Source organism: Apodemus sylvaticus, chromosome 22, assembly GCF_947179515.1.
Source record: "Apodemus sylvaticus chromosome 22, mApoSyl1.1, whole genome shotgun sequence".
Lineage (NCBI taxonomy): Eukaryota > Metazoa > Chordata > Mammalia > Rodentia > Muridae > Apodemus > Apodemus sylvaticus.
This window is the reverse complement of record NC_067493.1, coordinates 33,346,050-33,415,218: the sequence shown is the minus strand read 5'-3', so window position 1 is coordinate 33,415,218 and position 69,169 is coordinate 33,346,050. Positions and strand designations below refer to the sequence as shown.

General features: G+C 50.6%; 3 protein-coding genes across 5 annotated transcripts in view; 2 read left to right on the top strand and 1 right to left on the bottom strand.

The window, feature by feature from the left end:
- Ssc4d (scavenger receptor cysteine rich family member with 4 domains) overlaps positions 1-5,003 on the bottom strand; it is an 11,022-nt gene extending 6,019 nt beyond the window's left edge. The window contains exons 1-5 of the mRNA XM_052167935.1: positions 4,662-5,003; positions 2,863-2,898; positions 2,394-2,699; positions 1,050-1,127; positions 1-187 (exon numbers count right to left, since the gene is read on the bottom strand). The exon at positions 1-187 is cut by the window's left edge and continues 128 nt beyond it. Coding sequence (XP_052023895.1) covers positions 1-187; positions 1,050-1,127; positions 2,394-2,699; positions 2,863-2,898; positions 4,662-4,827 — 773 coding nt within the window. The 5' untranslated portion in view covers positions 4,828-5,003. The remainder of the gene's footprint in view (positions 188-1,049; positions 1,128-2,393; positions 2,700-2,862; positions 2,899-4,661) is intronic.
- A 9,769-nt stretch (positions 5,004-14,772) lies between these two features.
- Positions 14,773-23,520, top strand: Zp3 (zona pellucida glycoprotein 3). Its single transcript, XM_052168637.1, has 8 exons — positions 14,773-15,075; positions 17,506-17,624; positions 19,244-19,347; positions 19,433-19,616; positions 20,695-20,812; positions 22,145-22,236; positions 22,349-22,485; positions 23,312-23,520. Exons 1-8 carry the CDS (start codon positions 14,773-14,775, stop codon positions 23,518-23,520), a joined length of 1,266 nt encoding a protein of 421 aa, XP_052024597.1.
- A 6,988-nt stretch (positions 23,521-30,508) lies between these two features.
- Dtx2 (deltex E3 ubiquitin ligase 2) lies at positions 30,509-64,965 on the top strand. 3 transcript variants are annotated; one of them, XM_052167979.1, is made up of 11 exons: positions 30,509-30,662; positions 31,995-32,157; positions 43,323-43,665; positions 45,100-45,736; positions 54,682-54,785; positions 58,402-58,539; positions 60,430-60,503; positions 61,002-61,160; positions 62,616-62,777; positions 63,297-63,386; positions 64,369-64,965. In XM_052167979.1, the coding sequence occupies exons 3-11, from the start codon at positions 43,398-43,400 to the stop codon at positions 64,594-64,596; spliced, it is 1,860 nt and encodes a 619-aa protein (XP_052023939.1). In that variant the 5' UTR covers positions 30,509-30,662; positions 31,995-32,157; positions 43,323-43,397; the 3' UTR covers positions 64,597-64,965. The 3 variants fall into 3 exon arrangements, with proteins under 3 accessions (XP_052023939.1, XP_052023940.1, XP_052023942.1); XM_052167980.1 differs by lacking the exon at positions 31,995-32,157; XM_052167982.1 differs by lacking the exon at positions 58,402-58,539.
- The last annotated feature ends 4,204 nt before the right edge of the window (positions 64,966-69,169 follow it).

Here is a 69,169-nt window from a genome sequence, read left to right as displayed (position 1 = left end):
CCATAGCCGAAAAAGGCGTTAGTGGTGGCAGCCAGGGCGGCCCCACAGCCCAGCTGGCGGCACACAACAGCAGCATCCGGCAGCCCCCAGTCGTCGTCGCATACAGTGCCCCAGAGGCCACCGTGCAGAATCTCCACTCGGCCTTGACACGGGCTGGTGCCGCCCACCAGGCGCACGCTGCCCTCACCTGGTGGCGGTGGATGGAGAGGGTGGGGCAAGGAGCATTTTACAGGGCCATGGGGAGGCGTTTTCATCTACTTCATCAATGCACCGGGCCTCCCCAGGGACAGCAATCCGAGCTGCAGGACCAAAACCCCACAGCAGGGGTAAGCTAGCCAGCCCACCCGCTTGGCCGAGCCTTCTGTCGGTCCAGAGAGCTGGACTGTAGGTCTCAGGATAACCAGAGTAGATTATGTCATCCCGACCTAAAAACCAGCCTTCTCTTTCTTGTCCTTGCTCTACTGGCCTTGTAAAATGTGCCTATTTGTCATGTACAGCTGCCCCAAAGAAAACCTCACTTCGTAGCTGCCGCGCCTCTTCTTCCATGAAGCCCACCCTGACTTCCTGATAGATGGGACCTGCCTCCTCTAGGCTTCCTCCCTCTACATAGCGGTTAAGGGTATGGACTGCTTTTCCAGAGGTCCTGAGTTCAAATCCCAGGTGACTCACAACCATCCGTAATGAGATCTGACGCCCTCTTCTGGAGTGTCTGAAGACTACAGTGTACTTACATATACTAAATAAATAAATAAATACATAAATCTTAAAAAAAAAAAAAAAAAAGAGGGTCCTGACAGCCGGGCAGTGGTGGCACACACTTTAATCCCAGCACTTGGGAGGCAGAGGCAGGTGGATTTCTGAGTTTGAGGCCAGCCTGGTCTACAGAGTGAGTTCCAGGACAGCTAGGGCTACACAGAGAAACCCTGTCTTGAAAAACAAAACACAAAACAACAACAACAAAAGGGTCCTTGCTCTACATTGCAGGCATGACCTTGAAGCCCTCACGCCCGCATCCCCACCAAGGGCCCACACTACCATACATGACTTACCCTTCCCATTCTGGAGGGCTGTAGTGGGTGCTATACTGGTCAACGCCTTCCTTGTTGGGGGCTGTGTGTGCAAGAATTCTGCAGAGAAAGCAGGGTGGAAGCAAAGATTCAGCAGGGATCTTTCTGCTCTCCATCCTCACACAAAGGACCCCTAAGATCCTCGAGACCCATGCCCGGAATCCTGGCTATAGAGAGACACTCTTTGCCCTCCCCCCTTCTTACAAAGGCAAGAATAAACTTGAATACTGTATTTCAAGGGTGCGTCACCATGCACATAGCACAGAGTATTTGTTGATGTGTGCGAGCATGTGCTCGGAAGCACTTGAGAGCATGGTGCATATGTGGCACATGAATGTGTAGGTCCAAGAACCTTGCATGCAGAGACTAGAGGCCCACGCTGGGTGCTCTTTATTGATCTTCGTTTTATTGATTGATTTGTTTTTATTGTTTTTTAGATTTATTTATTTATTTCATGAGTCTGGGTGCTTGGGATGTATGTATATATACGACGCACATGCCTAGCGTCTGTAGAGATCAGCTTTCTGGATGGCTGTGAGCTACCACGTGGATGCTGGGAACCGAACCCAGGTCCTCTGCGAGTACTACTCTTAACCACCGGGCCATCTCTGCAGCCCCCTTTATTTATTTTTATTTCGCGGATATGATTGTTTGGCCTTTTTGTTTGTCTGTGTCCCATATGCATGTAATGCCTACGGGGGCCAAAAGAGGGCGCTAGATCAATCGCCTGGAACAGGAATTAGGGCTGCATGTGAACCACCGAGTGGGTGCTGGGACTCAAACCTGGGACCTCTGGAAAAGCAAATGCTCCTAACTACTGAGCCATGTCTCCAGTCCCTTAAGCTCAAGTCCTAATGCAGTTGACAACCCCGGGGGAACTTACTAGAAACATTACGTTCTTAGGCCTTACCTTAGATCTGCAGAATGAAAAAGTCTAGGATCTAGCTACAGCTTATATTTGCATAAGCCTTGCTGGCTAGAAAATGGTTCTCAAGGTCGACTCTGAGTTTCTGCGGCAGCTCTAAGCTCAGTAGAGCTTATGGCCAGGGCGACCCCAGTTGTCTGGAGGGCTAAGCCGGACAGATAGACAGACAGACAGACAAATGGAGGTAGGGGAACACAGTTCACTTGCCTAGAATTAGCCAGTGGCAGTTTGGGCATGTGGATCAGTGCTAAAAGGACTGCTTAGCATACCTGAGGCCACAGGTTCAATCCCTTAACCACCAGAAAGAAAAGGAAACCAGGAGGGGACTCTGCAGGGCAATCAAGCCTCACATGCAAACCCTGCTCGTTTCTTGGCCCCACAGCCCCCCTTCCTTCCCTCACCATCACACAGGACCGCCACATCTTCATAGTGAAAGCAGTTGTGGACACCCCAGCCCCTGCTGCCACACTCGCTCAAAGACGCTTCCTGCCCGCGGCACTCCACGTTATCCAGGAAAATGGGTCCTCTGCCCTGGCCAAAAGCAAGGGGCCGCGGCACCGGCAACGCCAGGCCACAGCCCAGCTGACGACACACCACGTTGGCATCTACGACGTCCCAGTCATCGTCGCAAACGCTGCCCCAGGAGCCGCTGTGCATGACCTCCAGGCGCCCTCGGCAGCGGCTTGGGCCCCCTACCAGCCTCAGCTCTGCAAAACACGGAGCAAGCTGGCGCAATGGGGAACTGGGAACCCAAACTACGGGATGCCAAGGGAGCCGGGATACCACGGGAGCCTTCTATCAAGCTGGTGTGGCTGGGCCATGCCAGCTTGGGAATATCCATGAACCCATAAGGGAAGAGACAGAACCTACCTGGAAAGGGCAGTGGAGTGGGCTGGAGGGCACTGGCTGGAACAGACAGGGAGGGAGGTGAGTCTCTGGTCAGCTCTGGAGGACGAGGCTTTCACACACTTTCCCCAGGGGTCTCACGGCTCTTGGAGGTCTCGTTCTCCAGAGGTCTCATCCCCTCTTCGGGGGGCCACTCTCTCAACCTCCCTAGCCCCGGGGGTCCAAAGGCCACTGCAGATCTGCTCAGACCCATTTCTTCACTCGCTCACAAAGTCTCATGAGCACTCAGCACTCTCCTGCGGTTGTTTTACCCCATGAGACTTCTCTCTCAACAACGCAGAGTTTTAGTATCTTTTTTCTTTCTTTTTTTTTTCTAGACAGGGTTTCTCTGTTAGCCCTTGGCTGTCCTAGAATTCGCCCTGTAGACCAGGCTAGTCTCTGATTCAATAGATCCACCTGCCTCTGCTTAGTGAGCGCTGTGATTACAAGGCATGTGGCACCACTGATGAATTAAAAAGTTTAAATTGCATTCATATGTGTGTATGTGTGTGGCTTTCAAAGGGTCACTGCCATTAATTGAACGTAGGTGGTTTTAACAAGTGTCTTCATCTGCCGAGCTACCTCACCGGCCATTTTTGCATTGTTTTCAAATTTTATTTTTATTTTAATATGTGGGTTTTTATTTTTTTATTTTTTGGTTCATGTCTGCCCCCCGTGCAGTACTGACAGAGGCCAGAAGAGGGCACCAGATCCCCTGGAACGGAAGTTAACAAATGTTTACAAATGAGCCCTGTGAGGGTGCTGGGAATTGAATTTGAGTCCTCTGGAAGGGCAGTCAGCCCAGTGCTCTTAACCCGTGAGCCATATTCTCCAGTCCCCTTTAAATGATGTCTTGAGATAGAGTCTCATAACCCAGGCTAACCTGCAACTTGTTATGTAGATGAGAATAGCTTTGAATTGGTATCCTCCTGCTGCTACCGTGTGTGTGTGTGTGTGTGTGTGTGTGTGTGTGTGTGTGTGTGTATGTACATTCATGTGTCATGTACATGAATGATGGGCATGAATTCTGGTGTGTGCGTGACCTACAGCACATGCTGAGGTCATAGGACGACTTGCGGGAGCTGGTCCGTTCTTTCTACCTTACTGATTCCAGGAATCTAACTCAGGAGCTCAGGCCTGGTGACAAGCGGCACCCTTACTCCAGAGCCATCCTGCCTGTCCCGGTTTTGTTTATTGTTGGGGTTTTTTCTTGGATTCTTTGTGGATCCCTGGCTGTAGACCAGGCTGGCCTCAAACTCACAGAAATCTGCCTGCTTCCTGAGCACTGGGATTAAAGGCCCATGCCACCACTGCCTGACTCGTTTTTTTGTTGCTTTGAAACAGGGTCTCATGTAGCCCAGGCTAGCCTGGGACCTGATATGTAGCTGAGAATGACCTTGAACCTCTGGCCCCTCTGCTTCCACTTTCTTTCTTTCTTTCTTTCTTTCTTTCTTTCTTTCTTTCTTTCTTTCTTTCTTTCTTTCTTTCTTTCTTTTCCTTCAGTTTTTTGGATTTGGTTTTCTTGAGACAAGGTTTCTCTGTTTAGCCCTGGCTGTCCTGGAACTCACTCTGTAGACCAGGCTGGCCTCAAACTCAGAAATCTGCCTGCCTCTGCCTCCCAGAGTGCTGGGATTACAGGCGTGCATCACCACCGCCCGCATGCTTCCACTTTCTAAGTCCTGGGATTACAAATCTGTGCCGCCATGCCTGGACTCCCACCACGATTGGACAGCGTGGGAAACCGAGAGCTAGAAAGAAGCAGGGTGTGACTGGGGGACACTTACCCAGCGGGAACAGGAGAAGGAAGGACAGTGCTGGGGAGAGGGGTGGGGGGGCAGCACCCCCAGCCCCGGGCTTCCATCCCCGGCTCCACTCGTCAGCCTGGGGCCCAGTTTGCATCTCTGCTTCCTTGGGCGTCCAGCCAATGGATGGCCTTTCCAACGGTCCCATCAAGAATCCGAGGAGAAGTCACAGCTGGAACATCTGCGACTCAAGATCCTCCGTGTTTCCTTTCAGCTGCATGGGCCAGCTGCAGGGGAAGGACAGACCCACACGGGGTTGACATTCCTGGTGGAGGCAAAGACAGGTGCAAGAGCTAGGAGAGGAGAAAGATGGATCTGGGCCGGGTCGTGGCTCGGAAGAACGCTTGCCTGGAATCTGCTCCTGAGAATCTACAGCTATGGCTTGGACACAGAAAGCCTACCCAGGATCCCCTGCTGGAGAGCTGGGGCTTACTGCTCAGTGGTAGAGTCCCTGCTGAACTCACACAGGCTATGGGTCCATTCCCAATACCACAAAAGGGGAAGGAGAAAAGAGAGAAATTCACAAGGGGCTGAATTGGCTGTAGCTAAGGCTGGGCAGAGAAGATAAAGGATGCCAGATGGGCTTGGCAGGGTGATGGGCTCCAACCGCAGCAGAGCCTGTGGCTCAGAGTTTATCCTCCATGCCTTCATATCCCCAAGTGTGGTTGGGACCAAGGCAGGGGTGCTTGAATAACCCAGATAATTTTAAGGGGTTGTAGGTATATATTTGGATTTTATTTACTTGTTAATTTTATAATTATTATCTTGTTGTTTGGTTTTTCAAAACAGGGTTTCTCTGCCTAAACCTGGCTGTCCTGAAACTCATTATGTAGACCAGGCTAGCCTCAAACTCAGGGATCTATCTGCCTCTGCCACTGAGTGCTGGGATCAAAGGTGTGTGCCACCATTGCCCAAGGAGATTTTCTTTTCTTTCTCTTCTCTTCTCTTCTCTTCTCTTCTCTTCTCTTCTCTTCTCTTCTCTTCTCTTCTCTTCTTTCTTTCTTTCTTTCTTTCTTTCTTTTTTTCTTTCTTTTTTCCTGAGACAGGGTTTCTCTGTGTAGCCCTGGCTGTCCTGGAACTCACTCTGTAGACCAGGCTGGCCTCCAACTCAGAAATCTGCCTGCCTCTGCCTCCCAAGTGCTGGGATTACAGGCGTGCACCACCATGCCCAGCATACCCAGGAGACTTTCATTGCCCCTGTGTGTATGTGTGTTTGTCTGTGTGGTTTGGGTCTGTATGTATGTTTGGGTGTCTGTAGGCATGGGGGTGTCAGGGTGTGTCTGTGGGGGGTGTGGGGTGTGTCTGTGGGGGGTGTCAGGGTATGTCTGTGGGGAGTGTAGGGTGGGTCTGTGTGGGCCTGAGTATGGTGGTGGGCATAGGCCAAGGGATTCACACAGGTTCAGCAAGTGCTCTGCCCAGCAACATGGCTGCTTCTTTTGTTGTTTAAACTGGATCATGTAGCCCAGGTTAGCCTCCAGTTTGTTATGAAGTCAAGTGTGATTTTGTGATCCTTTTGCCTACACCTCCCGAGTGCCCAGATTACGTAGCACTATGCCCAGTTTTATGCTTGGGGATCAAACCCAGGGCTTCCTGCAAGACGGGCAAGCACCCTGATAACTTAATTACTTACCTTCATGCTTTTTTGGAGGCTTTTTGTTTTTGTTTGTTTGCTTTGCTTTGTTTAATACAGTTTTACTGTACAGCTCTGTCTTGTCCTAGAACTGGCTATGTCAATCAGGCTGGACTTGAACTCAGAGATCTGCCTGCCTGCCTCTGCCTCTGCCTCCTAAGTGAAGATTCTGTCTCAAAAAATAAGGCACAGAAATGATTATGGAAGACATCTGACATCAACCTCTGGCCTCCCAAGTACTTAATGTCTTAATGTGTATGCATGCCTGCAATCTCAATCTCTCTCTCTCTCTCTCTCTCTCTCACACACACACACACACACACACACACACACACACAGTGGAGCCAAGAAGATCAAGAGTTCAAGGTCAGGCTGAAGGCCACTTCCTGCTCTTCCAGAGGACCCAGGTTCATCCCCAGTACCCACGCGGCGGCACATAACCATTCCTAATTCCAGTTCCAGAGGAGCTGATTTGCAGTTCTGACCACCATAGGTACCAGGCACACACACACTGCACACATACACACGTAGGCAAACCGCTCATACAGATTAAACAGATAAACAAATATTTTTTCAATAGAATTCAAAGTCATCCTCAGCTACACTGCAAGATTGAAGTCAGCCTGGGCTACACATGCCCTGTCTTAAAAAGTCAGACTCAAAAAAAAAAATCTGGTTGCGGTGATTCACTTCTTCCTCAGGGGGACTGTCACAAGCTTGAGGCAAAGCTTAGTACCAAGTACTAGGCCAGCTTGAACTATACAGAGACCCAGGCTTAGCTCTCGTTCAAAAACTAAGTAAATAAGTAAATAAATAAATCACAGAGACAGGCAGACCTCTATGAGTTGGAGAACCAGTCTAAAAGAGAGTTCCAGACCAGCCAGAACTTGTCTGAAAATAACTAACTAACTAAACAAATAAATGAGCCAGGCGGTGGTGGCTGACGCCTGTAATCCCAGCACTCTGGAAGGCAGAGGCAGGTGGATTTCTTAGTTCGAGGCCAGCCTGGTCTACAGAGTGAGTTCCAGGATAGCCAGGGCTATACAGAGAAACCCTGTCTGGAAAAAACCAAATCCAAAGAACAAAACAAAACAAAAACCAAATAAATGAGAAAAAAATTTCTACCTGTGATTCTCAGTAAAAGTTTACATAGTGTGTGCTCTCAGAATCCCAAACGGTCCCAGGGGTGTGTCTCTCTTTATGACTTCAGCAGGAGTGTAAAATGCCTGTGTTGAGAGTTTGGGCAGCGGGGAGATGGAGGCTGTTTCGGAGGCTGATCGGGCTCTCAGGACTCCAGATAGTGAGAGTCAGGACAGAAGCACAGATATGGAAGAAAGCTGAGGTGGGGGTCAGGGGCTAAGCGGGCAGGACCCGGCTCTCGAGACTGGAGAAGAGAATCGAGCATCGCATCGCTCACCGGCCTCCCAGCCACCTTGGGGGTCGGCATGGTAGGAATCTGAGGAAAAACGGTCCCGTGTGGGATCCTTGGAGTCGGAGGTGCCCAGGGCCCTCGTGCCCCTCCCTGGAGAATCTCCCCGGCTTTTGACTCCACTCTGGCATGCAGACAGTGCATTCGGGCAGAGACGTGAAAACGGACCTGCATGTGGACAGGGGCTTTTCAACGCGCTATTCATGGAAGCCCAGGAGAGCCCCCGAGCAGAATAATCACCTCTTGTGTTCCTCCTGCTCTGACGGGGGACAGCTGGGACACGGGAGCGGAGAACTGTACGAAGGACGGCAGCTACCAGCCTATCTTTTCTGGTGGGGATGCACAGTGTCCTGGGCCTTCGCATGGCTTCCCGGTCACTCACTTCTAAGAGTCCTCCCCGCCCGTGGCCAGTTCCCTTCCCTCTTTTCATGGCATGCTCAGGAAAGAAAGCCTCAGCCCCACAGCCTTCGCTTCAAACCGACAGACGCCTATACTTCATTCCTGTCCTGTTCTCGGAAATAGCAACGGAGGTTGCTTCATCCCTGTCCTAAACGGCCCTGGCTTCTTTTGTTTTTGAGAGAAGGTTTCAATCTCCTAAGTAGCCAAAGATGACCTTGAACTCAGATCAAACCTATTTCCTTTCCACCCCTGAATGCTAGGGTTATAGGCACCTGCCACATCACATCTGCCTTGCAGGGTTTGTGTAAAAACTTCTTTTCTCATTTTATGCGTATAGGTGCTTTGCCTGCATAGTATACATAGGCAGCACAAATGTACCTGGTGTCTGGGGAGGCCAGAAGGGGTCATTGGATCCCTTAGGACTAGAGATATATAGACCGGTATGAATCAGTATGAATCACCGGGTGGGTGCTGGGAATTGGACCCTGGTCCTCTGCAAGAGCAGCAGGTGGTCTTAACTCCAGATCTTGCATCAGGGTTCTTGAATGTTCTCAACATTCCTTTTAGTCAGGCCGGGGTAGGTGATTAGAAGCTGTGAAGCCTCTTTGTTCTTATTGGCAAAATGGTCTCGTATTCTTTCCCTTGTACTTGGGAATTAAACGGGGAGTGTTTATAAAAGGCTTCCCCGGTGTCTGGGCCGCTCTAATGGGCTAGCTACTGCTATGAATGCCCCCATCTGACCTCCGTGAGACAGGAGCCGGATCCCATCCAGTAGCTGAACACGGACGGCATAGGGGTGTTCAGGAAATGTCTGTTGATTGGCTGAATGAAATTGTGGCTATGCAGTCACAGAATGAAACAGAAGGGTCTCAGGAAGTAGTCAATGAGTTGGCTCAGCAGGTAAAGGTGATTGCTGCCAAAGTCTGATGACTTAAGTTCAAATCCTGGGACCCACAAGTCTAGAGGAGAAACACATACACACACACACACAACTGAAGGATTCATACCTGTAGGGATGTTCTGGGTTCTTTCTGTCCCTTCGTCTCCAGATAATCCAAGTTTCAATCACTGCCTCTGCTCCGGAAACTTTAGGAGGGGGAAGGGGCCCCCAGACGCAGAACCACACAGACTTTTCTTCTTTTCTTTCTGTAGCTAGAAGGAGAGAAGAGACGATGTCCTCGGCCATGGGGCTGCTGGTGGCCCCAGCCTGTCCCCACCTGACCTTTGGGGCAGAGAGAGGCTAAGGGAGAGTGGAGGTGGTCCGTTCTGTGGTGAGCGGGGCCCCAGAGGAAGGGCGCCGAGGGCGAGGAGGAGCTAGGAGGCCAGGTGGCCCCTCCTCCCTCTGCAGGTTCTCCCCCTCCGGGTTCAGGTTGCAGAGAATCCTGAGTGGTTCCCACCCATTCAGGCAGCTGAACATCAGACCCGTGTGATGGAGAGGTAGCCCGGGTTACATTGTGAGATCAAGGTTATCCTCAGCCACCTAGTGAGACCCTCTCGAAGCAGAAGGAAATGAAGATGGCGTTCCGGGGGGTGGGGGGTGGGGGTGGGGATCGACGTTCAGAGCAAGGGAGATGCCTCAGAGGTGAAGATGTTAGCTGCCCAGCCTGATAAACTGAGTTCAATCCCCAGACTCCACATAATCTAGAAATCCAGGCCTGGTGGCACACGCCTTTAATCCCAGCACTTGAAAGGCAGAGGCAGGTGGATCTCTGTGAGTTTGAGGCCAGCCTGAGCTACATAGTGAATTCCAGGACAGCCAAGGCTATGTAGAGACTCAATCTCAAAAAACAAAACAAAACAAAACAAAACAAAAAAACACCAAAACACCAACAAGAACAACAAAATCTTGTTAGAACTGAAACTTTTCCCCCTTTGCGAGTGTTTTGCCAGCAGGTGCCTGGGTATCACATTTGTTCCCAGTGCCTTAGGAGGCAAGAGGGGCTTTGGATCTCCTGAGACTGGGGTTGTAGACAGTTGTGAGCTGCCCTGAGGGCACCGGGAATAGAACTGGGTCCTCTGCAATAGCAACAATTTCTCTAAACACTGAGCCCTCTCTCTAACCCTCCCTATATATTTTATTTATGTAGATGTATATGTGCCTGCATAAGTTTGTGTGTGTCCTGTACCTGCTGGGACTGCAGTTACAGATGGTTGTGAGCTGCCGTGTGGGTGCTGGGAACCAGACCAAGGTCACCTAGGATCATCAAACCTTTTAACTACTGACCCATCTCTCCTGCCCCTTTCTCTGTGTAGCCCTGGCTGTCCTGGAACTCACTCTGTAGACCAGGCTGGCCTCAAACTCAGATCCACCTGCCTCTGCCTCCCAAGTGCTGGGATTAGAGGCCCACGACCACCACCACTACCCAGCTATTTATCTTTAAAGAGCTATTTCTGTGTACGTCTGTGTGTGTGTGTGTGTGTGTGTGTGTGTTAGTGTATGCCATGTGCAAACGTGTGTTTCAGGAGGCCCAGAGAGGTCAAATCCCCTGTAGCTGGAGTTACAGGTGGTTGTGGTTTGTAAGTTATGCAATGTGGGTGTCGGGAACTGAACTCAGGTCCTCTGGAAGAACAAGAAGGGTCCATTATTACTGATCTACCTCTCCAGTCTTTCTCCCTCTTTCTGTGGATTCCAGGAATTGACTACAGATCCTCAGACTCTGAAGCGGGCACTTTTATCTGCTGAGTCATCTCAACAGCCTCCCTTGTTTATTTTTTGCAAGACTCCCTCTTACTACATAACCAAGGCTGGTTTCAAACACGATCCTGCTGCTTCAGTCTCCCAAGTTCTGTGACTTCGGGAGTGTGTCACCACCCCAGCCTTACAAATCTGACTCCCCTCCTCCCTGCCCCGCCTCCCCGCAGACCCTTGCCTCCCCACCGACTCCCTCCTCAGTCCTGTTAGGGAGGTTACCCCAGTTCAGGGAGGAATGGGGATGTGAGTTCGAAGCACAGATTAACTCTGATCACGCATGTCCAGCCCTCCTCATTCTGTTCCCAGCACAGCCAGCAAACACAATGTTGGATAACAAGCCAACCAAGGCCGGGGATCCCAAGACCAGGCCCCGACTCCTCCGACTCCTCGGAACCATTAACCCTTCCGTAATTCCTGCCAGGAGGGGTGCTGTCCTCTCCTGCCTCTGATAGCCATCCATTCCCCCTCCCACCCAGCGCTGACCACATCATGTATCAGTTTCAGCATGTCAATACTCTCACGGGCATCTTAGTCTGACATCCTCGGGGTCCTGCCTGGCCCACCCCACCAGCCGTCTACGCTCATCTGCCAGGACCGGGGCTCCAGCACCTGAGCACTTCTACAGGCTCACCTGAGTGTCCTTCCGCCATCTTGGCTCGCACAGCTGCCTCTGCCTAACCAGGGCTCCTCACCTACTTCCCATGCAGTGAACGGAGGGAGCACTGTCCCTTGGATGTATTCAGGTGAATAATTTGTCCTTTGATATTTGCGCCAAGACATACTAAAACCAAAGCCTGCCCAAGTCTGGATTTCACTCCGTGTCTCAAAAATAAAATAAGAAATAAAAGCCGGGTAGGGTGATAGCCTGCCTAGAATCCTAGCGCTCGGGCAGAGGCGGGAGGATTCTGCAGTTTGTTTGAGATGGGATCTCACTATGTAGCTCTGGCTGGCCTAGAATCAGCCTCAGACTTACAGAGATCCACCTGCCTCTGCCTCCTGAGGTTTTGGAGTTTTATGTATCTGTTTGTTTTTGGAGATAGAGTCTTATCACAAAGACGCTAGCTTGTAACTCACAGAAATCCATCTGCTTCTGCCTCGCTAGTGTGTGTGTGTGTGTGTGTATGTGTGTGCACCCTCACAGTGTGTGCGAGGATTCGGATTTTAAGGCCAGCCTAGGATACATAGGAAGACCCTGTCATTCCCCCAAAATAGTTTACATAAATATATGCACTGGAAAAAAAAGTGTTGAAGCCTATGGCAAAAATCTGGAGACTGAAACAAAAATTATTCTAGCCCAGATTTCAAGGCTAGACCGAGTGACATAATAAGACTACAGCTCTAAAAAGTAAAACGAACAAAACAAAACAAAACAAAAAATATAGTCAGGTAGCATGGTTATTGATCTATGCAAAGTAAAAGAAAGAAAATAGAAGCTGGCAAAGTGGCTCAATGCGTAAAGGTCCACGCGATAGAGATAGAGATAGAGAGATAGAGATAGAGATAGAGAGATAGAGATAGAGATAGAGATAGAGATAGAGAGATAGAGATAGAGATAGAGATAGAGATAGAGATAGAGAGATAGAGATAGAGATAGAGATAGAGATAGAGATAGAGAGAGAGAGATAGAGATAGAGATAGAGATAGAGATAGAGATAGAGAGATAGAGATAGAGATAGAGATAGAGATAGAGATAGAGATAGAGATAGAGATAGAGATAGAGAGATAGAGATAGAGATAGAGATATCCTAACTACATGAGATGGATCCCGGGACCCACAAGATGGAAGGCGAGAACTGACTCCCAAATGTTGTCCTTTGAGTGGCACATGCGTATTTCCTCTTCATACACACAAAATAACTCAAAATAACTGTTTTTTTTAAAAAATCAGTTAAAATAAGACAGAGTGTGATGGCTTATACCTTGCAATCCTGGTACTAGGAAAGCTAAGCTAGGGAAATTGTTATATATTTAAAGTCAGCCTGGGCTACAATAGTTCTAGGCCAGCCTGGGCTACTCAGCAAGATCCTGTCTGAAAAAGCAAAAATCATTATTTCCCTTGTAGAGGGAATACCATGATCAGGAATGTGATATGTGTGGCCTTTTTTTCTTCCTTCTTTCTTTCCTTCTTTCTTTCTTTCTTTTTTTTTAGGGAAGTGGCTCCTCTGTTGCACTACAGATGTGCTAACCCCTGCAGGTTCCACAGATTTGAGACATAGGACTGCAGAATTGGTGGTTGTGGGACTTTGTGTTATTCCCCCATTAAAAATAAAGTAAAATAAAATTACGATAAATAAGTGGGGAGGGGGTGCAGCACGCACACCTCTAACCCCAGCACTCGGAGGCAGAGGCAGGTAGATCTCTGGGAGTTCAAGGCCAGCCTGCTCCACAGGGTGAGTTCCAGAAATACACACAGAGAAACCCTGTCTTGAAAAACAAACAAAATGGGCTGGAGAGATAGCTCAGCGGTTAAGAGCACTGACTGTTCTTCCAGAGGTCCTGAGTTCAAGTCCCAGCAACCAACTACAGATAGTTGGCTCACAACTATCTGTAATGAAATCTGATGTCCTCTTCTGATGTGTCTGAAGACAGCTACAGTGTACTCAAATAAATCTTAAAAAAAAAAAGAAAGAAAGAAAAGAAAAACAAACAAAATACAAAAAAAGATGAATAATAAAATAAAATAGACAAATAAATGAACTCAATTTGCTTTTGCCCGCAGGGGTTGCTTGTAACCCCATGAACAGGTCCCGGGCACATATATTTTCTCTTGACACCTGATTTGTGCCTCTTTAATCTTCACTGGGCAGGAACCCCCACCCCCAGCTGTTTCTAAGAAAGTCTCTGCATCTTCCAAAGTCTCTCTCCAGGGTCTCCCTGAGGCCTGTGAACACGCTTAGCAGCCTGGAGCCCTGAGCTTCCAATATCCAGCAGCACAGCTCTGAACACGGGGTGGGAATGGGGAGAGAGTGAAAACTATGGCCGACCAGGCGTTAACACGCAATGTCTGACCTCTGGGGCCCAGGCCTTTCATTACAGCTACTCGAGAGACTGAGGCCAGAACACGGTGACGTTCAGGCCTCCCAGGCCACAGAGTGAGTTTGAGGCCAGGAGGAGCAACTCAATAAAACTATCTGAAAAGAAAGAAAGAAGGGCTGTAGGGATGGTTCAGCGGTTAAGAGCACTGACTGCTCTTCTGGAGGTCCTGAGTTCAATTCCCAGCAACCACATCTGTAAGACCTTAAGATCTGATGCCCTCTTCCGGTGTATCTGAAGATAGCCATAGTGTACTCACATAAAATAAATAGATAAATAAATCTTAAAAGAAAAGAAGGCTGCCCCCCACACACACCTAGAATCTCCCTGAGAGGGGCTGGGCCCCCCACTCTGTAGTAGAGCACTTGGCTAGCATTCAGGAAGCCCTGTGTTTTCTGCAGGGAAAATAATTAAAACTTAAATAGGAGCCTGGTGTGGTGACACAGGCCTTTCATCTCAGCCTAGGCTTCTAATCTCTGGAGGCAGAGATAGGCAGATCTCTGAATTTGAAGGCAGCCTGGTCTATGGATGGAGCAAGTTCCACGTCGGCCAGGGCTACACTGAGAAACCCTGCCTTCAAAACCAAACCAAACCAAACCCCAACAACATCAACAACAACAAACCCAAAACAAAAATCCTAAGCAAACAAATAACAACAACAAAACCCCCAAACAACCGAACAAATAAAAACCTTGAATAGGAATCACATGGGGTGTCTTTACAACTACAACCCAGATTCTGATCGTTGGTCCAGATGAGGTTTGAAGCCACAGGCCTAATGATGGGCTCCACCCGAGATTGAGGGCAGCAGAGGGAATTCAGGTGGGAGGGTGGGCCATCCAGTGATATAAGAACACCGGGTGGTGCCAGGCCCTTGCTCTGCGCCCAGCCTAGTGCTCCGGGTGGCACCATGGGGTTAAGCTATCTCCTCCCCCTTTGTCTCCTGCTGTGCGGAGGCCTCGAGCTGTGCTATCCCCAGACTCTGTTGCCGGGTGGAACTCCCACCCCAGTGGGGTCCTCATCGCCCGTGAAGGTGGAGTGTCTGGAAGCTGAGCTAGTGGTGACTGTCAGTAGAGACCTTTTTGGCACCGGGAAGCTAGTGCAGCCCGGGGACCTCACCCTTGGCTCAGCAGGCTGTCAGCCCCTGGTATCCATGGATACCGACTCGGTCAGGTTCAAGGCCCAGTTGCACGAGTGCAGCAGCGGGGTGCAGGTGAGGCGTGGCATCCTTCGGGTTGCTTAGGGGAATGGGTGCTGGAAGGGGGGCTGGTGACGGAGCTGGTGAGGGATGGGGGTTGTCTCCTTTCACTGTGGCTCGGGAGTGGTTATTGAAGATGGCGTGGGGTGGGGGGCTGGGGAAGGCGATGGGGGAGGGGGGACTCAGGCTCTGCCGGAAGCTGGTGAACAGAGGGCGATTGGGCAGTTGGAAGTAGCTATGTTCTTGAGATCGCTCTGATTCGTCTTTCCCCTCCTGGCTTTCTTTATTTTATTTTTTCCAAGATAAGTTTTCTCTGTGTAGACCCTGGCTGTCCCGGAACTCTGATCCACTTGCCTCCCAAGGCTAGGATTAAAGGCTTGAGTCACCACCGCTAGGTCCTAGGACTCTTTTTGACTTCTGAAGATCTCGGGTCCCTCCCCACGAAGAGACTAGAAGGGTGATGGGTCTCATGGTTGGAGAGTGATGCAGAAGACCGCTCAGGTGCTTGCCAGAGGCATAAAAATATCCCGCCAAAGCCATGCCTGGTTAACACGCGCTGCACAAAATTCCGGCACTTGGGAAGCAGAGGCAGGAGAATTGGAGTTTAAGGACAGCCTTGGCTACATGAAAGACTCTGTACAAAAACAATACAGATCTGGACCTGATCTCTGATAGAGAAAAATCAGTAACTGCTGGCAGGGATCGAATCCAGGGCTTTGAACGCTCGAGATGAGTCACACTCCCAATGGGCTACATGAGCCCTGAACTTGGCTTTTTGAGAGAGAGGGTCTTGTAGAAATAACCCCAGTCTTTGCTGCTTCTGGTGTGGGGGTTCACCACCATGCCTGGAAGCCTTGACCTAAAAGATGACAGAGGACATCATGACAACCTTTATTACATAAAGACCTAAGCATTTCAGCAGGGTTGCAGACGTAGCTCAGTTGGTAGAGTCTTGGGAGCCTGAGTTTGAGCCTCAGCATCGCAAAACTCTAGGCTATGGTGATACGCGCCTCTAATCCAGCACTCGGGAGGCAGAGGCCATCCCAGATCACACAGCAGGCTTAAGGGAGGGCCTGAGCTCCAGGAACGCCTGTTTTATAAAAGGTCCAACTGCAGCGGGGTGGCCAAGCAGGTGAGCCAGGTGCAGGAGGATGAGCCCGGCTGGAGCCTGCCTGGCTCCTCACCTGATCTCAGTCGCTTCCTCCCACACCTCCCAGCCAGCTGTGTGTCATTCTGCCTTTGTGGCTGAGGGTCTAGGAATGTGCTCAAACACATATGGAAAGATGAAGAGGCTGGGGCTGGGGGAGGGGTGATTCCACACAGCTATAGGGAAGTCATCATCTATGCCAGGGTGCGTCTTCCTGGGGTGTAGCTGTAGCTGATTTGGAGGTGGCCCATGCTTAGTGCATAAGCCCAGTAAGCTCCTACGTATCCTAAGTAGAGTTTGCTGGACTCTTAACACTGGTTTCTAATTCAAGTAATCCTCTCTTCATGAGTTTGAGGCCAACCTGGGCCCAACCTGTTTCATAAAACTAATAGCAGCTGTTAAATTTGGTTTTTTGTTTTGAGACAGGGTTCTTTTTTTAATTGTTTTTTTTTGTTTGTTTGTTTTTATTTTATTTCACTTATTTATTTTTGGTTTTTTGGATTTGGTTTTTTTTCGAGACAGGGTTTCTCTGTTTAGCCCTGGCTGTCCTGGAACTCACTCTGTAGAGCAGGCTGGCCTCGGACTCAGAAATCCGCCTGCCTCTGCCTCCCAGAGTGCTGGGATTGCAGGCGTGCCACCAATGCCCGACTAATTTGTTTATTATAAGTAAGTATACTGTAGCTGTCTCCAGTCACACCAGAAGAGGGCATCAGCTCTCCTTATGAATGGTTGTGAGCCACCATGTGGTTGCTGGGATTTGAACTCATGACCTCTGGAAGAGCAGTCAGTGCTCTTACTTGCTAAGCCCTCTCACCAGCTTGTGACAGGGTTTCTTTATATGGCTGTGGCTGTCCTGGAACTCTCAGCCAACCAGGCAACCAGGCTCGCCTTGAACTCTGGTCTGCCTGCTTCTGCCTCCCAAGTACTGAGATTACTAATGCCACCACTGCCCCATTTCGGTTCAACTTTTAAAAGGCTTTACAATTGACTTTTATGTGTGTGGGTGTTTTATTTGTAGGTGTGTGCACCCTGGAGGGTGGCTGTACCCCCTGAAACTGGGGTTGTAGACAGTTGTGATCCTTTACGTGTGGGCTAGAATGGAACCCAAGTGCTGGTGATATCACTTGGCGTGCTCTCTGTAACCCAGTTCTGTCATTTCTTTACTGGCCAGCAGAGGGCAGGTTGACCCGAGCCTTGTCTGCCTTCCTGGGCAAGATTCCCTGTACCCTCCCGTGGGCCAGGCAAGCATCCACAGGGTATGTGGTTTGGATCTGGCTAACACTAGGCTTTTCTTTCAGGTGACGGAAGATGCTCTGGTGTACAGCACTTTCCTGCTCCACGACCCTCGCCCTGTGGATGGCCTGTCCATCCTAAGGACTAACCGTGTGGAGGTACCCATTGAGTGCCGATACCCCAGGTCAGTGTGGAATACGCTGCTGGGCTCCTGGGTTTGGATATGGCCACCTTCAAGTAGAATGTTTGCTCTGACAAGGACAATGCATTTTTTTGCAGCTGTGATGATTTTTGTCCCATATGTGAATGGTTAGGCAGCCCTGCTGGGGGGAAAGTCTCAGGCCAGGTCTGTATTAGGGACTGATTTGCCTTTTAGAGGAGGAGAGAGATGGAAGTCGAAACTGGATTCTAGGAAGCCCAGGCTCAAATTCCCATCTTTCTGCCTCCACCTCCTGAGTGCTGGGTTATAGCGTGTGGGCTAGCAGATCTGGCTTGGTTCCTTGTTTTCACAGGATGACCTGGAATTGCATAGATTAGCTAGCCTTGAACTTGGTGATATAACTCAGCCTCTCAAGTGCTGGGAGTAAAGGTATTTGCCTCCACTGCCTGCCTCAAACAGCTTCTTCGATGGACTCTCTAGATGACAATCTCTCACCAGTGTTAAACATGCCTGGCTGTCTCACAGTCTGGCCATGACTCTGCCCTCACCTTATGCCTCAGCCTCTCCAGCTCTGGGGTTACAGGTTTGGGTCGTCCTGCCTAGCTAGACAGCTTTTTGGGGATCTGTAGACCAGGCTGGCCTCGAACTCAGAAATCTGCCTGCCTCTGCCTCCCAGGTCCTGGGATTAAAGGTGTGCATCACTACTGCCTGGCCTGGTTGTTCTTTTTAATGCTTGTTTTTTTTTTTTTTTTTTTAAAGATTTATTTATTTAAGTACACTGTAGCTGTCTTCAGACACCCTAGAAGAGGACATCAGATCTCATTATGGATGGTTGTGAGCCATTGTGGTTGCTGGGATTTGAACTCACGACCTTCAGAAGAGCAGTCAGTGCTCTTAACAGCTGAGCCATCTCTCCAGCCCCAATGCTTATTTTTTGAGGCTGTCTTAACTATGTAGACAGGCCTGGCCTCATACTCAGTGATTTCCCCCTGCCTCTGCCTTTTCTGGAGTGCTGGGATGATAGGCCTGTACCACAATTATCCAAGAGCAGAGCTTTTGGTTTTGTTCACTGTTTTTTTGTTTTTTTTTTTTGGGGGGGGGCAGGGTTTCATTCTCTATACTCAATGCTTGGTTAGCCTGGCATTTGCTTTGTAGACCAGGGTGGCTTTGAACTTGTGATCCTCCTGCTTGGATCTTCTGAGTGCTGGGACTACAGGGATGGAATGTATGCTGGACCATGTCCCCAGCCTGCCTTTTTGAAATGGAGTCAGAATGGAGTATCCTTGTTCTTGCCTCACCCTCTGGAGAGCTGGGGGTTAACAGCCCTGCTGCTTCCAGCTTCCGTTTGCCCTTCACCAGCGCCTAAGTTGATCCAGACCGGGTTTCAGCTTACTGATGGTCCGTCTACCTTCAGCCCTGTCTGTCCATGCTTTGGTGTCTGTCCCCCACGGTTGGGATGTCTGGCTGCTGTCAGGTGTAGGCATTCAGGGGGTCCAGCCTTTGGGGACCTTGGCCCGGATACTGAGTTTATCCATCTCTGAGATCTCTGTAATAAGGTAGGGATGTGATAATGTCCCGAAGCCCACACACGCTACGCCAGGATGGGGTTCTATGGAAGCAGCTGGGTTGTTCTGTTCCCACAGGCAGGGCAACGTGAGCAGCAGGCCTATCCAGCCCACCTGGGTTCCCTTCAGAGCCACGGTGTCCTCAGAGGAGAAACTGGCTTTCTCTCTTCGCCTGATGGAGGGTGAGTCAGAGGGCTGGAGGAAATGGGTAGTGGGAATGCAGACGCCGCTGGGCTGGCTCTAGCCCCTCTCTTTGTGCCCCTTCAGAGAACTGGGATACTGAGAAATCATCGCCCACCTTCCACCTGGGAGAGGTCGCCCACCTCCAGGCAGATGTCCAGACGGGCAGCCACCCGCCGCTGCAGCTGTTTGTGGACCACTGCGTGGCCACGCCTTCACCTGCACCAGACCAGAACTCCTCCCCCTATCACGTCATCGTGGACGCCCACGGGTGAGGCCTGGCCCGCTTTTTCTAGGGAATCATTTTATTGTCCTTTGGCTTAAGTATCTTCTTAGCATGGGTGTGTGACATTTTATGTGTGCATGTTCCTCAATTCCCCCTCTTCTGCTCTCTCCACCTGATCCTCTCTTGAAAGTTGTTCTACTTTATCAAAAAAAAAAATCCTTGCTTCAGTCCTTTGAGTGTTGGGATCATAAGTGCGAGCCACCATGTCTGGTGTGACTGCTAATCTTTGTTATGAACTTGACACACTTGGAAAAGAGGGAAGGTCAACTGAAGTAACTCTGAGGGCATTTTCTGAATTACGAATTGAGGTAGGCCTGGGCCATAGAAAAAATTGTAACTAAGGGGCTGGAGAGAGGCTGGCTCAGCTGTTAGAGCACCGGCTGCTCTTCTGGGAGGACGCAGGTTCAATTCCCAGCACTCACTCAATCCCCAGGCAGCTCACAACTGTAAGGGAGCCAACACACATAGGCAAAACATGAATGTACAAAAAATAAGATCATGTAAAAAAATGTAACTTAAGCAAGCCTTAAGTAGCTTTCCTTCTGGTTGGCACTTCCGTTCCTGATCTAGGTCCCTTGAATTCCTACCTTGGTTTCCACCAGGAGATACACTGCAACCTGTAAGCCAAATACTTTCCCTGCTAGTTGCTATTGGCCAGTTTTTTGTTTTGTTTTCAAGACAGGGTTTCTTTGTATAGCCTTGGCTATCTAGGAACTTATTTTATAGACCTGGCTGGCCTTGAACTCGCAGATCTGCGTGCTTCTGTCTCCCAAGTGCTAGGATTAGAAGCATCCACCATCACCAGCCTGCTGCTATTGGTCATTTTTTCCCCCCGAGACAGGATTTCTCTGTGTAGAACTCACTCTGTAGACCATGCTGGCCTCTAACTCAGAAATCCACCTGCTTCTGCCTCCCAAGTGCTGGGATTAAAGACATGTGCCATCACTGCCCGGCTATTGGCCAATTTTTAAATTGCAGCAACAGAAAGCAAACAAAGACAATTGGCTTAACTTTGGTAATGAGATAGCCTTAGCCATTCATTTTTCCCTTCTTCCCTTCCAAGTTGTCTTGTGGATGGTCTATCTGAGAGCTTTTCAACATTTCAAGTGCCTAGGCCCCGGCCAGAGACACTCCAGTTCACGGTGGACGTCTTCCATTTCGCAAACAGCTCCAGAAATACGGTAATGACCCTTCCCCACAGCCAAGCATGAGCCTGAACCTCTAGTCTGCCTAAATGTTCCCACGCTTGCTTCCTTTAAGCAAAGACTTACCATGGTGGAAATGAACGAAAGTAGATGCAGCTGTGGGTTCAGAGAGGCTGTCATAGGTGAGTGTCTGCGCCTGCCTCAACATGAGAGCTGGGTACAACAGGGGCTGCAGAGATGGCTTCCTGGCTAAGAGTTCCAGTTGCTCTTCCAGAGGACCGGAACCCACATGGTGGCTTACAACCATCTGTAACTCCATTCTAAGGGATCCAGTGCTCTTTTGGCTTCCTTAAGCACCAGCCAAGCATGCATGTAGCCCACAGACAGACATGCAGGCAAAACACTATACAGTATTAAAATAAAAAAGCTAAATAGCTGGCACACATACAGAAACATAATAATAATATAATAATAGCCGGTCAGGCATTACTATTAACGTTAGTGCTCCAGAGGTAGAGGCAGGAGGTCAAGGCTGGGCCAGGTTTACATAGTGAGTTCCAGGCCAGCCAAGAAAACATAGAGCCGGGCTGTGGTGGTGCACGCCTTTAATCCCAGCACTCTGGGAGGCAGAGGCAGGCGGATTTCTGAGTTCGAGGCCAGCCTGGTCTATAGAGTTCCAGGATAGCCAGGGCTATACAGAGAAACCCTGTCTCGGAAAAAACCAAATCCAAAAAACAAACAAAAAATTAAAAATAAAAACAAAAGACAACATAGTGAGACCCTGTCTTCCCCCCCAGAACCCCCAAAACAACCAAGGTTAAGCCCCAAAGCTGAGGGGTGGCTCAACAGCTAAGAATGCCTGTGGGAGACTGGATTTAGTTCCCAGGACCCACTGTTCTTGGGCTGTGAGAGCTGAGTGGGGCCTAGAGCGCTGTTGTAGTGCTTGTGTGTAGACCAGGCTCTAGGCTAGACCCCCAGCACCATTAACTCGAATCTGGTCAAAAGTTAAATTTTAATTACACTTTATTTTATTTTTGTCTTTTTCTGAGATGGGGTTTCGCTATGTATCCCAGCTGAACTGGAGCTGAACTATGAAGGTTAGGCTGGCCTCGAACTCGGAGATCTGCCTACCTTTGCTGGGACTAAAGGCGGGCACTACCACTGCCAATTTTTTTTTTCTTTGAGACAGGATCTCACTTCATGACTATCGATGGCCTGAAACTTGGATTGGAGTCCAGGCTAGCCTTGAACGCGTATCTGCCTGCCCTGCCTCCTGAATGCTGTGCCCTCACATCTGGCTTCCTGCAAAACTTTTTAAAAAGCTGTCGACACCTTTTCGAACTCTGCCTGCTCGCAACTCTCTTTCAGGTCTATATCACCTGCCATCTCAAAGTCGCGCCCGCTAACCAGATCCCGGACAAGCTCAACAAAGCCTGTTCATTCAACAAGACTTCGCAGAGGTGAGGAGACCTGGCTCTCTCGGAATGTGTAGGCACCGGGAGGCTATTCACATAGAATTCTCTTCAATAATACAATGGCAAACTCTTCCTGTCCTTTTGTCTTGTTACTCAGTTGGTCGCCAGTAGAGGGCGATGCTGACATCTGTGATTGCTGCAGCCATGGCAACTGTAGTAATTCAAGCTTCTCATGGGTCAAGATTCATGGACCTCCCCAGTGGTCCAAGCTAGCTTCTCGAAACCGCAGGCACGGTATGTCGCGGACGCGGGACACTTATTCCTCTTCCTCTGTTAAGACATTTGTCACTTCCTTTTCCTCCATTGAGATGGTTGACTTAAGGAATGTCCTCTGGGTCGGCTGTTGAATCTCAAGTGGTGGGAGGGTGCTGAGTGTCTCTTCCCAGTGGCTTCTGGGGTAGTTCTGTCAACCCATAGATTCTCTCTCAAGACATTATGGGGTGGAAGAGAGAATATGTGGATGATCAGGTGATATATTATTCAATCTTATGAGGCACAGCAAATTTTGAATCCTTGGGAACTGGACTCAACTTGAGAGCTGAGTTGAGTGGCTTACATTTGTCAATCTAGTCCTGGGGAGGCTAAGAAAGGAGAAATCGCAATTCAAGGACCGCCTGGGCTACATAGGGAAACCTGTCTCAAGAAACCAAACATGAAAGGCTGAGAGAGAGGTTTAGTGGTAGAGCTCCTGCCTAGAATTACCCCAGTTAGGGGGCTGGGGGCGTGGCTCGGTAGGAGAGCCCTTGCCTAGAATCCCTCAGGGAGGGCTGGGGGCGTGGCTCAGTGGGAGAGCCCTGCCTAGAATCCCCCAGGGAGGGCTGGGGGCGTGGCTCAGTGGGAGAGCCCCTGGCCTAGAATCCCCCAGGGAGGGCTGGGGGCGTGGCTCAGTGGGAGAGCCCCTGCCTAGAATCCCCCAGGGAGGGGCTGGGGGCGTGGCTCAGTGGTAGAACCCCTGCCTAGATTCACCAGTAGAGCTCTTGCCTATTCCTGAGGACCTTGGTATGATTCTATAGCACTAAACACAAAACAAAACTTTTCTCCATGTTCTGGTCTTCCACAGTGACCGATGAAGCTGATGTCACTGTAGGGCCCCTGGTATTCCTTGGAAAGGCAAATGACCAGGCTGTGGAGGGCTGGACGTCTTCTGCTCAAACCTCTGTGGCTCTTGGGTTAGGTCTGGCCACAGTGGCATTGCTGACCCTGGCTGCTGTTGTCCTTGGTGTCACCAAGAAGTATCACACCTCTTCCCGCCTTGTATCCCTTCCGTAATAAAAGAAGAAACCCGGTTCTGAGTGTGGTTTGGTGCCTATGTCTGAGATGGGGCAGGGTGGGATTGGTGGTGGTTGGCATCGAGGCACATCATCTGGCACATGTGTGCTAATAGCGTAAATGCAGTAAGACACAGCTGGACCTCCCGTGAGTGAGCGGCCATCTAGATGGTGAGAGGTGAAGCTGGTTTGTACACTTCAGACTTGTAGATCCTGCTTTAGCAGTAGCTGTATGATAGGACTCCAAGGAGACCAAGATCGATATGGGAGCTGTTGAAAGCCAGCTAGGCCCAGCCAGACTTAGGGTATCAAGGAATCTTGCAACGCTGGCCCCCACGATGTGACTCCAGTGGGGTAAGGATGGAAAAGGGACTTCTTGCTCCCTTTCTTCAGGTCAGCAGACGAAAAGTCACCTGTCTAAAGCCAGGAGTGGTGCCTCAGGCCTTTGATCTCCGCCCCTGGGGGGGACAGCAAGTGGGAGACTTTCCTAGGCTATTCATGACCCCGTTTCAAATTAACACATAGACAAATAAAATAAATATGGGGCTACATAGAGATGGCTCAGCGATGAAGAACACTGTTGCGCCTGTAGAAGACGAGGGGCTCAGTCCCTGGCACCCACACACAGCAGCTCTTTCATATATGTCTTCCATCTATAACTTCAGTTCCAATGGACCTGACTGGCCCTCCTGGCCTCCATGGGCACCTGCGTGCATGTGGCCTATATGTAGAGATACATACATACACATCAATGAAAAACTTTATATAAACAAGCTCAAGGCTGAAAAGGGTACTGTCAAAATAATTGTAGTTCTGGGTGGTCACCAAGGTGTGTGGGGTAGAATTTCTGGGGGCTTATGGTTGTGGGGTCTGAGGAAGTCTCTGGTAGTTGAAGGCTTCAGGGAGGTTGGCTGGGATTTCCTTTGGTCTCATTATGAGCTGCCTCAGCATTTCTTGTTTTAAGTCTGCTCCCTCCCATCTCCAGTGGGAAGAGTTACTTCCCTCCTGCAGGGTTTGAAACCCCACTGAGTAGTAGGCTATCACTTTGCCTAGCTATTTGAGTCAGGGTTTCTGTGTAACTTTTGCTGTTCCGGACTAGCAGCCTGGACTCAAACTGGGATCTGCTTGCCTCTGCCTTACAAGTGCTGGGATTTAAGTTCTGCACAACCACTGCCAGACTGAACAGAATCCCGGGCCTCCGGCACACACTAAGCCAGTGCTTCACCACTGAGCACATTTCCAATCCCCTTTCCTCTGAGATAGCATCTTATGTAGCCCAGCTAGACTCGGGCGTGGCATAACTGAGGACAACCCTGAGCTTCCTGGTCCATTTGCTTCTTTCTCCCAAGAGCTAGACCAAGCGCTTCCCTGCATGCTCCAGGCATGTACCTCTAGGCTCGGCAGCCGCTCAGTCTTTCTAACAACTTGATGCGACACTCTGGGCTTTAATGGGCCAAGTGGATATTTCCCTGCTGGGCACAGTTGTTAGGTGTAGACCTATGGGAACCAGAAGATGCTGGAATTCAGCAGCTGGGAGTGGAGTCACAGTGAAGCCTGGAGCTGTATAGTCAGGAGCAGAATGCTTGCATAGCATGCACAAGACTGCTTTTCCCGACTTTGAGAGGGGGGAGTCTCAGGAATCCAAGACTAAAACTCCTGAGTTCCCCCGATCCCCACCTCCATCTCCTATGTGCCAGGCAGTGGTGGCACATGCCTGTAATCCCAGCACTCTGGGAGGTAGAGGCAGGCGGATTTCTGAGTTTGAGACCAGCCTGGTCCTACTGAGTGAGTTCTAGGACAGCCAGGGCTATACAGAAAAACCCTGTCTCAAAAACAACAACAACAACAACAAAAACCCCAAAAAAACAAAAAACAAAATGTGGAAAATCTTTATCAAAAAATCTCTCTCTTTTTTTTTTTCCAAGACAGCTTCTCTCTGTATAGCCTTGGCTGTCCTGGAACTCACTCTGTAGACCAGACTGGCCTCGAACTCAGAAATTTGCCTGCCTCTGCCTCCCAGAGTGCTGGGACTACAGGCATGTACCATCACCATCCGGCTGCATTGCAGCTTCTAAAACTGGAGTCCCAGAAGATTGTGAGCTGCCCCATGTGGGTGTTGGGAGCCAGACTTGGGTCGTTCAGAAGAATAGCTTGTGCTCTCAACTGCTGAGCCTTCTGTCCAGGCCCCTACAGGCACTGTTCTGTGAGAGTGACTCCCGGGGACAGGCTGGGGACCATTTCTTTCATGACACTCCATCTGTTCCTTGTCCTCAAGTTTCTGAGTGTTGTAACCGTCTGAGAATGTGTCTTTCATTCAACTCTCTCATTTCCTCATAACATAGAGGAAGTGGCTGTGTCTGGGGTACAGAGGAAGTTGGACAAGGATTTGAGCTGCAGGTGGGGCCTGCTGATCTTCAGCTGAAAAGCTCTCCCATCCCCAGGAGATTTAGGCAATTGAAAAGCACATTCTCCTCGCAGCGGGGGTGCACGCTCTTAATCCCAGCACTGGAGAGGCAGAGGCAGGTGGATCTTTGAATTTGAGGCCAGCCTGGTCTACAGAATGAATTCAGGACAGTCAGGGGTACACAGAGAAACCTTGTCCTGGAAAAACAAAACAAAAACAAAAAAACCAAAACAGAGCATTGTGGAGACCCGGGAGAGGGTGGCATCTTTGCTCCAGCTGTGTGATCTTCCTTAATTGATGAGGAAGGTAGATTGTGCTCACTTAGGGCCAGGTGGTGTGTTCCCGAGAGAGACACATCAAAGATGGCAAGGTAGTGTTTAACCTGTAATTACTCAGAGATGAAATGTTGTGTAACCTGGGCTAGCGTGGTGGTGGCTCAGTGCTTGAGGACCTGAGTTCAATCCCTAGCTCCCATATAGTGGAAGGAAAGAACAGATTTGTGCAAGGTGTTATCACACACACACACACACACACACACACACAGAAGGGTGGGAGGAGGAGGGGGAGGGGGAGCCCTGACTGCCCTGAAACTTACTCTGTAGACCAGGCTGGTTTGGAACTCAGATCTGGCCCTCTACCTCTCAAGTGCTGGGCTAAAGGCCTGCACCACTACTGCCCAGCTTTCTTTGCTTATTTATTTTTAGTGGTTATTTATTTACATTTCAAATGTTGTCCCCCTTCCTGGTTTCCCCTCTGCAAACCCCCTATCCCATCCCCTTCCCCCTGCTTCTATAAGGGTGTTCCCCCTTCCACTCACCTACACCTTAGCATTCCCCTCTGCTGGGGCATTGAGCCTCCACAGTGTTATTTTTTTTTAATTGATATATAATTTTATGCTTTGACTCCATCTCTCTTGTAACTTAATTTAGATTGCTCAGAAATATACCTCACCACTTTGTTTACTAAGAAAATTTCTTAGGCTGGAGAGATGGCTCAGAGGTTAAGAGCACTGACTGTTCTTCCGAAGGTCCTGAGTTCAAATCTCAGCAATCTCATGGTGGCTCACGACCATTCGTAATGAGATCTGATGTCCTCTTCTGGAGTGTCTGAAGACAGCTATAGTGTACTTACATATAAATAAATGAGTCTTAAAAAAAAAAGAAAAGATTTCTTTAACATTTTAAAAAGATTTTATGTGTGCAAGTGTCTTGCCAGCATGTATGTCTGGGCACCGGGTTCTCACAGTGCCTGAGGCCAGGGAAAGGTGGCCTTGGAGCTGGACTTATAGATGGTTGTGAGCTGTCATGTGGGTACTGGGAACTGAACTCAAGTCCTCTACACAGCAGCAAGCACTGCTAACCACTGAGCTGCCTCTCTCCATCCTCTAAAATTATTTTTTTTTCCAGTTTTTTGGATTTGGTTTTTTTTGAGACAGGGTTTCTCTGTATAGCCTTGGCTGCCCTGGAACTCACTCTGTAGACCAGGCTGGCCTCGAACTCAGAAATCTGCCTGCCTCTGCCTCCCAAGTGCTGGGATAAAAGGCATGTGCCACTACTGCCCAGCTGTTACTCTCTTTCTTAGAGAACCCTCTATTTAAAAAAAAAATACAGTTTTAAAATGTGGAGATAAAGGAACAACTCAGAAAGGTTGGCTATTCTACCATGAGGTTCTGAGGGATCTAACTCAAGTCATCAAGTTTGGTGCCAAGCACCTTTCCCCACTGACACATTTTGCTGGTTCTATTTGTGTGTGTGTGTGTGTGTGTATTCAACATAGATTCTCTGTGTAGCCCTGGATGTCCTGGAACTTAACTCTTTTTTATTTATTTATTTATTTTTTTAAATGTTTGTTTATTGTATTTATGGGTTCACTATAACTGTCTTCAGACACCCCAGAAGAGAGAATCAGATCTCATTACAGATGGTTGTAAGCCACCATGTGGTTGCTGGGAATTGAACTCAGGACCTCTGGAAGAGCAGACAGTGCTCTTAACCTCTGAGCCATCTCTCCAGCCCTGGAACTTAACTCTTAAAAGCCAGACTGGTCATGAGATCCATCTGCCTCTTCTTCCTGAGTGCTGGGTTTAAATTCTGGGCCACCATGCCTGGCTCCAATTTTTTTTTAAATGAATTCAGCTTTGCTTCATACTTGGCTCATCCTAAAATTCATTTCTCTGTTGACCATGACTCCCGGCCTTACCTAGGCCAAGGTCTCTGATGCTATCCAGAGCGGTATAGAGTTGGGTCCTTCTAGCGGGAGACAACTTCAAACTAATCAGGACCAGGAAATATAGCTCAGTTGATAGAGTGCTTGCTAGGAAATTGAACTCTGGGGTCCCCCGAAGGCATGGTAGCACGCAGCTGTAAACCCAGCACTGAAGAGCCACCTTTTCAAGTCAAAGATTCTCTGTGTAGCCCTGGCTGTCCTGGATCACTCTTATAGGCCAGGCTGGCCTCTCAGAGATCCAGATGCCTCTACCTCTGAGTAGGCAGGAGGTCAGGGCTTCAAGTCCACTTTTAGCTACATAGGGAGTTTGAGGTAAGCATGCCTTTTCCTGATCCCAAAATTTGCTTAGATATTAGAAAAATGGATCAGAGTTGTGGGCCAGAGGTTCCATCAAACTAGTTAAAAGTTAATCTATGGGGCAGAAAGCAATTGCGTTCTTACTGAAAAGAATGTAAAAACAGGGTGGGGTGTTTTCTCCATTTTTTTTAAGGGTATTTGGCAGGGATGTGAATTCACTTGACTTAGGGCAGATTTAGAAGAAAAATGCACACAATTTAAAATATGAGGCTAGAGGGGTGAAATAAACTGGGTTACACAGCGAGGCCAAGGCCAGCCTGGCTACATAGGGAAGAGTTGTCTCAAAAAAAAAAAAAAGATTGCTTACACTTAAACTTTGGAGATGAATTAAGTATGAACACAAGACGATCAAAGTGGCTTGCTCAGCAGGCAGCAGGCAGAGACACTTGTCACCGAGTCTTATGTCTTAGGTTCCATCCCAGGACTCCCACGGTGGAAGGACAGAGCTGAAAAATACATTCTCCGTCATGTATATGCATGCTGTGGCATGACCTGTCCCTGTACAAAGAAACGAGAATAACAACAACAACAACAACAATATATATATATATGTGTGTGTGTGTATGTATATATATATATATAGTCCTTATCTGTGAGGTCATACTTGCAAAATGGAAATCAGCAGACAGGAGGAGTCCCGTTTAATGCTTGGCGGGCTGGGGATATGGTTGAGTTAGTAGAGTGCTTGCCAGTATGCAGGAAGCCCTGGTCTCCCCACCCCCACCCCAGATCTCTTATGCACCCCTCCCCACGACTGCATAAAGCTAGGAACAATAGAATGCACCTGCCATCCCAATGCTCAGAAGGTAGAGATTAGGACTTGCAGGCCATCTCTGAAGCAGGCTAAGGCTATATGACACCCTTGTCTCCAAAACAAACAAAATCCCCCTATCTCCACCAAGAGGGGCTTATGTAGACTTTTTGGGGACAGACGTGTTTTCCTTGCGGCTGTAAAGTGATGAAGATCTTTCTGGCTGTATAGGTTGTACGTGGGCCCTGGGTGGCTACCATTGGCACCAGGAAATGCCAGGTGCCATCCATGCGTCAGAAATAATGAGCAAAGCAGTTGTGTCTTATCAGACTGTCCCCTGGAGTGTCAGAGGGAGACCAATTAGCAGAGGCAGGAAACAACGCAATTCTGCCTTTCCAAGCAAAACAGTAGCAAGCACTCTGGCGCCTCAGTGACAGTGCTGAGGCCAGGCCTCCCCGACTTCTCCAGCTGTGTTCATCTTTTCTGCTGGGTGAGTTGGGGGCAGGTTCTGGGAAATGGAACAAGCTCTGTCAAGTGGATTTTTAAGGACTTCTGCAAATCCAGGGTCTCCTGCCTACTTGCTAGTTGCTCTACCACCAAGCCATGCCACCATAAGCCAAGGCTTAGCATTTTTTAAATAAATTATTTTTAAATTTAAAATCTATGTTTCTTAAGTCTGTGCTTGTAAGCTCAGCAATTAGGAAGCAGAGGCAGGAGGTTCAGGAGTTTAAGAGTAGCCTGGGCTACACAACAAATTCAAAGACACTCTGAAGTGCATGAGATCCTAAAACCCTTCCACCCCTAAAAGGTGACACTTACAGCTCATTCATTATATTCATTAGTAGTAGAACACTTGCCTAATGTGGTTGAATTAACTTTGATCCTCAACACCACAAAAAGAAAAATCAGGGTTGGCAATATGGCTCAGAAGGTAAAGGCGTTTGCTGACAAGCCTGACACCTTGAGTTCGATCTGTGGAACCCGTGTGAAGGTGGATGCGGAGAATGGACTCCTAATTGTTCTTTAATCTCTATTAAGTACAACTACCTCCAGAATATATGCATATAATAATAAAAAGAAATATAAAAATTATTAAAAACCAAACGCATCAATAATTAATGAAGGAGTAAATCAGCGGGAGAATGAGAAGGCTGGGTACGTTTACATCTGCTGGTGTGTTTTGGTTCAGCCCACTCAGCTTCACCAGAACTACATTTCCCAGAAGGCCCCGCGTGAGGGGGACATGCGCAGCGCGGCGCTTGGAGGCTGCGACGCCGAGTTTCACTCCGGTTGTCTCCCGCTTGGAGTCGGAGATAGACTCGAGGGTTCTTCCCAGGCCGAGCCGGAGCTGAGCCCGTAGGTCGGCGGTCCTCTTAACCTGTTCCTTCTGCTTCCTTTAGACTCGGTGAGCAGGGCGGGCGAGCCACCTGCTGGCGCCCAGGCTGGGGTCCCGAAGGTGGGTGGGTGGGTTGAGGAGAGGGGGGCTATTGAGCCTAGCTGAGACCGGAAGGGGGCGGTCGTGCGAGGAGGGAGGGCCGTGCCGGCGGGATGGGTGAGTCCTGGGGGCGTTGGGAGCCCTGGGCACCTGGGTACCGGGGTCCTGGAGGCGGGAAGTCGCAGTTGGGACGCTCTGAGCGTTGGGGACAGGGCTGGGTGTGGTAAGAGCCCAATTTTTGCAGAGACGGGGGTCGCATCCCTGGCAGTTTGAGACCTGCAGGACCTGGAAAAGCAGTGAGGCTATTGCTAGCTACCCTGGTTCCCTGAGGGGACAGTTTCAGTCCTGGAGCGTTTGTGTGTGTGTGTGTGTGTGTGTGTGTGTGTAGCTACATCCAGGCGATAGGGATCCACCACTGTCTGAGAGTTGGACTTTTGGAGGCGTTTGCCTTTCTATTCTCGGTCTGTGTCAAACTGGGTCCCTGGGGCACTTTGGGGTGTCTTCTGTTTTGAAGCTTCGCTTTTCGTCCTATCCCTCAGACAGCTGCAGGGTTGCCCGCGTTAGCTTTGCCTCCACAGTGGCATAAATACGAATTTGTGTGTGCGCACAGGCAAGAAGACCTTTAAGGAACTCTTATTTCTCCGTGCCGTCATTGCCCCTTTAAAATTCTAGAGAGCCCAGCGCTGTGCTGAGCGTTTATAATCTCAGCATTTGGGAGACTTGGGCGTGAGGGTAGTAAAAACTTGCCTGTGCTGCGTAGCAAGATACTATATTAAATCCCCCACACCCCCCCAAAGGTGTTAGCCAGGTGTGGTGATTTATGCCTATAATTTCAGCACATGTGAGGCAGAAGCTTGAAACCCAGGAGTTCCAGTCCAGCCCTAAGCTATATACTGTGGGCCCTGCTCCCCGGCCCCCACCAAAAGAGTAACAGTTCTGTGGTGTAGATTTCTCAGTAGCCAAAAAAAATCAGGGTTGGCTTCAGCTGCTCAGGTATATCTGGTCTCCTTGCATATTTTCTGTGTGACTTTGGTCAAATCTCTATCCTCTCTGGTGTGTTGATTTCCTTCATGGACCGTCCTGTGGGACTGGTTTCGGAAGTCCTCATACTGGCTTCTGAGAAAGGGTTTAGTTGAGTGGGCTGAGAAAGACTGTCCCTACCTTCTGCTCGCTGCCCAGGCTGTTGGAAAATGAGCCTGGTAATTTCCAGTCGCCAGCCACAGCACGCGGGACCCGACATCTGTGCCACTCATTTTCTCTTGCCGTTTCTTCATTGAAGACTTAATCATCTTTTTGGCAAAGGTACCTCGGAATCGGTGTGGCTGAGTCAGCAAGCCCTCAGATTTGCCCGGTTCTTGTTTGCTATTCATATCAAGATGGGAGCTCAGACAAGTTACTGCTTCTGAGGATCGGGCGCCTCCATCCAGAAAGGGACAGTTTGTGCCAGCCCTTCAGTGACGAGGAGGTGAGAGCCTCGGGGAGATTAACCTTGCTGCTTTTGAAATCTGGTTTTCAAAGGAGAAGGTGGGTGTGGGCATTGAAGGGAGATGGCTCAGTCCTTACAGTACTTGTCTGGCAAGCAGGAGGGTCCCGAGTTTCTCTCCAGAACTGAGGTAAAAAGCCTGGCAGGGTGGTAATGGTCCTGGGGTTTTAATGCTAGGGAGGAGACAGGTGAATCCCTGGGCTTTGCCAGTCAGCCATCTAGTTGGTGAGCAAATAAGGTTGATGGTAACTGGACCTCACGCCGTCCCCTAGCCTCCAGGAGCACCTATGCATCTGGGCACATAGACACACACACATGCTTTTCACAGACACATACTAACGAAGCAGGCCGCATGGACGGTGGGGTTCTGGGGTTCCAGGAATGAAATGAGGCCTGGGAGCTGATCGTTGAGTGCCAGCTGCTGCAAATAAATTCATGTGGCTCCTTGCCAGCGCTGCTTCTGTCTAACCAGTCTCAGAGGATGCGTCCTACCTTAGTAAATGCTTTATGGGCTGGAAGCAGCTTTGGCAAAGTGCTTAGCTGGCATACTAGGACCTGGGTTCAAGCCCCAGTTCTTCAAAACAATTATTTTTTATGATTACTTAAACAAAACATTTATTTGTTGTGCATGTGTGGAGATAACAGGGCACTTTGCGGGAGTCGCTTCTCTCCACCACGTGAGTTCTGGAGATCTAAGTCAAGTGATCAGGATTGGCAGTATGCCTTTACCTGCCAAGCCGCCTGACTGGCCCCTCCCAGTTTTATTTTATTTTATTTTATCTTATTCAAGAAATAACACTGTATTCCCCTGCTGCACAAACCTGACTACCTGAGTTCTATCCCTGGATCCCAGGGTGGAAGGAGAGACTGGATTCCTGAAAGCCTTCCTCCCAACTTCTACACCCCTCCATCTCAAACACAGGCCCATACTCACGAAATAATAATAAATTAAAAGAAAATATGCCTAGCAAGGTGATGGATGCCATCCCACACTTGAGAGCCTTAGGCAGAGCTGCGGCTTTGATGGCAGTATGGACTGAGCCATCTCCCAGCCATAGCCTGGGTTGTGTAGCCAGTTCACCCTTGCATGGTGTTACAAGTTATAATCCCAGCATTCAATAAACTGAGGCAAGAGGATCACTAGTTTGAGGCCATCCTGGGATATATATTCTAACCCAGCATGAGCTAGTCAGGGAGATATTATATCAAAACTAACAAAAACAAAAAACAAAAAAACAACCAACAAACCCATGCTTTATAGGCTAGAGAAACAGGTCACTGTTACTGCATTTGAACCAGAAGTGTTCATTTCTTTGTTTGCACAAACCTCTGCTGGGTGCCAGACGAGATCTCTGTCTTTCTGGCAACTCCTTGGGTAGAAAGACAGATGCACCACTTAGTGACGTGGTGTTGTTGCGATCTGTGTAGAGAGAGCTGAGGGGAATGATGAGGTGAACCCCTCTCTTCCAGGAGGAGGTAGGCAGGCAGGGTCAGGAGGGCTTCTGGACATGATGGCCAAGGCCAGCTGGAAAGTAAGACTGTGGAACTGTAAAGTCAGAGAAGGAGGGAAGGAGTGTGGGCATTTGCATAGTCAGGAAGCTGCTTGGGGAGGGCTGGGCCAGGCTGCTGTAAACATAGCTGTACTGGCTCGAACAACTGAGTGACTGTGGAGTGCAGAGGCCGGGAATATGGGCACAAGGCAGATAGAGCCCTTCTGAGGGCCTCGCATTGTCACCCACAGATGTGCATACATGGGAACCTGGTCCCCAGTGTGCTCGTGGCTGTGTGCAGCCTTTAAGGGTAGTCTCTAGGGGTAAAGAGATGGTTCAGTGGTTAGGAACACTTCCTGGTCTTGCAGAAGACCCATGTTGGGCAGCTCACAGCCATCTGTAACTCCGGCTCCAGTCTGCTAGTCTCCCTTGTCACCCTTCTGAATATGGCACATAAACATACCATAGCAAATATATATGTGCATCTATTTATACATGTATATTTGTATGTGTGCATGCATGTGTTTAAAGAGGTTTTATTAGCTTTGGGGGCTTCACTCATGAGCAGATGAATGCTGTGCATTTGCTTGTGTAGAAGCCAGAGGTTGCTAATGTCTTCCTTAACAACTCTCACAACCTTATGTTTTTGACCCTGGCCAGTGAGCGCCAGGGATCCTCCTGTTTTTGCCTTTTCCTGTGTGTGTGTGTGTGTGTGTGTGTTTAACACTTGGATTATGAGGAATTGAGCTCAGGTCCTAATGCTTGTATAGCAAGGATTTACCAGCTAAGCTTTAGACATTTTGAAAATTACAAGGCCAGCAAGGAATGACGCCTTGGGCTATAGAGAAAAGTCCCTCAGTCACAGATGGAGCTGTGTGAACTTGGAGTTCAGAGGTGATCGAGCAGTCTCTTAGGTAATTGTTGATCAGGTGAAATCAGAGCCGGCTTAATGCACACACATTGTTCTTCATGCAGGGCCTGCTTTTCAAGTGTTTTATTTTTTCTAGTTTTTTGAGTTTTTGAGATGGGTTTCATGTACTCCTATAGCCCAGGCTGGCCTCCAGTTCACTGTGTAGTCAAGGATGATTGATGTTGAAGCCCTAGTGCTCCTGCCTCTGCCTCCCAAGTGCGGAGATTATATGTATGTGGTACTGTTCCTGACTAGAGTTCTGCTTTTTTTTTTTTCTTTTCTTGTGCTGGAGAGATGGCTCAGTGGCTAAGAGACTGCTCTTCCAGAAGTCCTGAGTTCAAATCTCAGTAACCACATGGTGGTTCACAACCATCTGTAATGGGATCCGATGCCCTCTTCTGGTGTGTGTGAAGACAGTGCCGGCATAGTCTGTTTGCTCGAGTCTTTCCTAAGGCCCCTACTCGGGGCATAAAAAGGCCCAACAGTACTCAAATACATAAAATGAATAAACAAATTGTTAATTTTTTTTCTTGTGCCGAGGCTTCGCACATCACTAATCAAGCATCCTGTCAGTATGCTATATCCCCATATCTGCCTTGTATGTGTGTGTTGTAATATACTTATTTATTTAGTTAAAACTTTTAAATTATATTTTATTTATTTATTTGTGTGTGTGTGTGTGTGTGTGTGTGTGTGTGTGTGTAGTGGATCCTAGAGACTGAACTCAAGCTTGGTGATAGGCACCCTTATCTGCTGAGTCATCTCTTCACCCTCTGGTTTTGGTTTTTGTATTTTTTGTCTTCCAACCTCCTGTGTACATTTGATGATGACCTTGGTTCCTTTGTATTTGGTCTGTGTGTGGGCTGCAGTCGGGGCTGCAGTCAGAGGCCAAAGGACTTGATGGAACCGGTTCTCTACTCACTCTCACGTGGCTTCTGAGGCTAGAATTCGGGCTGCTAGAATCTCATGAAGGCACCTCTGTCACTGAGTCATCTTGGTGTCCCAACCTTAGTGGCACATCCCGTTAATCCCAGCACTCAGGAGGCAGAGGCAGGTGGATCTCTATAAGAGGCCAGTCTGGTCTACGGAGTGAGTTCCAGGACAGCCAGGGCTACACAGAGAAACCCCATCAGAAGAAAACAAACAGGAAAGCGATTGATCTGTCTCTGTCTCCAATTGTGCCCTGCCCAGTTTTGGTCTTTCTCTCTTTTTTTGATATGATTTATTTATTATTATTTATACTAGTATATAGTAGCTGTCTTCAGACACACCAGAAGTGAGCATCCTTACAGATGGTTGGGAGCCACCATGTGGTTGCTGGGAATTGAACTCAGGACCTCTGGAAGAGCAGTCAGTCAGTGAGTGCTCTTAACCGCTGAGCCATCTCTCCAGTCTCCAGTCTTGGTCACTTGATCCTCATGTCCCTACCTCCAAGTGCTGGAAAAACTGGCATGCATTGTTGAGTTTAGTGTTTTTCCAAGTTCGTAATTTATCTTTCTACATTTTTGAGGGGCATTTAAGGCAGTCTTTCTCTGTAGCCCAGGTTACCCTTTCGCTTATCCTCCCTCCGCCTCCCAGGGGCTGGAATAACTTACAGCCTTGCACCGCCAATGCCGAGTTCCATACCTAGAGATTTTTTTTTCTCCCATAAAAAAGTTTGTTTATATAGGCATTGGGGATTGAACCCAGCACCTTGTATGTGCTAGGCAAGTTCTCTACTACTGTGCCAGGCCCACAGCCTCTTTATTAGAGGATTCTCAGTCAGCATTCTACCACATCCCTAGCCCCTTGCAGGGTGATTCTAGGCGAGGGCAGTATTGAGGCATACCCTCAACTTCTAATTGGATGATCTTAGGCAAATAAAATGCTCTACCACCAAATCAATTTCCCAGCCCCTTCCTAAGGAATTGTAGGCAATTGCTTACAGCTGAGCTAAGTTCCCAGCCCCTCATTGTATGTTTCCCGGCAGGAGCTCTACCACTGAGCCACGCCCCCAGCCCCTCCCTGGGGGATTCTAGGCAGGGGCTCTACCACTGAGCCACACCCCTAGCCCCTCTCTGGGGGATTCTAGGCAGGGGCTCTACCACTGAGCCACGCCCCCAGCCCCTCCCTGGGGGATTCTAGGTAGGGGTTCTACAACTGAGCCACGCCCCAGCCCCTCATTGGGGGATTCTAGGCAGGGGCTCTACCACTGAGCCACGCCCCCAGTCCCTCATTGGGGGATTCTAGGCAGGGGCTCTACCACAGAGCCACGCCCCCAGCCCCTCCCTGGGGGATTCTAGTCAGGGGCTCTATTAGCCATGAGCCGCTTCAGTTGTTCTTAAGATCTGACTGGAATGCAGTCCCTCCTGTTAGTTTACATATTGTTTTTACCTCACAGTAGCAGATTTGTAACTAGAACACTCTAAAATATTTGCTTTTGGTGTTGGCAGGAGGTTTGCTGTTTCTCCTCCTTATCCTGAACAGTTGTGGGAGTCATGGTACCTTAGGGCACTTACGGGGCCTTAGTATCTCAGGCTGGCCTCTAACTCGCAGACCCTGCTTGCTTAGTTGGGCCCATGTGGTTTTTGAGCAGCTTGCTGCTAGTTTTTTCTTCTCCTCGCTCTCCTTTGTTCTGTGCTAATTATAGATAGAGCCCAGGGCCTTGTGTATATGCATGGTAGGCAAATGCTCTGCCACTGAGGTGCACGTTCAGCTCTTGAGCATGTCTGGCATCCCAGTCCCTTGGGGCAGAGGCAGGAAGATTAGGACTTCAAAGTCACAGTAAGTTGTATACACAGGTCACCAGGCCTGACCCCCCTCACTGCAGAACAGTAAAACAGAAGGAAGATTACATGTCTGCAGTCACAGGACTGTTGTAATCCGCAGGCGGCACCTGGGTGGTTTGTTTTTCTTGGAGTTCAGGGATGGGAAGGGGTTGTTGACATGGAGTTTGATCAACTCATCCACCCACCCCACCCCTTAGTGAAACCCCACAGGGATAGGAGCAGCTGTGCACAGCAATGCTTTTGAGCAGCAGCGGTGGCACTGGCTTGGTTTGGTGGTGAGTTTGACCTTTGAGTTTGACATTTTAGATAAGTGCTGTCACTACGCTGTACCTCTAGCAGTGTTTTGCATGTTAAAGAGATTTAAGGTTTTTGTTTTTGTTTTCTAAGACAGGATTTTTCTGTGTAGCCCAGCTGTCCTGGAACTCTTTCTAGACTAGAATGGCCTGGAATTCATAGATCCACCTGCCCCTGTCTGGATCCCGAGCCCTGGGAGTAATGGTGTGCGCCAGTGCATGCCCAGTGCCCGCCCCTGAAGGCCAGCAAAGGGCATCGGGTCTTCTGGAACTGGCATGTAGGTGCTAGGGAGTGAATCTGGGTCCTCTGAGATAGCAGCCAGTGCCCTCAACCTCTCTCCAGCCCCCTCAGCACCAATTTTTAATTTTGTGGCTTTGTTTGGTCTGGTGCTGAGGTCGAATACCAGGGCGGTGTTGTGAGAGGCAGGTGCGGTACCACTGTAATCTCACATCCTCTAACTTAAAAAGAATTCCATTCTTACTTACCATCTTATACTCTCCATGTGCTCGTGGTGTGGCGTGTACAGATGGGGGGTCAGAGGACACTCACTAGCAGCAGTTTGTTCTTTCTTCCACCATGTGGGTCCCAGGGATCGGGCTCAGGTCACCCCACAGCCCCTATGGTTTTGTTTGTTTTACATTGGATTTTCTAATAAAGTAAACCAATTTCTTAGATTTGTACTTGGGATCTAACTGTCCTGGTCTTTGGAGAGGCTTTCTTTCTCAGCCTCTGAAAAGTCTCTTTGTGTCTCTGCTTACTGGTCTGTTAACTGTCAGCCGCATGGGTATGGTGTTTCAGACCTGTGTTCCTTGGAAAGCACCTAACTCAGATGACTTAGAATGTGGCTCAAAGAGTAAAGTGTGTAGGGCTGGCTGCATGTGGTAGCCAGCCTGTAGTCCCAGCTCTGTGGCATTTTCTTCTGAAGCAGGAGGATTTTCTAGAGTTCCAGGCCAACCTGGACTACAAGTCCAATTAGGGGCTGCTGCTGCTTTTCCAGAGTATCCGGTTCCTAGCCCAGCCCACAGTTGCCTATAATTCCAGCTCCACAGGCATCTGAAGGCTCTGCAGGAACCTGGAATGACCAATGCACATAATTAAAAGCATAAATAATAAAAAATTTAAAAGAGCTTGGTGTAGTGCTCATGCCCATAACTGAGCACTTAGAGGCTGAAGCAAGGTCAGTTTGGAGCCAGACCCTGTCTCATAAAAACTCCACTGTTAGGACTGGTGGTGTACGGTTCAGTGGCAGCCTTGGGTGCCATCCCCAGTGTTAAAACAACTTCCTATGTACAGTATGCGTATATTGCCTCCAGATTGAGGCTTTTCCCCACATCCAATTAGTATAATTTCCATAATTAAGAATACCCTAAATAACCCCACCATTAGGTGCTGAAACAAATTAGGTTTTTGAAGTGTGGCTTGGTGCTGGCTGGCTGGGGCTGTAGTAAGAGAATGGGCACGGACACGGTGCTACACGCGTGACTGTAGGGTTCCAGTGGCAAGCCGGTGGGCCAGTCTAGGCACCAACTCAAGGCCAGGCCCCTCGCATATGTGACTTTTCGCCTATATTATATTCTTTGTGTGTGTGTGTGCGTGTGCGCGCGTGTGTTACAGCTTGTGGGTGGAGGTCGGGACAACTTACAGGAGTCAGTTCTTTTCTGTTGTATGGTAGCCAGGCTGAGTGGCAGCTCTCTTCCTGTTCAGCCATCTGACCACCCCTGCCTCCCCTCATTTGTCATGGGGTCTCATGCCCTCCATTGAGGGACATTTGAAGTTCTGTGGCTCCATATGGGAGTCAGTAGCAGCTGTCCCCTCAAGGAGACTGACGTGCGGGCTGGCTGGGATGATTGTGGCCTCTGTGCTAAAGGGGACGGGAGTGCAGTCACCTCCCTTCTGATGATGTGGGACAGAAGGCTCAGGAGGAAGACAGTGGCATCTAGAAGGGCGTGCTTGCTTATTGAGGCACCAAAAGAGTCCATGGCTAATGGCTGGGGAAGACTTAGAATGTTCTGGAACTTGCTAGAGTCAGCTGTGGCTGGACATGAGGTCCCAGAGATGGAGAGATTGTTATGAGAGGACACTGGCCGACTCTAGAGGGTGGTGATGAACCCAGATCTGCTGGGGTCACACCTTCACTGAAGGCCAGAAGCAGCACCTCTGACTGTACACCCGGCTGTCGTGCAGAGCTCTGGAAGTTGGTTTATCTGAGGATGGGCAGACATGTTGGAACATACCTATAAGCTGCAGGCCGTGGCTGCCTAAGCCATGAGTGACATCTTGGGAGTCACAGGCTCTGATGATAACCTCTGGGTTATGCCTAGGATGTAGACATTTTAAAGTGTAGATTCTGAGGTGAACCAGCTTTGCCCAGGGCACCCCAGGTCTCATCCTCAGGCAGTGTCTGGGCCTTTGTTGGAGGCCTTGAGGGCTTGGTGGCCAGCCTGGCACCCAGAATTGCCCAGTGTCCCCATAGGCAAGATTCACTGCCTGTGTTTGCATACTGTGGCCCCCCTTCCCTCTGTACCTGAGGGGTGTTGGTGAGTAGGCAGGATACTCTGTAGGCTAGATTGTTATTTGGCATCCTCTCATGTAACTCAGGCTGGTTTTGAACTTTTGATCCTTCTATCTCTACCTTTCAGGTCCTGGGAGTACAGGTGTGTTCCACTATACCCAGCTTTAAATTTGTGTGTGTGTGTGTGTGTGTTTTACTCTTCTCTTGGTACCAGAACTTGATGTCAATCAATATGTCTTCCTCAGTCCTTTTCCCCAGCTTATTTTTTGAGACAGTGTCTCTCGCTGAGCGTAGAGGTTACCTCTATTTCATTTCAGCCGGGCTAGCTGGCTAGCAGAGCAGAATCTGCCTGTGTGCACGCTCCAGGTCTGGGGTTACAGACAGTACTTTTTTGCATAGGCTCTGGAAGTCTGAACTCAGGTCCTCCTGCTTGCATTGCAAACACTTCCCCCACTGAGCCAGCTCAACAACCCTTAACCATTTTGTTTGTTTGCTTTTCGGAGAAGGTCCCTGTGTGATCCAGACCAGCCTCAGACTCGAACTCTTTGTGCCTCCATCTCTGTAGTGCTGGGTGGGTGCTCTATACTGTCTGGCTTAGTTCTCATGATAACTTCCCATTACTGCCAACATCTCTTTTCTCAATGAAACCAGGCAAGCTGAGAGAGCGAGGGCTTCTTGGTTTTGTGCCTTCTCGGACCATGGCCTTGGCCCGCTCTCGGCTTTGAAGGATAGCGGAGTCTAGGAGGCTCCAGAGTGTGCCGCCATGTGATTTGGAAACAAGGGATTGGTGGGAGCTTTGGGAGCTGGTTGTAGGAATCAGGAGCCTGAAGTGGGCACTTGTCAGCTCAGGGTCCAAGAGCTGGCACAGGGCTGTGCCCTGGCAGATCTCTCGTGGGACAGCTGTGGGCACGTTATGATGTCATTGTCTCCACTGTGTTCTAGGCTAACTTTTGGAATGCTCACTGGGTGGGTGCTTGGCCTACAGCTGTGAATAGGGGTGTGAACAGGCTGTTGTCTCGTGGTGAGGTAGGAAGACTTGGGACAGGATTGTGACTGTGTGTTTTTGCTCAGGACAGTTCTGCTTGGCATAGGGAGGGTGTGCAGGGCCATGAGCTCATGTGACACTGGGGGATCCTAGGTAGGCGGTGTACCACTCAGCCACGCCCCCCTGAGTCACACAAGTTGAGCAAGAAGGATGTAAGTTCTCAGAAGATGGAGTGGAGAGGGAGACAGCCGCAGGTCAAGGCTCAGAGAGAGCTGTGGAGACAGCCAAGGGACATTTTAGGGTTTTGTTTATTTGTTGTTTTTTCATTTTTCAAGACAGCGTTTCTCGGTGTAACCAGACTGGCCTTGAACTTACAGACATATGCCTATGTCTGCATCCCAAGCACTGGATTAAAGGTGTGAGTCACCACCACCTAGCAGCACTTTAGTTATTTATCTAGGATTTCTTGTGGTCAGTGATAGTCCCTTAGCTGTTCTTGTTTTTGTGTGGTATGTGCGTGCACAGGTATGTGCATGTGTGTGTGCCTGTTTGTGCATGCAGAGGTCAGAGGAGGACTGGATGTCTTTTAGCACTGTCTACCTTACTGCTCTGGCAGGGACTCTTACCGAACCTGAAGCTTGCCGTTTTGGCTAGGCAGGGTGGCCAGCAAGCTTTCGAGATTCACCTGTTTGTTTTCAGCGCTGGGATTATACATACAGGTCGTAAGCGTGCCCAGCTCTTCTGTGGGTTCTGTGGGTCTAAACTTGGATCTTTAGTTCCTAGACAAACCATCCATCTTCTCAGCCCCAGCCTGGAACCTGCGTGTAAGTCTTGCCTGAGCTGCTGCCTCCAGGTGTCCTGGAGCCCTTGCTCTGAGCTACAGAACGTCTGTGAGGATTCTGTAGCAGGGGTTACTCTGTCTGACAATTAAGGCCTGAATTGGGAATTGTAGGGCTCTCACACAAATGTACAGGATCATTGTGGCCTTGTCTACAAAGATTTGGGGTGACTTAAAAATACACTGAGTGCTGGGGCGTGGCTCAGCAGAGGGAGCTGGGATGTGTGGCATGTGTAAGTCTTCTGTGCGTGCATCCCCACGTGCGAAGGAAGGACAGAAAAAACAAGCAGAAAGTAGTAGATTCAGAAGGAGGTGACTGGGCAGATCAGCACCCCACTTTCACTGTGTCCATCTGGAACGTTTGCTGAAGCGGGGGTAAGGAACAGGAATGACTTAAAATTTTTTCATTGATTCTTCGTAAATTTCACATTATGCATCCAAATCCCATTCATCTCCCTGTTTTTTCGTATCCGACCCTCTGCCCTTGCAGCCTCCCCCACCAACATAAAATAAAAAATAAAAATAAAAATTATCTCATCATGGAAGCTGTAGTATGTCACAGTGTGTCCCGCAGTGTACCCTTTTGTCCACATATCTTTACTTGCGTTCATTGCTGTGAGTCCTTGGTTTGGTTCAAGTTTTCTGGCTTCTAGTACATACTGGATCTTCACCGGGACTCCTCACAGAGATCCTGTAGCATTGGATCTGCAGGACCGGCACCTTCACATGCTCCAGCAGTTCATAGATGGGGTAGATGTTGGGATGGGCCAGCTCAAAGCCCTGGATCTGGGCCTGGGTGGTATTGGAGTGGGTCAGCCTGCTAGCTCTTCCACACCCACACCACCAGGATGAACTCTCCAGAACTGCCCTGGCTAGATCACCCAGTGGCGAAGCCAGCAAGGGGCAGGGCCAGCTCTCACTCATCCATGTCATCAGGGCCGGCTGTACTGTGCTGCCCAGGGCCCAGGTGAGGTGCGGGGCTGCTCTCGGCCAGCTCTCACGCCCTCGGGGCTGGCTCACCCTCTCCAAGAATTATTTTTAATTATCCTCTCTGCTAGAGCAAGAGATGGGGATTTAGAGTTGATCCAAGGTACCTTGAAGATGGTAGAGAAAAGCTGGTTTTTAGGCAGCCAGGTAATGGTGGCACACCCCTTTAATCTCAGCACTTGGGAGGCAGAGGCAGGTGGATTTCTGAGTTGGAAAACAGCCTGGTCTACGGAGTGAGTTCCAGGACGGCCAGAGATACATAGAGAAACCCTGTCTCGAAAGGAAAAAGAAAGAAAAGTTGGTTTTCCTTAGCTGCCTAGCAGGGTCCTGATGCCTGTGAGTCAATGCTGTGTCTTTTTGTAGGTCCCCCAGTGGTGCTGGGCAATGAACCTGAACCCGCAACGCAGAGTGGTGTGAAGTCTTCCGAGAAAGCAGAAGATGGCCATGGCCCCAAGCTCGTCTCTGCCGCAGGTCTACTCCAGCCATGTGGTGGTGGCTGTGTGGGAATGGCAGGACGGCCTTGGCATTTGGCACCCCTACAGTGCCACCGTCTGCTCCTTCATTGAGCAGCAGTTTGTCCGGCAGAGGGGCCAGCATTTCGGACTGGGGAGCCTGGCCCACAGCATCCCCTTAGGCCAGGCTGACCCCTCGCTGGCCCCTTACATCATCGACGTCCCCAGCTGGACTCAGTTTCGCCAGGACACAGGTAAGACCCTTCTACCTCAAAATGGGGGTGAGCCCTTGCTATGTGACTTGGTCCTTCTGTGCTCTGTACCCTTCAGTGCCTGGCGTTGGGCTGGGTGTCAGGCTAGGCTTTAGGTTATGGTTGTGACTGTCCCGCCTTTCATCCCTTCTTTACCTGAGCACATCTGATTGGAGCGTGCTTTAATCAATAATAGCACCCAAGGCTGGGCTATGGCTTAGTTGGCAGGGTGCTTACCTCTCTCTCATGTAGGAAGCCCTGGGTTCTAACCCCAGCACCGCATAAAACCCTCTTTCAGCATGTACCTGAGATTGTAGCATTCTGGAGGTGGGGGCTGAAGGGTCAGGAGTTCAAGGCTATCCTTGACGGTTGCATAGTGAGTTTTAGGTAAGGCTGGGATGCACAAAATCTCATCTTAAAAGAACCAGCTGCAACCTGGAGGAATGGACCGTGTAGTAGTGACAGATGTGTTGGGCGTACACATGGAGGCTCTCTTGGCCTCACCCCCCTTCAGCAGACCGCTGGCATGCATTAGTACGTTTGAGAATCTTCTGCTTGCCTGTAATTCCAGTACTTGGGAAATCGAGGATGGAATATTTATAAAACTTTGAGACTAAATTGTCTCAAACGCAGGGAAAAAGAAAGCCTTATCACGTAAGAGCTATGTTTGACAAGAAAGCTGCTAACCTCTTTTGCCATAGAAGTGGCCTTGATTTGCGACTTACACCTCTGATGCCCTTTTCCTCGTGAGCCTCTGTACCCTACAGTGAAATCATGCTAGTCCTGAGTCAAATAGCCATTTGACCGTCTACCGACAGTGATGATGCTGAGTTAGTGGGGTTAAAGAACTGAGGCTGGGGATGTAGCTCAGTGGTAGAACCCATTCCTAGAATATGTGAGGTCCCTAGGGACCATCCTCAGAAACACAAACAGGTACAGACACAGACACATATGCACACATAGACACATACACTCACACTCCCCAGACATGCCATACCACACATGCATACACATAGGTACAAATACAGGCATGTACAGATATATACACAGTCACAAATACACGTACTCAAACATGGCATATACACATAAACACATACCACAGATGGATACACACAACATAGACACATGCACACACACACACACACACACACACACACACACACAGAGATAGACACACGCAGATGTGTATACAGGAACACAGGTGCACAGACATGGCATGGGCAGACATGAGTAGACATAGATACTTAAACATAAACAGACAAACACATACAAATACAGTCTTGCATACAGAACACAGAAGCACACAGACATATTGACACCATGGGCCTGCCATGGTGTCACATGCCCCCCCCACCAGAAAAATGGGTGTGGCAGTGTACACTTGCAGTGTGGAGCAGCAGGAGGGTTCTCATTCACGGGTTCTGATCCTTCCTCCAGGCACCATGAGGTCTGTGCGCAGACACCTGTTCTCACAGAATTCTGCCCCAGGCCAGGGCATCGTCTGGGAGTGGCTGGGCGATGACGGATCCTGGATAGCCTATGAAGCTAGAATCTGTGACTATCTGGAGCAGCAGGTGGCCCGGGGCATCCAGGTTGTGGACTTGGCCCCGCTGGGGTATAACTACACTGTCAACTATACCACCCTAACCCAAACCAACAAGACTTCCAGCTTCTGCCGGAGTGTGCGACGCCAAGTGGGGCCAGTTTACCCGGTGACTTCAGACATCTCTCTCCCACGCCAAACGGGACTCATCTGCTTTTGCCAACAGTGCCTCCATGGTAGCGGAACTGGCCCTGTGTCAGGTCGCCACCGCCACTCCATGACCAACCTGCCTGCATATCCTGCCCCTCAAGCGCCCCACCGGACCACCACTGTCTCTGGGACACACCAGGCCTTTGCCCCATACAATAAACCTTCACTGTCCGGGGCTAGATCTGCGCCAAGGTTGAACACCACCAACCCCTGGGGTGCAACACCCCCTGCTCCAGGCAACCAGTCCCTGCTCCACTCCAGCCTCTCCCACCTGGGGCCACAGCTCCAGCCCTCAGGACCATCCACCTCCAGTGGAGCCAGGTACTTCCCAGTGGGAGCTTTGTTTTACCTGTGTGGAAACCCTCTTCCTCAGCCTTGCACCTCCGTGCCTGCTTGCCCCTGTGTGTTGTCTTTTGTAAGGGCCACATGTGTGCTGGGCCTCCTTGGCTGGCCACTTGGACGTCCGTGGAACTACCCCGCCATGGCACTCTGACAGCAGGGTCCCGGGACCAGCGGTCTTTTAAGATTTTTCTAGCTTTTAGATATTTTTGATGCTCGGATCTCATGTATCTCAAAGTGGCCTCAAGATTCCCTGTAGAGCTGAGGCCGATCTTGGACTTCTCTGAGCCTCATGTCTCTACTTCTCAAGTGCTAGAGGATCTAAAGCCAGGCTCTGGGCATGCCAGGCAAGCGCTTTACCAGCTAAGCACAGCCTGGACTCTGTTTTCTTAAAACAGACATTCTGTAGCTCAGGCTGACCCAGAACTCAGTATGTCACCTTGAACCCTCAACAAGCTTCCTGCCTCAGGCTCAGTGTTGGGGTTATAGGCCATTACCCACGACTCCGCAGTCCTTTCTCAGGGTCCTAGCATGCAGCTGACCTGTGCCAGGGCTTACTTCTGTCTGAGAGGCTCTGCATGCCGAGGATGCTTTGAATAACTCTGACTTCTGCCTTGTGCCTGGCAGTGCAGGTATGGAAACAGCAGCTCCGACCCTGGGCCCACAGTTTAGTTCTGAGGAGCTCGGGGTGAGTGGGAAAGATGGAGGGCATGGGATATAGCGCCAAGAAAGCACTGGTGACGATGTCTGAGGCCCATCCAAACTAGGCAGTCTGCTTGTAGTTCTGTCTGTCTGTGGGCTCTGCGCTTGCTCCCTGGGGCTGCATGGCACTGGGCCCCAGGTTGCTGCTGAGTAGCCGAGGCTGGCCTGGACTCCAGTCTCCAGGTGTTGGGGTTGTAGGCCCTGCCCTCATGCAGAGCCAGGTGGAATTCTGCTGTTGCCGTTTGGTTTGATGGCTTTTTGTTTTAAGTGTGTGGTGGTTTGCCTGTACTGTGTCTGTGCACATGCATGCCTGGTGCCAGGAGAGGATGTCACATTCCCTAGAAATGGAATTACAGATGGTTGTGAGTCACCATGTGGGGCTGAGAATTGAACCTGGATCCTCTGGACGAGCAGCCAGTGCTTTTAAGTGTGGAGCCATCTTTCCAACCCCAAGTCAGATTGGTTTTTTTGTTTTTTGTTTCTTTTTTTTTCTTGAGATAGGGTTTCTCTGTGTAGCCCTGGCTGTCCTGGAACTCACTCTGTAGACCAGTCTGGCCTCGAACTCAGAAATCCACCTGCCTCTGCCTCTGTTTCTGCCTCTGCCTCCCAAGTGCTGGGATTAAAGGTGTGCGCCACCACTGCCCGGCTCTAGATGGTATTTTTAAAAAATTACTTTATCGTGTGTGTGTGTGTGTGTGTGTGTGTGTGTGTGTGTGTGAGAGAGAGAGAGAGAGAGACAGAGAGACAGAGAGACAGAGACAGACAGAGACAGAGTGAGCTCAGGCCGGCAAGTCCAGGTGCCACAGTGCACGGTGTGAGTTAGCTGTCTTAGCATGCCTGGATCTGGGATTGAACTCAGGCCATCAGGTTTGACAGCAGTCTTCTTTATCCCCTGAACGATTTGCCGGCTCTGATTGGTGTTTTAGGGTATTTTGTTTTGTTTTTTAAATTTGGTTTTATTTTAGAAACAGTGTCTCTGTATTTCAGGCTGGCCTGGAGTTCTCCATCGTCCTTTCCTCCTCCTTTAGAGCACTAGGCTATCACTCTACCATCCTCAGCACCACCACTGAAAAAAAGTGCCTGGTACACACAGGCATCTTAGAAAAGCTAGTGGTATTTTCTAAAACCCACCTGAAGAAGTGGGAGCTGCCCAGGGCTTTGATACCTTGGCAAGCTTTATTCTTTAAGCTTGTGACATAGGCAGGGATGGACATCAGAGACGTTTGCCTAGAGATTGCAGATGGGGACCTGCATGTTGGCTTAGCACTAGAAGGACTTATCTACAATCTTCATGCTTGGGGCGTGGCTCAGTGGTAGAACACTTGCCTAGAATCCTCCTGGGAGAGTCTAGGGTGTGGCTCAGGAGTCTGCCTAGCCTGTGCTTAGGTGCCTGCCAGCACCCTAAAAAGAGAAGCAGTTAGTTGTGTGGGACGTGCAGGCACTGGAGCTGGCTTGAGTGTGCAGAGTGGGAGGAGGGGCCTGCGGGACAGGGAGAGGCAAGGGCCTGGATCCCCATCCTTCAGGCATCTCTGCCTCCAGAGTTGGGGCCTGCGCACCCCAGAGGAAGTGCGTGGGTCTCTCTCTCTGGGAGTTGGAGTTGAGACAGGCATCACAGGCCCTGCGCAGGCTTTACATGGCCACGGCCTGCCGGGATCCCTAGGATGTCCTCTCTCTTGCTACTTAGGCTTAGTGTGTGGGTCAGTCCCTGAGGGAATCGATGCTGGTCAGCCCAGGACACTGAAGCGGAGTTTCAGCTTTGGTGAATTGCGTCAAGGTGAGGTAAAGCTTTCTGTCTCGTCCTCTTGTGCTGTCTCCCCTCTTCTCGTCTCGTTCCTTTCCCCTCTGCTCTTTTTCTCCCCGCCTCCTCCCTGCTCTTTACTCTTACTCTCCCAAGTAATATTTCGCTCTTTAGCCTAGCCTGGCCTAGCGCTTACTGTGTAGCTCAGGCTGCCCTCACATTCTCACTCCTTCGGCTCATGAGTACCAGGATAATAGACTTGAACCACGGTGAAGCGACTCAACAGAGCTCTACCTGGGCACTCAGGCTGAGGCAGGCCTGGTCTGGGTCTTTTCTCCTCAGATTGGGCTTCTGTAGGTTGGGGCCTTTCCTCCCCGTGTCCAGGCCCACAGGCACTGCTAGGGCTCTGGCAGGCCAGGCAGATGATGGAGGTCACTGGGCCAGCTTGCTGCTGGATCAGTGCTGCCTGTTGTTACTTGCTGGGTGGCAGGAGACAAGGAACTGGGCCAGCCTGCTGTGTTGGTTGAGCGGCTTCAGAGCACGCTGGCTGTCTCCTGGCGGAAGCACTGTGCATCCGTGTTTCCCAGGGCTTTCAGGGGCTGGGAGGGACGTCCTTTCACTCGCTCGAACCTATCCAGTCTGCACAAGCAAATGATTACCCGTATCTTTTCAAATTAAAAAATGACACGCTTGTCTTGTACGCGTGGGTGGGTTGGTGTACGTGGAGGTCAGAGACAGCCTGTCAGAGTCAGTTCTCCCTTCCACCATTATGCCCTGGGAACTGCAGTCCGGCCTCTGGCTTGGGGGCCTGATGCCCACCTCCCATATCTAATTTATTTGATGGTCTTCCTCAAGCTCTGCTCTGATGGGCTGTAGAGCCGCAGGGCTTAACGCACCCTCTGCTCTCTTCCCCCAGCTGGCACTAGGAGAAGTGCAAGCATTTGGCCCCTCGGTCTCCCTAGGGGCTGTGGTGGCAGGTCTTACAGCCAAGGGAGGGTCAGCAGCACTAGGTGAGAGTTTGCAGAGCTGTCTGGAGGGAGGCAGCAGGGCCAGTCAGGGCCATCTGAACAGAGCGCAGCTTAGGGGAGCCCGGGACCTACTCTGCCTGCTGCTGAGCCCCTGCCTGAGAGACTGGCACCCCAGGCTTTTGTGGAAACTCAGACCCTTTCTTTAGGTTTTTGTTTTGTAAAACTCTGGTTACCCTTCCCTCTGCTCAGTCTGGGTGAAACTGGCTGTGCCCCTGGGAATGTTCGCTCCAGACAAAGCTGTGTCATTTGTCACTGAGCTTCTGGGTATAAGGACATTTCCTCATAGATGAAGTTTTATCCCTTTAAGCAGCAAAACACGTGTTCTAAGGAAGGTGCTGGAAAACTTTCCAAAATGTGTCATGCTCACGCCCGTCTCTGTAAAGCCTGCGGGACAACTCGCCGGCATTTTGATGAAGGGTGGTGACTGAGGGCTGGCAGCTCTGAAATCTTAGCCAGGTGTGTCCAGCCTGTGCCCCACGGGCTCCATCTAGCTGAGCACAGCTAGCCATGAATATGGCTTAACACGTGATTGTAAACTTCTGTAAGACCTGAGTGTGAGCAGTGGGTGCCAGTTCCACATACATCAAAGTCTGTCCCGCCTCAAGTTTTTTTTTTAAATTTAAGTATGTGTAAGAGGGTGTGTGTGTGTGTGTGTGTGTGTGTGTGTGTCTGTGTCTGTGTGTGCGTGTGCCTGCCTGCCTGTCTGTCTGTCTGTCTGTCTGCCTGCCTGTCTGTCTGTCTGAAGAGGCCAGAAGAGGGTGTTGTATCCCCTGGGACTGCAGTTACAGATGGTTGTGGGTTCCCTTGTGGGTGTTAGGAATTATACCTGGGTCCTCTGAAAAAGCAGCCAATGCTCTTAACCACCTCCCCAGCCCCTGATTATAGTTTTTATATTAATTTTGCTGATGTATTTTATGTGTATGCACAAGTATGCACTTGCTTACCTCATGTAAGTTTAGAGATAAGAGGATTGCTCATGAAGTCTCGTCTCCCCTTCTAACATGTGGGTACCAACGATCCTCAGGCTTGGCGGTGTGTCCCTTTTTTTTTTTTTGAGACAGGATTTTGCAGTGTAGTCAGCTGCCTTATGTGTAACTCAAGTTGGCTTGAGCTCACGATCCTCTTCAGTCTCCGGACTGCTGGGATTCCAGGCATAAGCCACCACACCCAGCAGCATCTCTGTGTTTTCGCTGCTGCCCTGAGGGGCCGCCTTCCCTACTGCCACTGCCCTGGGAGCCTGGCTGCCAAGGCTGTGAGACTAGGACTGAGGCTCTGCCTTGTTCCCATGCTTGCCATGGGTCCTTGGGTCAGCCGCTGTCCTGTTTGCGATTAGGGTGTTATATGTTGCAGGTCCAGGGTTTTTCTTTTTATCAAATTTGAGTTAATTAACTTAGTTTTTGAGCTAGGATCTCACTGTGTAACTCTGGCTGGCCTCAGATTTACAGAGTGCCCCCTGCCCCTGCTCCTGAGGGCTGGGGTGAAAGCCACGCACCACCATGCCCAGCTGATTTAAAGCAGTTTTCATGACATTTATGTTTGTGTCCACATACACACATGCACAAACATATATTGTGCCATGGCACAAGTGTGCAGTTCAGAGGGCAACTTGTGGAGATGAGTTCTGTCCTGCGGTTCCCAGGGACCAGCTCTGGTCGTCAGGCCTGGCGCCAAGGCTCTTTCCCTTGCTAAGGCGTCTTGCTGGCCCTGAGTTTTCCTTTCCTCCAGTGCTGCTGTGGATCTTTGAATTCAGTGAGGGCTCTGCGGGCCTCCTTTTTTCTGTACCTGGAAGTCATGAGGGGTCTTGCGATTTGTGTACTGGGTTTTATATTCATTGTACCTAACCCCCTCCCCCCATAGGAACAGAAGCTGTGGAGTGGGACCTGGCATGCTATTTTGTAGTGTCACCTCAGAGACTATCATTGTTAGTCTATCCAATGTGGAGCTGAATGTAGCACAGGTCCAGGGTGGGGGTGGGGCAACATTGGATTTCCTTTGACATGAGCCTCGTTCTGCCTGGACTGTCAGGTTCTGTATAGAACATTGAAAGTCAGGATGTGGAGGAGGCTCTGTGATTAAAGCTCTTGGTTATTCTGTGTAAAGATGGGAGTTCAGAGTCTCTGAAAACTGCAAATGCCTGGTGGGTGTGGCTGGCTCTCCTGGAGTTCCTCCTCCAGTTCCTTCCTGTGCTCCTCCTCACAGCAAGGCGAGAGCCATATTGGTGAGCTTTGGGTTTGATTGAGAGATTCTTCCTCCATGAATAAGGCAGAAGAATAATCAAGCGTGATGCTGGACATGATATTCACATGCCCCCACATACATACAAAAACACGCATACATACACACGTGTGTATGTTGCACACAGACTCAAAGGCCTTGTCTCTTCTCAGCTGCATTTGGTGTGGAGTCCAGCTTACTCTCCCCATTCATGTGTCTTTCTGGTGAGGGAAGACCTGGGAGTGGGGAAGTAGCCAGAGACCCATCTCTGTAGGGCCGTGGGCTTTCTCCCTAGACAACCTTCTCATGTTGAGAAGCCATAGAGCCAAACTTTGATTTTTCTGGCACTGTTGATTCTGGGCTCAAGTTCATTGTTCCCTGGAGAGGTGAAGTGGGGGAAGGGCATGGTTGTGTTTAGTTTTGTCTCTTTAAACAAGGTCTTACTGTGTGATCTTGCTTGGCTTGGAATTTACTATGTATGTCTTGTCTCAAACTTGGGTGATCCCCCTGCCTCTTCAGTGCTGCCCAGAATACTGGGTTTGCAGGTGTGTGCCATCATGCTGGGCTGAGTGCCCTCACTTCGGAGCATCTGAGTGATTCACACCACAGGTCACCCTTGAGAGGGGGCGGGGAGAGGCACGGGAGCAGCCTCTTTGGTGATATGCATCTGTAATCCTGGCACTTAGTTTGAGCACAGCCTGGCTTACGTGCTAAGTTCAAGGACAGCCTGGGATACACATGAGACTATCTGAAGAGGGGTATGTGGGCTGGGGTTGGAGTTAAGTTGGCAGAGTATTGCCTAGAGAGGCCTGGGTTTAATCCTTAGCACTGTGTAAGTGGGGTGTAGTAGTGTACACCAATAATTCTAACACTCCAAAGTTTGGAGGCCAGACTTGAGGTTCATCTTCAGCTACTCAGTGGGTTCTAGGCCAGCCTCGGCTGCATGTTACCATAGCTAAAGGAAAAAAGAAGGGAAGAGGTAGAAACAGGCTTAGGGAAGGATGGAGCTTGCCAGCATCAGCATCTCAGCCCAGCTCTGGCTTATCAGATCACCCGTAATACCCTCAGTCTCGCCTTCTTTTGGGCCTGAGAATACAGGGGACAGGAAGCCTCACCACATGAGACTATCTTATTTGCAGAGAATATTCAAGAAACTCAAAACACCTTTTTGTTTTTCTAGACAGGGTTTTACTGTGTAACTCTGGCTGTTGTGGAACTTTGTATACCAGGCTAACCTCACACTCAGAGATCCACCAGCCTCTGCCTCCTGAGTGCTGGGCTTAAAGGCTGTGCCACCACTGCCTGGCAGATAAAGCACTCAGGCCAACCCTGCAGCACTGTCCTGCTCTGGGCCTTGCAGGAGGCCTTCCCTCAGCCCAGCTCCAGTTGGGTGTGTGGCTTCCCAGCTGGATGAGGTCACCAGCTGTGACCCACTCTCCACACTCCACTTTGTGACCTGTGGCTGTCTGTGTGGCAGGTCTGGGCCAGAGCCTGGAGGCAGTGGTTGGTATGCCCTTAGCTCTACAGGAACCAGATAGTGCCTGTCCCCTGTGCCCAAGTGCCTTGCATGTTCTGGCCTGAGGAGCACCTCTGTGTGGGACTACATGGGAAGTTTTATAATCTTAACATTTCATTGTCAGGACAGGCAGGGGTACATGGAAGGACTAAGAAGGGCCTCCTGGAAGGAATTCAGGCCTTTAGCCAACTGCTCTCAAAGCAGAGCTCTGCCTGAAACCAGGAAGTCCTGCATGTGGGGCTCCCGTGGGACGTGTTCGTGTGTCCATTTAGTCTGAGGTAGTAGGGATTGAACCCAGGCCTCACTCATGCTGGGGCAAGGCTCCAAATACAAGTCACCTTTTTCATGTGTTTTGTGTGTGTGTGTGTGTGTAGTGCGCGTGCACACATGTGTACACAGGTATTCATATCTGCTGATTCATGAGCACATGGAGGTCAGAGGACAAGTTTCAGGACAAGTTTCAGGACAAGTTTCAGGAGTACTCTCTTTCTACTATATCAGTTCCAGGGTTTGAACTTGTCAGCAAGTGCATTTCTCCACTGAGCCATCTCACCAGCGCCCCAAGTTCTTTTTGTAAGCTACCCAGGCAGGCCGTAAACCTCTGTGTATAGCTAGCTCAGAATGAGGTTGAACTTGGTGACTTTGGCTGGCCTGGAACTTGCCACATAGACCAGGCTGGCCTCATACTCAAAAGAGATCCACTTGCCCCCGTCCCACCTTTTTTTTTTTTTTTTATTTGAGACAGGGTCTCTCATGGAACCTGGCACTCCATGGAACTGATTGGCTAGACTGGCTGGCCTGGAAGCTTTGAGGATACAGAGCTGCCTGTGACTTCAGGCCCCTCTTGGGCCTCTGTGCACAAGCAAACATGAACATGCACACACATACACACACACACACACACACAGATATACATACCCATATCCATGCACAACACATGTATATAGTTAATACTAAGATCTTTAAAATTTTTCATTTTTGTTCCAGAGCTAAGGATAGAACCCAGAGTTTGCCTTACACACAAGATAAGCACTCACTAAAAATACCAAATCCATAAGCGTTATAGGAATTCTTCAGAAGTAGTGTTGGAGCTTGCTGGCTGCATAGTGTACGACACTGACTTTGCCATTCCTGGCAGTGTTGGTCTCTAGTACTTGTTAAAGCGCCTGCCTGCCTGCTAACCTCTTGTCTATGTAGGGGGCCCGAGAGCATTCCTGTTTTGCTTCTGTTTCTGTGTCTTTTGAGATGTAGGCTGGACTGGCCCGTGGGTGCCTCTGAACTCATTATATAGACCAGGCTGGCCCCTTGAGTGCCATGATGCCCAGCCGAGAGCCCTCCTTAAGTCTCTTTTGCATGTACTTATTTAGTGTGCCGCAGCCCACATGTGGGTCGGGCCAGGCAGTTTGCTTGAATTGGTTCTCTCCTTCCATTCTGGGTTCTGGGACTTGAACTCAGAATGGCCGACTCTGATAGGAAGTGCACACACAGTAAAGTGTTGAGCCATCTTATTGGCCTGAGTGCTGTGTATGTGTGTGTTTCAGTTTTTAATTGGAACACAGTATGAAAGTGACAGAATGTCACGTGAAACCTGGTTGAACGCCTTGTCTTCAGGCCGGAGGAAATAGCACTTGGGCCTCCCTCCACCGGGGGCTGTGCGAGAGTGCAGCCAGGGAAGCTCCCAGGCTTGCCGCGCCACCACTCACTGAGTTTGCTCTCTTCTCTCCTCAAGTGCCTCCTTCCCCAGCGGTCCCTCTTCCAGCAGCCCAGGGAGCGCCCCCACCACTGTGCCCGTGCAGATGCCAAAGCCCAGCAGGGTCCAGCAGGCGCTTGCAGGTAAGTGTCCTCACAGATGGGGAGGGGATGGTGAAGTGAGGGCCCTGTCACCCTTTGAGTCCTCAGGGAAATCCAAAGTGACTTCTTGGGGATCTGTGCTTCTGTGGGGTGATTGATATACCGCTACCACCACCCCTCCCCAGGGAGCAAAGTTCAGGAGCCTCTCTAGCCCTGGGGCGTGTCAGGCGCTTTGGAGACCTTTCTAGTATTTACAACCATACAACCAGTTAAACTGTAGTTAGAGTGTTTCCTCTAACAGGGCCCTCAAGGGAGTCATGAGACATTTTTAGCCCCAGCTAGGTCTCTTTTTTTTTTTTTTTTTTTTTTAAGATTTATTTATTGTTATATGTAAGTACACTGTAGCTGTCTTCTGACACCCCAGAAGAGGGCATCTGATCTCATTATGGATGGTTGTGAGCCACCATGTGGTTGCTGGGATTTGAACTCAGGACCTTCGGAAGAGCATGCAGTACCCTTAACTGCTGAGCCATCTCTCTAGCTACGTCTTATGTGTATGTATGTTTATGACTTGTTTATTATGTATATGTACATACAGGAAGGATGTATGTGTACCACATGAGTACAGGCTCCTAAAAAGGCCAGAAGAGGGCATCAGACTTCCTGGAACTAGAAACAGACAGTATGAGCTTCCTGGTTTGAGTGCTGGGAACCACACCTCCAAGAACAAGCCGTGGTTTTAACTGTTGAGCTGTTTCTCCAGCCCTAAGCTTGGGTATTTTGTTTTTGGGTTAGTGTTTTGTGAGTACACATGCGGGTGGATCCAGCGGACAACCTCAGGCGGGGTCTTCAGTAGCCAGTCACCTTGTGTTTTAAAATAGTCTCTCCTTGGCCAGGGACTCGGCCTCCGCTAGGATGGCTCCAAGGATCTGATTGTCCCCGCCTCCCTAGCCTCTGGGACTACAAATGAATACCTCTGGGCCTAGCTTTTTTTTTATGTGGGTCCTGTGCATCAAAATTAGTTCCTCATAGTTAGCACAGTAATTTTTTACCCGCTGTACTATCTTCCCAGGACTTAAAAGCTTTACAATTTACACTTATTTGTGTGTACACTTGTATTCTTGTGTAGGAGTGGCGGTGGGCAGGCCATGCAGTTTTCAGGGACAGCCTGTAGGGGTCAGTATTCTCTATCATAGTTGTGTGTCCTGTGTGCTAGGCAAGCACCCTGTCTGCTGAGCCTGTCTGCCAGAGGTCTGTCTTTATCCCCATGGGGGTTCCGTGTGGCTGGAGTGGCAGGCCTGGGCGATGTGTCAGAGGGCAGGAAGCATGAGACTTGGTTCCTGGGCTGACAGTGGTGGCCCAGGGGATCTCAACTCCTCTGTAGGCCTGCACAGCGCCTCCTGCATGGGTGTGCTGTCCGGATGCCCAGCAGACAGTAGTAGGTCAGTAGCATTTTATCCTGGGGCTCATGCTGAGGACAGACAGCAAAAGCAAGCCTGAGGGTTTCAGATAGCTAGGTTTAAAAAAATGGCGCACAGTGAAGAGGCTGAGGTGGTGGCGATGTTGGTCTCAGCCACAGTGTGTACTGTGGCGCCTACTGGCTGAGAGCACAGTTGCTCGTCCTGGGATGTGAGGGGAGCGTCACTATATTGGTTTTCTTTTTTCTTTTTTTTTGGATTTGGTTTTTTTCGAGACAGGGTTTCTCTGTGTAGCCCTGGCTGTCCTGGAGCTCACTCTGTAGACCAGGCTGGCCTCGAACTCAGAAATCCTCCTGCCTCTGCCTCCCAGAGTGCTGGGATTACAGGCGTGCGCCACCACTGCCCGGCTTATATTGGTTTCTTTGCTGTATAACTAAATACCTGGCCTGAGACTTAAGTATGGGGTGCTGTTATTTTGGTTTATGGTTCCACGGGGTACAGTTCTTCATGGCAGGGTGTATAGCAGTGAATCCGTGAGGCAGCCATCACTCACTGCACATCGGCAGGAGGCAGGGAGAGTAAGCCTCACGGTTTCCTAAGGAAAGCTAACCCAGCACTCCTCCCTCTCATCTTTCTGCCATTTGCACTCTTTGTCCTTTTGCCGCAAACCCCCCATTTCCTGTGGCAGCTGTATTTGAGCCCAGGAGCATCTTTGGAGTAGGGTGACCCACTCTGGTGGCTGTGCCCAGTAAGCCTCTCCTGTGTGCATTTGGTGACTCCTAGTGAGAGGCCACCGCACAGTCCCCAGCCTGCTTCTGCTGTGCCGCCCAGGCAGTGGCTGGCCTCTGCTTCTGTCCCCAGCACAGCCTGCTCATTACCAGAGAGCGGTGGCCCCAGCTGCCCCTCTGCTGTGGGCTGTGCTCTCTAGTTCAACCCGTGCTGGAAAGGCATGGGTGTGGGAGGCTGTGCCAGCTCTGGATGCCTGTTCAGATGACCAGGGAAGCTGCTGTCAAGGTGGCTAAGAAGCCAGGGCGTCCGTTCCTGGAAGGAGGGCCTTTGGAATCAGACTAAGATCTAGAAGAACTTACGTGTGTTTCTGTGTGGGTGTGGGGAGTGTACAGTGTGGCAGGGACGGGGACCTCCAGCAAGAGAACATTCTTTCCCAGGAAGTGTCAGGTTCAGATGCAGAGAAGAGGCATCCTCCAGGGAGTGTCCGTCTGGGGAAAGTGTGGCTCCAGTGGGGTAGTCTGTGGAGACAGGAGCCTGTCTGGTGTCAACATCAGTGGCTATTGCGGAGTTTTCTCAGCTGGGGCCCTGGGGTGGCTTCACTGGGGGCGCGGCCCCGCCTCAGCAGTGTCGCTGCAGCTGCAGCTGCTACTTTACCCCTTCCTGTGATAGAATCCCAGACAAAAAGAGCTAGGAGGACAGAGGAAGGGAGGACCAGGCGTGCTGGGGAAGGCAACTGGTTACGGCACATCCCAGTCTGGAAGCCGGAGAGATGAGTACTTACTAGTGGTCTGGCTTCCTCTCCCCCTCTTGTCACCAGACAGCAGCCCAGGGACAGAGTTGCCTACAGCCAGAGCGCTCTTTGCCTCAGTTAACTCAGTTAATCTGGAGGCTCGTGGATGCGTTCCGAGGCATGACTCCTAGAGCCTGTCAGGTTGACAGGTAATATCCAGAAGGGCTGTGGGCAGCTGGAGGAAAGCATCTCACTAGAGAGCAGATGATCACAAGCCAAGAGGGCACAGCCAGGCCGAGCAGCTCTAGCAGAGTCAAGGGAAGGCCCCGGCTCGTGGAGCCAGTGCTGCTGGGACTACCCCTGTTACCACAGCTTGGCTGCACCCTGCCACATTCCTGTTCTTCCTTCCCTGTGCCCAGCATGGGAGACACCACTCAGGAGGCCCCTGGGGTGTTCTGCCCTTGTTCTCCTAAAGCCACCATCCCTGTCCCCTACTCTGTTCCCGCATACTGCGGGCACAGGCTTGGCAGTTGCTTGTGCAGACTCCTGGGGAACTTGGAGTCCAGGCTCTCTGGTGTCTGGCCTGGAGCACTGTATTGCTGGTCTGGGGAGGCACTGGTACCCTTCCAGTGATCAGATCCCTTCTCCTGGGGAGAGATTTTGGTCTCGATGGCATGCACAGTGTCACCACTTCACTCTCTGCGGGGTCATGAGCACTGAGTGTGAAATGCCTTCTTCTAACGTTTGTCCCCTCTGCATGTCTGATCTCGCACCCGTGCAGGCATGACGAGTGTGCTGTCAGCCATTGGACTCCCTGTGTGTCTTAGCCGTGCACCCCGGCCCACCGGCCCTCCCGCCTCCCGTCCGGCCTCTAAAAGTCACAGCTCAGTTAAGAGGCTGAGGAAAATGTCCGTAAAAGGTAGTTCCGGTTCACACACACTCTCTAGCCCTGCCCAGCTTCCTCCAAACCTTGCTGCCTGGACTCTCTTCTTTGCCCACCGTGGCCCTTTTCTCCTCTGCATCTCTTCTCCCTGCCCTGTCTGCCAGCACAGGTGGCTACTGGCATTTCCCCGTCAGCATTGTCGGGTGAGAACGTGGGACTTTGCAATGGTGGCTGCAGGTTGTGATACTGCTGTCTCTTCAGGGCCTCACCGACCTTGAACCTTTGGTTGTCTTGTTGGCATCTCCCACCATGTCGAGGTCATGTAGCGTTGAGTTAGAACCCAAGCCTCCTTGCCTGTGCCTGCCAGGCTAGCAGTCTGCCGCCTCAGCTCAAGTCCTCGTCGTCTGCATACACTTGTGTTCTGCTTCTGTAGAGGCAGACTTAGGGACTGGACAGGCTGGCAGCAGCTTACTATACCCAGGTTGTTGGGGAAGAATACAGACAGGTGGCCCTTTTGGGTGTAGGTGCCTCTCGTGGGATCGATGTGGCTGGCCTGCCCACTTGGGGAAATGATGGTAACCGAAGCTCCTTTCAGCTCTTGAAAGTTGTGCGGGCAAGTGGGCAGCAGTATGCTTAGCTGGTCCCAACCAGAGGGAGGTCAGGAGCTAGTGCTGGGAGAGGGTTCCCGAGGCCTCTGTAGCCACAAACCAGCTTTTGAGACAAACTATTGATATTTACCCAAGGCTACTTCAATGCGTTGTATCACCAGGCCTGACTGGGCTCTTCTAAAAGGCTCCTGGTCCCTTCTTCAGGAGCCACAGTACTGTTGATTTTTATGTCTGGCTTCTTTGCCAGTGCCCAAAGTGTGAGTGTTTGCAGGGATTGTGAAAGATAGAGGTGTGTGTGTCTATGTCTGTGTGTGTGTGTGTGTGTTTCGGTGAGTATAAGACATATGAGGTGTATGTAGTACTTTCTGCTGGTTTCTGTGTTCCCCAGGAGCTAACAGCTGACACCTCCTATCAGCGACAACTTCTAGGGTCTCTGCAGTGGTCGGATTTGGTCATAACATATGAACTAGATCAAGCCCCGTGTCCCCTGATGCCAGCCTCTACACTACACCGCCTTGCCTTGTGGCTGTCACCTGCTTTTCTGCACTGGAGGGGCCCTGTGGTCCCACTCTCAGTTATAAATCTGTAGCCATGGGCTGAAGGCTTCAAGATGGCCTCAAACAGGGGCCCCCCTGTGACCTCTGGCGACAGTGGAGCCCTGGAGGGGTAGCTGTTTCATGCCTACATTGTTCTGCCTGATGCCTTCTCTGCCCCTTCTCTAACTTGTCTGAGACTCTGAGACCCTGCTGCCCACTCTGTCCCAACTCTTGTGCTCCTTGGAGAGTTCTGGTCCCTAGCTCAGGGCTCCCCTAAGCCCCATGCACAGCCAGCCATTTCTAGGATCACTTGGCTTCCGAGCCCAGTGGGCTTGTGACCCAGATCCTCCAGTCCCAGGGAGGGGTGAGGAGGCCGCACTCTCAGTGCACACGTGCTCAGGCCGCCCCTTCCTGCCTGCTAGACTGGAATTTCTATGGAAGAGTGTTGGCATTGAGCAGGCAGCACTGCCTGGGTCTCTCAGAGCAAAAGTGTCTTTGACAGTTTTGGGGAAGTTTCCTGGGGACATTGCTCAGGCGTATGTGCTGGTCTGTTACGGATCCTTTGCTTCTGGGGTCTCCCCTGTTGACCAGCCCGGTCTGTAAGCAGGCAGCCTGGGTCAGGTGTCGGCGTCCTGTGCTAACTCTCTCGTCTCAGCCCTGCTAACCTTTCCTCTTCGCAGCCGGAACTTGTGCCTGCCTGCTCGCCCGCTCCCCTCCCCCTCTCAGCACTGCTCTCCCCTCCTGCATGCCTGGCACAGCACTCTCATCCCGTTCTCTTGCAGAAGGGGCGCCAAGGCCCGAGCCGGAGCAGGTGATCAGAAAGTACACCGAGGAGCTGAAAGTGGCCCCTGAAGAGGTATGTGTCCTAGGAGGAGGAGCCCAGCCCTTAGGGGCTTCAAGGGGCTGACACTGCATCCAGCCTCCCACGGTTAGGCAGGCATCACTAAGATGCGGCCACTAAAGCTCATTCTCATCTCAGGCCAAGCTGAAGCCCTGCGCAGTGTGCTTTGCCCTAGGCCTGCTGGGTAGGCATGGCTGGCTCTGCTCAGGCCAGCTTGGTGAAGGAACAAGGTGGCCTTGTCTGAGGAATGCCCTTTCCTCTCTAGCTCTGGTCTCTAATAAGAACCATTGAGTTGTTGTTTTTGCCTGGTGGCCTGTGGGGTTTGGTCAGCTTTTCAAGGACATAGGTGAGAGATCTACCTGTGTGGTCCTCTGTTCCAGATTAGTCTCTGGGTTGACGTGATGGCCTAGCACCCCTTCTTCTGACAGAGCCAGGCTTTCTCCCTTGCCCTGGCTCACTGTGGCCCATACAGTGGGTGTGCAGTGACGAGTGTGTGCCGTGTGCTCCCTGCAGGACTGCATCATCTGTATGGAGAAACTAACTGTGGCTTCTGGGTACAGTGACCTGACTGACAGCAAGGCCCTCGGGCCCATGCTCGTGGGCCGCCTCACCAAGTGCAGCCATGCCTTCCACCTGCTGTGCCTGCTGGCCATGTACTGCAACGGGAACAAGGTACCACAGTCAGTCTGGGTGGGGTCGTAGGGACCTGTCCCAATGGCCCTTTTTTGAACCTACTGCCTCAATATGGTGTTGCATACCTGTGTGCTTTGGAAGTTGAGGCAGTAGGAACATTAAGTTCTAGAACAGCCTGAGCTATATAGAGAGACGCTGTCTCAAGGAAAACAAAGAAGTCGCCAAGATATCTTTGGTGCTAGTATAGCAGCAGGCTGAAGGGCAGCTGCTAAGCCATGGGGTGACAAGGCTTGGGATCATTCTTTTTTTTTTTTTTTTTTGAGACAGGGTTTCTCTGTATAGCCCTGGCTGTCCTGGAACTCACTCTGTAGACCAGGCTGGCCTCGAACTCAGAAATCCGCCTGCCTTTGCCTCCCAAGTGCTGGGATTACAGGTTTGTGCCACCGCTGCCCGGCAGGGATCATTCTTGATTAGATCAATAAGGGCCTAGCCAGGGTTGTGGCTCAGTGGTAGAGCCTCTGCCTAGAATCCCCCAGTGAGGGGCTGGGGCATGGCTTAGTGGTAGAGCCCCTGCCTGGAATCCCCCAGTGAGGGGCTGGGGCGTGGCTCAGTGGGAGAGCACTTGCCCTGGGTCCATCCACAGCATCAGAAAAAGATGTTTCTGAGCCGCACCCCAAGCTGTAGGAATATGTCTGACTGGGTTCTGTTCGTGACTCCTCCAGCCTGCCTGCAGGAGGGACCCAAGGCTCCTCTGAGTTTTAGAACTCTATCTTTTACACACTACCACTTCCATGTATGTCACTTGCGCATATCCTGTATGAGAATCTGAGTAGTGAGCCATGCATGGTGAAAAGGCTCGGGACTGCAGCATGGACACTGCTGTCTCAGCACTCAGGAGGCGTGCAGAGGCTCGGGTGGAAGGCCAGCCTGCGCTGTGAAGACAGCCTTAACAGCCACCAGGGCAGACAAGGAGAGGAGCTTCCAGAACAAGTCTAACCCCGAGGCCGTAAACAGCCGTAGAGTTGTCTGCGGACCTCACGTGCGCACAGAAACACACATTAGTAATAGAGAATTAGCTAAATCACACAAGCAGCTGTGTCTATCTAGACATCTATCTATCCATGTCTCACTGCAGGCTGTGTGCCACTACACATAGTCCTCCTCAGGCCCGGAGCAGCTGACCTAGCTGCTGTCCTCTTAGTCAGGGTGGGCATGTGGGAACCAAGTCACACAGCAGTCATTGAGGCCCACTTCCTTGTCCTCTTCGGGACAGCCATGAGCAGGGAGGTCTGTGGAAGTGACTAAGTGAGGACTTGACCCTCATTTTCCTGCCACGTGCCGGCCTCCTGGTGTCTCACCAGGACTTGTACACAGCACAGCCTTCTACAGTGCCCTGCTGAGGTCTGGTTTCCTTGTGCAGAGACTGCATGGGGCCAGAATGAACCGTGTCGAGTCCCGCCCTCCGGCTCATTCTGTCTCATCTGTCCTCTCCAGGATGGGAGTCTGCAGTGTCCGTCATGCAAAACCATCTATGGGGAAAAGACGGGGACGCAGCCATGGGGGCAGATGGAGGTGTTCAGGTTCCAAGTGTCCCTCCCAGGCCACGAAGACTGCGGGACTATCCTCATTGTTTACAACATCCCTCATGGCATCCAGGTGAGGGGCTGGCCAGAACCACCATCCCTGAGTGCCTCTCTTCCTGCCCAGCGCACTCTCGCCATCTGCACCCAGTGCAGGGTCAGGACGGCCCCGCCTGTAGGACTGCGGGGCTGCTGAGTAATGGACGTCCCTCCGCCGCCCTTCTCTGAGTGAACGAAAGCTCCCCGCAGGAGTCGACTGAGCTCACAGGGTCCGGGAAGACCAGGCTGTTGGGGGCTGGAGAATTGGGTGCCCACAGTGTGCTGTGCAGGTGCTGGGGTACAGGGCAGGAAGGGTACGAAGAGTAGGGCAGCCCCTTGTTCCTAAGGGACTGGTTCTGAAGTTCCACGTGAGAAACCCGGCCCAGGGGTCCTGAAGGAAGGCACACAGAGGAGGGTGCCAGGCCAGTGGCCATAGGTTAAATGGCCGGGAGGCGTGTCCACTGTGAGTCTTGGCACAGAAAGGAGTGGACCCAGCTTGGAAGGCTGGGCTGTGCTGGCCACACTTCTGCCATCACGTTGTCCTTTCCTCTCACAGGGACCGGAGCACCCCAGCCCTGGGAAGCCATTCACTGCCCGAGGCTTTCCCCGCCAGTGCTACCTGCCGGATAGCCCTCTGGGCCGCAAGGTAAGTCCCACCCCAAAGCCGTGTGTTTCCCCTAACCGGGGACCCACCACATGTGGGGAGACTTGACCTGAACAGCAGCTCCGGAGAGGAGAGCCGGGCTCCATGCTGGGTCAGCATGGTGAGGGGTCACAGCAAACACTAGGGACACCTGCCAGCCCGGGTCCTCAGCGCGGACTTAGAGTCAAGGAAAAGGCTCCCAGGACCATAGGCTAGCTCACTTGTGAGCTTGGATGTAGGCCTTGGGAAACAGGGCCCAAAGCACAGGGTGGGGCACCCAGGCCTGCCAGGCAGGGCGTTCTGAGCCACAGCAGGGCAGCTCTCCTGGTTGCTGTTGTGGAGTGCTTGCCTGGGGTACACAGATCCTCATAACTGAGCACAGTGCACACTTCTGCAATCCCAGTACTGGGGGGTGAAGGCAGAAGCGTCGGGAGTTCAAAGCTATTCTCAGCTAATTCCTCCTCAAAAAGTGAACACAAACCCTTGCACTTCTGGACTTGGTTTTGTTGTTTTGTTTGTTCTTCTTTTATTGGGGTTATGGAGCTGTAGGGCCATGCATGGCTTTCATGCAGAAATTGTAAGACATCTCTGGGGTCCTTTCCCTCACCGTCACGTGGCGCTGAGAATCAAGCTTGGTTCTTCAGGGGTGTGTAGCCCACTGTGCCATCTTGCTAGCTGTCTTTTCTCTCTCCCTTCTGAGGTGGTGCTCCCAGATAAGTATTCCACCCCTGAGGTCATCTCCTTGTCCCCAAAATCCTCAGCAGGAGGCTGACTGGAGAGAGGGAGGCCGCTGGTCCAGTCAGATCTGGAGGGAAGGCCAGCTGGGAAAGGGGAGACCAAGGCAGAGAGGCTGGGCTGGGCTGGGCCAAGACTGGTGGGGAGTGCTCCAGGAGCTCCTCCTGTGGCTCAGCCTGGGCCTGCAGGGCACACCTCCTGAGCCAGGCAGTGTGGCTATCAAAGGGATGACCTTCCCTCTTCCCGGCAGGTCCTGGAGCTCCTCAAGGTGGCCTGGAAGAGACGACTCATCTTTACCGTGGGGACTTCCAGCACCACAGGTGAGACCGACACGGTGGTGTGGAATGAGATCCACCACAAGACTGAGATGGACCGCAACGTGACAGGCCACGGCTATCCAGACCCCAACTACCTGCAGAATGTGCTGGCCGAGCTCGCCGCCCAGGGAGTGACCGAAGACTGCCTGGAACAGCAGTGACCCTCAGGCCTGCCTCTGCCGACCCCACAGCCCCTGGGCGGGTGGGCAGGAAGGTGTGCCTTTGCTGAGAGGCAAGAGTGTGTGTTGGATTGTGTAGCCCACTGGGGTTGCACCTCCTCCTAAAGTTTGGGCTTCTTGCCTCTCCTGCCACCATCCTGTCTGGGCTGGGTCTGCCTGGGACATGGGTACCCTCAGTATTGTACTTGTGGGAGCTTAAGCTGGAGCTACCTCAGTGCACGGATGGGACCGGCCCTCCAGCCTCGGGGGACTGGTGACCCAGCAAGGGGTGAGCAGGGACCACCATACTCCCAGCTTCTGGTCAGCTTCTCATACCTCAGATTTTATTTGCAATAAAGGCCCTATAGCCAATATGCATCTGTGGGGAGGTAGGTGCATGTGTGCGTGCGTGCGCATGCATGTGTATACACATGCGTGCATGTCTGACAACATGTATGTCGTCACACTGAGCTGCTTGTGGAGCAGAAGCCATCTTCATTGATATTCAACTCACATCTAGGAAGTGAGGACAGAGACTGTGGAGCCTCACAGCAGGACTCCTGTGACACATGTGCTCCCTGCAGGTCCCCAGCACTGGATCCTGTCACAGCGGCCATTACAAAGTGCTGTTCATACAGGGTGGGTGCTGTCTCCATGTTTCCCGTGATGCTTGGAAGGGTGGTGACTGGACGGGCCTCTGAGGCCGGCTCTAAGACCCTGGCTTTTCAGACTGGGTCCCACTCTTTAATCCCTATGATCCTCCTGCCTCAGCCTCTGCAGTCCTGGGATTATAGGTGTAGATCACCACACATGGCAGGGTCTTCCTTTTCCCTGTATTTTGGTCATTTTCACTTCCTGTTATTCTCTGCCACCCCCCCCCCCCCCAACAAGCCCTGTCCTATGTCCCTGTCCTGTATTTGTGAGCTACAGAGTTTCATTAGAATTGCTCCACGCACGTGGAAGAGGGGTTTATGGGAATGTGGGTAGCTTCGCCCTGGGCACACCACTGGGGAAAAATGGCTCCCTCTCCCCAGCAGTCACTAACTTCCTGTAGCTCCTCCGGTAGAGGTGTGGTTCCTATTCCCTTCCTGTCCCCCTCTCTTTCCCCTTCCCCTCTCCCCATCCATAGTGGAGTGTGGCTTGGCCTCACTGGGACTTAGCACAGTGACCGTATCATGTGCAGAAGATGGCATTTCACAGCGCTCTAACCTCTGGTTTACAGTCTGGCTCCCCTCTTCATCTTCCTGTTTATAAGGACATTTCAGATGGTCCTAAAACTATTGTGAGCACAAGACTCATGTAAGTTAGCCTTGGGGAAGAAGCCATCAGGTTCCTCGGCAGAGCCCCTAACACAGCTGCACCCCAGACCCCAATCTTACGCTGCCTCAGGACAGCAGTTGGGATGCATCCCCAAATTCTGTTCCCCGCTGGTCTCTTACGGAGTCTTAGTGCTCTAAGCACTGAAGGACAGCGAGATTCAGGGAGAGGATGCTGCAAATCACACACCTATGAGGATCAGAAGAGGAACCGTTAGAGTGCAGAAGAACAGGGCAGAACAGGCTGGGGAGCCAGGGAGGCTCAGCACTGCTGCTCTGCCAGAGGACGGCCCGAGGCTGAGTCTTGGAACCACCTGCAATCCTGCCCAGGACACCAGTGCCTGCCTTACACATGTGCACATGTACACCCATAGAAATAATTCGGGTTTTGTTTGTTTTTTGAGACAGGGTTTCTCTGTGTAGCCCTGGCTGCCCTAGAACTCGTGTTGTAGACCAGGCTTGCCTGGAACTCACAGGAATTGCCTGCCTCTGTCTCCTCAGTACACCACCAGCTGGCTATTTATTTATTTATTTGGACAGGGTCTGGACACATGGTTTGGTATTTAAGTGTACATGTATACTGTTCTGGCAAAAAAAAAAAAAGTGGGTCTAGTTCCCAGCACCCACGTTGGATGACTCACGACTGCCTGTAAGGCCAGCTCTGGGACATCGGCTGCCTCTGACCCCCAAGGGCAATGGCATGCATGCCGTCTCGGGGACTGCACAGCTCAGTGGTAAAGAAGAGCCAGTTCTCGTGAGTCCTCTTCCCCCCCCCCCCCCCCCCCCCCCCCCGCAATCTAAAATGCAACAGACATAACGTCCAAAATGAAGCAAATGACTGTCAAGGAAGGAAACGGTGCCGCGTGATCGGTTGGCAGTGTAACTCAAAACTAAGAGAAACATGCCAGGCACTGGGGCCAGGTGTCCTTAGCCATCTAGAGGACAAGGTGGGAAAGCCTCCACCAGCAATAGGACATTAGAACAAGATAGCTCAAAAGCAAGCAAGAAACCGAATAAACACCCCACCCAGCAAAAACAACTGCTTAAGTACTGGATGAGTAATCTGGGCATTTACCCATCGCTGCCGGGTATGTAAAACATTGCCACATTGCAATCAGTTCCTCAAAACCTCTCGTGACCGCTGGCTTTATTCTCAGGGATCTGCAGAGGGTTTTACAAGAATATGCCTGCACAAAAGTTACATGCAAATATGTGAAGCAATGTACCTAATAGTCAAAAAGTAGAAACAGCCTGTAAAAAAACAAAGTCTGGTATCTGCATGTGATAGTGCATTCATCCTCAAAAGTGAGCCACGCAGGTCTCAACCCTGTGAAGATGCCGGACGAAGAAGCCAGGCCTTCCACCCTTTCAGAGGTCGAGGGTCCTGGGTCCCAGTCCCAGGGCAGCCTGGGTATCCTGGTTGGTTTTTTGGTTGTACTGGTCTTTTTTTGTTGTTGTTGTTTGTTTGTGTGTGTGTGTGTTGTTTTTTCAGTCTGACAAAAGCTAGATACTTTTGGCAAGAGGGAACCTCAAATTGAGGAAACAGCCACCAGATTGACCAGATTAGCCAACTGTGGGCAGTGCAGCCTCTGGGCACGTGGTCTGGGGCTGTATAAGAAAGCTGGATGCTAGCCGGGTGGTGGTGGCGCACACCTGTAATCCCAGCACTCTGGGAGGCAGAGGCAGGCAGATTTCTGAGTTCAAGGCCAGTCTGGTCTACAGAGTGAGTTCCAGGACAGCCAGGGCTACACCGAAAAACTGTCTCAAAAAACCAAAAAAAAAAAAAAAAAAAAAACCAAAAAAAAAAAATCCCAAAACAAAAAAAACCAAGCAGGATGCAGCCATCAGGGGCAAAGTGGCTTCTGCTTCAATTCCTGCCTTGAATTTGTGCCCTGACCTCTCAGTGGAGTGTGACCTGAGAGTTGGAAACTGAAAGAATCCTTTCCACCCAGAGCTACCTTTGACCAAGGTGATTTCTCAGAGCAATAAAAACCCTAATTAAGATACTGAGCAACTGCCAGGCGGTGATATCAGGCACATGCCTTTACTCCCAGCACTCTTGAGAGTCTGAAGCCAGCATGGTCTACAAAGCAAGTTCTAGGACAGCTAGGGCTGTTACACACAGAAACTGTTGCAAAAAAGAAAGAAAAAGATGCTGAGTATCATAAACCTGTCTTAGAAAAATAAGCTACGGAAGGGGCCTGGGATGGTCTAGGTAGGTGCTCTTGCCACCAACTGCATGACCCTTGTTCAGTCTCCGGGTCCTACGTTGTGAAAAGAGGGAAACTAATGACTGTAAGCTGACCTCTCACCCCGACACATACACCAAGGTACAGACCCTTCCTCCCATGCATACAAATACATGGAGTGAACAATAGGCGTGAATAATCCGTGCACAAACCAGGCCTAGTTACACAGGTCCACCAGCTCTGTGTTCTATAAGGCTGAGGCAGGAGGATTGCAAATTCAAGGTCATGTTTGGGTAACTGAGTTTACAGCCCAGCCTGGACAGCCTAAAGAAACCTTGCTTTAAATTTAAAAGTGGAAAGAGGTGTAGGACTATTGCCCCCCTAGCACGCCAGACGCCCCTGGGTCCAATTTGCAGTGGACATTTTTGTCTTAAGGTTTTGACTATTCCTTGAGCCTGAGGATTTAGCCCAATGGTAGAGTGCTTGCCCAGAAGATGCAAGGATCTGGATTCCCCAACACTAAAAAATAAAGGAGGGCTGTATGGAATGTTTGCCTGGTGTGCTCTAAATCCTGCGTTCAATCTTTATACCTCAAACAACAGTAAAACCCACTGCTATAAGCCGCCCATTATAGTCAAAGTATAGAGAGACAAGGTGATCTGGAGTCCGTGGAGGGTGGAGAGGACCGAGGGTTGACTACTTAAGGCAGTTATTCCATTTGGGATAATGAAAGGGATTTGACATCAGCACCGGTGGCTATACACTTTTATAAATACCTTTTCTTTCTTTTTAATTGAATTTATTTTTGTAGTTAGGGGACTACACCCAGGGCCATATGAATGCCAGGCAATTGCTCTCTCGTTGAGCTATCCCTAATGTGAATCTTACAAAAATAGACAAAATCTCCTACCTAGGGGTGTAGAGAATTTGCATAGAATACTCTATTGAACAGTTCAGGGGTGACTCAGTCATCTTTGCCTAGAATCCCCCAGGGAGGGGCTGGGGGCGTGGCTCAGTGGTAGAGCCCCCAGGGAGGGGCTAGGTCATGTGTGGTGGCTTAAATGAGAATGA

Coding starts and splice junctions, on each gene's coding strand:
- Zp3 (XM_052168637.1), top strand. CDS start 14,773: ATGGGGTTAAGCTATCTCCTCCCCCTTTGTCTCCTGCTGTGCGGAGGC. Junction 22,237..22,348: donor TTCAACAAGACTTCGCAGAG/GTGAGGAGACCT, acceptor CTTGTTACTCAG/TTGGTCGCCAGTAGAGGGCG. Junction 22,486..23,311: donor TTCTCGAAACCGCAGGCACG/GTATGTCGCGGA, acceptor GGTCTTCCACAG/TGACCGATGAAGCTGATGTC.
- Dtx2 (XM_052167980.1), top strand. CDS start 43,398: ATGGCCATGGCCCCAAGCTCGTCTCTGCCGCAGGTCTACTCCAGCCAT. Junction 61,161..62,615: donor TGTACTGCAACGGGAACAAG/GTACCACAGTCA, acceptor TGTCCTCTCCAG/GATGGGAGTCTGCAGTGTCC. Junction 63,387..64,368: donor ATAGCCCTCTGGGCCGCAAG/GTAAGTCCCACC, acceptor TCTTCCCGGCAG/GTCCTGGAGCTCCTCAAGGT.